At 44.1% G+C, this 72,089-nt stretch overlaps 2 protein-coding genes and 1 long non-coding RNA gene across 4 annotated transcripts; 1 reads left to right on the top strand and 2 right to left on the bottom strand.

The window, feature by feature from the left end:
* Positions 1-9,499: 9,499 nt before the first annotated feature.
* Positions 9,500-11,061, bottom strand: LOC125555967. The gene is made up of 2 exons (XR_007304964.1): positions 10,133-11,061; positions 9,500-10,049 (listed from the first exon to the last, which is right to left on the bottom strand). It is a non-coding gene; the product is annotated as an uncharacterized LOC125555967 (long non-coding RNA).
* Positions 11,062-35,869: 24,808 nt separating this feature from the next.
* Positions 35,870-39,134, bottom strand: LOC125508851 (probable LRR receptor-like serine/threonine-protein kinase At4g37250). Its single transcript, XM_048673645.1, has 2 exons — positions 36,837-39,134; positions 35,870-36,742 (listed from the first exon to the last, which is right to left on the bottom strand). Exons 1-2 carry the CDS (start codon positions 38,575-38,577, stop codon positions 36,036-36,038), a joined length of 2,448 nt encoding a protein of 815 aa, XP_048529602.1. The 5' UTR covers positions 38,578-39,134; the 3' UTR covers positions 35,870-36,035.
* Positions 39,135-39,278: 144 nt separating this feature from the next.
* Positions 39,279-42,022, top strand: LOC125508853. Of its 2 annotated transcripts, none has more exons than XM_048673646.1 (6): positions 39,279-39,484; positions 39,569-39,793; positions 40,208-40,472; positions 40,545-40,648; positions 40,744-41,014; positions 41,112-42,022. In XM_048673646.1, the coding sequence occupies exons 1-4, from the start codon at positions 39,426-39,428 to the stop codon at positions 40,590-40,592; spliced, it is 597 nt and encodes a 198-aa protein (XP_048529603.1). In that variant the 5' UTR covers positions 39,279-39,425; the 3' UTR covers positions 40,593-40,648; positions 40,744-41,014; positions 41,112-42,022. The 2 variants fall into 2 exon arrangements, with proteins under 2 accessions (XP_048529603.1, XP_048529604.1); XM_048673647.1 differs by having other exon boundaries at positions 39,286-39,484; positions 40,557-40,648.
* The last annotated feature ends 30,067 nt before the right edge of the window (positions 42,023-72,089 follow it).

The following is a 72,089-nucleotide window of genomic DNA, read 5'->3' as shown; positions in this document are numbered from 1 at the left end:
TGTCGATGTAATTTGCATTGTACTGCCCTGATGTTATTTCGGATAATAATTTTGAACTGCTGGCAATGGGTGGTGTAGTTATTCGCCCCTAGGCGCTAGCTATCCAAAGAATCAATAGTCAACCAGTCTGTACACGGGAGTTTTTATTTTTGTTTTGATGTTGTTCAGGAAAACCTGTCTAGCGCACATGAACATCTAAATGTGTCCTAAGTATTGCACAACTAAGTTTTATGCTATTGATTTTATGCTGAGATTCGTGTGGCTATTTTCTCTTTATTTTCTTTTTTCTTTTTATGTTTGCCTTTTCTTCTCTTTGAACTGGCATCTTGTGATTGATGCACTAAATCAGCGTGAAACTGTGATTTTTAGCCTAGTTTGTGTTTTCATCCGAGCCAAAAGATGTTTCTTTCCAGTTCATGCAATGTATGGTCTTCGCCAGAGTTCTGTGTTGGCCGGTGGAATTTTCAGTCAAGGGCTATTTAATTTTGACTCTTCCTGGTGAATGTGATTTTGCAGACCATAAAGTTTGTTATGGTGCGGCTATTTCGTGATTGCTCCTATCCTTGCGCTGCTCCTAGTGTGTCTGTGTGTGTATCCAACAGATCACACGTCCTCTTTTATGAACTGTTACTGCGCCGGTGTACGGAAACTAATACACCCTCTGCTCCCAAATATAAGATGTTTTGGCAGCAATTCAATTTAAACTGCCAAAGGGTCTTATATTACAAACAGAAGTAGTACATATCAACTGTCTTTGTTGCATGGTAGCTAGAAATCTCTGGTGGTGGTGACCGACCTGCAGTTGTAGCCTGTATAAAAAGTGGTTGAATACCCAGTTTGGGCCTGGAGCGTCTAACACATTGTCCGAGACTGCGCAATTCCCGGAATCTGAAAACAAACAAACGCTGTGAGTGCATTGAAATGTTTTGGTTGGTCATAAGGGTGAAGCTGAGTATGTGACACCTGAATCAGCCTGGTTTTGGCACCATGGCGAGATTAGCTCGAAATCCCCGCAGCACTTCATAGACTGGAAATGCCACTACGCATGCACAATGAGGATCATATGGGAGTCCTCGTAACTAAGAATATGGAAGTCCTCGTAACTAAGAATCTAGAGTATCGTTTTCATCACTAAATACAGTTTGTCAAATTTCACATAGTTGGGCTCTGGAAAAGTACACTGTGAATAGATTACAGGATCAAACCCACCCGTAGTCGCAGCTGCTGCCAGCCAGGTCTGCCTGCTTTTTTGCTACGAGAATGATTAGATTCGACTACACGAAGGTAGCGCTAGGGTTTCAATGGGTCAGTTGGTCTAATCAACAACCCCTTGACCACACCACACCCAACAAAAGCCTTTGAGGCCAGCAGCTCAATCAAAGTACTAAAACCCTGACAAAAAGAGCCGTCGGAATATACACGACCCCTTTTCCATTTAGCAACAATGTCAACCATGATTGCTTTCCCACTCACTCTCCTTCATCACTAGCTATGCCTGCTACTTTGGAATAAAATCGCATGATTGGAGATGGCCTTTGCTATACATTCTGCCAACTCAGCGTTCTCTGCATTTTACTCTGCGTGCCACTGCCTCCGTTCACAAATATAAGATGTTTTAAATATTTTAATATGTACTGCATACAAACTAAACTTAATAAACAAACACAATAAAACGTGTGTGTGTCTATATATATACAACCTGACCACAACCTGCCCTGCCCCGCTAGTAGTACGTTGAACTTCCCTGTGAACTAGGTTAAACTTCCGTCAACATTGTCCAAATGGGGCTTGCGATATACCGTTGGAAAGATATGGACACCAATATCATGACCCAACTTAAATTTTTGGCAAAATATAAGCGGTTTAAGAGCAGTTTTAAAAACCGTTTTTTCTTCGCACAAAAAACGTGAATCGTATTTTCGATTGCATTTCTAAACCGTTTATCGGAATGAGGCATATAATATGGCGTTAGAAAGCTGCTACAAAACCGCTCCTTCCACATGTTGAAAGTTTTCTCTAATTCCTTATGTTTAAAAAGTAATTTGAAAAAACGTAAAATTCCGTAAACCGAACAGCTGAGTTCGTTTTTTCGATGTCATTTCTAAACGGCTAATCCAATGGAGGCATATGATACGGCGTTGAAAAGCTTATGAAAATGCGCTACTTTTTCATCTTGACAGTTTTTTTTCTAATTTTGAATGGTTTAAGAGTAATTTAGAAAATAGTCCGAGTCCTACCGAGTTCGTATTTTTGAGCTAATTTTTTAACCGTGCGTCCGAATGCAGCAAATGATATGGCGTTGGAAAGCTTGAACAAATGCGAAACTTTTCAGTATGTATTGTTTCTCCCAATTCTTTACGGTTTTAAGTCAGTTTCGAAAATGGCAAAAACCGTATTTTCGCTGTAATTTCTACGAACTTTATCGGAATGGGGCAAATAATATACCGCTGAAAAGCTACGGAAAATGCGAAACTTTTTCATGTTGATGGTTTTCTCTGATTCCTAGCCGTTTTCAAGTAATTTCGAAAATGGCGGGATCATGCGTTCTGCCTTTATCGCGAAACAGGTTCTTCGAAAATGCACCGTGTGAAGAACCTGAACTTCTCGGCGCGTGTACCTGAACTTCACTTTGTTTTTCACGTGCTTTTTTTGCTCGTAGGTCTCCATCCACCGCTCGTAACTCTCCATCCATTCACCGGAATTGAGCAGGTGATATACCGATGGAAAGCTGTTGTAATCACGCAAGTTTCCCGTGTTGATCGTTTTTTCATACTCGCGACGATTTTAAAAGTTTTTCATCTAAAATTCATTCAGCGTAGTAGTTGAACTTCCTGCTGTTTTCACGTTGAACTTTTGTGACGTATTTTTGTTTGTAATTTTCTCATCCATTTGTTAGTGTTACACAAATAATATTTCTTTTGTATAAACCTATCTCACAATTTTTTTAACTTTCTCCAATTGAGGACTTGAACTTATATCAACAAACTTTTAGTCTTTGCTTTTTTATTATTTTTAATACAAAATGCACACCATGTAGTACGTGAACTTCCGGCAGTTATCAATCTGAACTCCTCTCGGTTACGTGAAAATATCTGAGTTTTTTTATGAATTTTTAATCTGATTTTCTTAATCCTTTATGAATTTTGAAGCGCTCTATTTTCAAAAGTTGACCTTCTTGATATTTTATTTTTGAACTTCTTGTTTCCATTCTTTAATAATGAGGAAAATCTGAGTTTTTTATAATCGTCGAACTTCTCCATCTTTTTAATATGGACTTCCTCGTTTATTTATTAATCATTTTTTACGAATTTTGAAGCGCTCTATTTTCAAAAGTTGAACTTCTTGCTATTTTATTTTTGAACTTCTTGTTTCCATTCTTTAATAACGAGGAAAATCTGAGTTTTTTTATAATCAACGAACTTCTCCATCTTTTTAATATGGACTTCCTGGTTTTTTTCTTAATCTTTTTTATGACATTTTGAAGCGCTCTATTTTTTTTTTTAAAAATGAACTTCTTGTTATTTAATTTTTAAACTTCTTGTTTTCCATTCTTTTAATAACGAGGGAAATCTGAGTTTTCTATAATCATCGAACTTCTCCATCTTTCTAATTTGGACTTCCTGGTTTTATTTATTTCAGTAACGGAAAAAATCCTACTTTTTGATAGACATCGAACCGCTTCGTTCAATTTGAACTTCTAGGTTTATTTTTAATATAACTTATTCATTATTTTGAATAGACCTTATTGGTCTTATTCTTTAGTAACCGAAAAAACTGAGTTTTTCAAATAAATATCAAACGCTCTGCTTTTTAAAGTTAAACTTCTTTGGTTTTATTATTTAGTAAAGAGAAAAAACTGAGTTTTTAATATCCATTGAACTACTTCGTTTTTTAAAATTGAACTTCATGGTTTTAATCTTTAGTATCGGGGAAAATCTAAGATTTTTATAAACATCAAACAACTTATTTTTATAAACATCGAACCACTCACTTATTTAAATTAGAACTTCCATATCTTTTTAGACTTTAAATTTTTACTCCTTTTGTCGTATATGAAACACACTCCATGTAGGAGGAACTATTTTCAGATAGAGCATTTTTTGTTTCAAATTTGTAATGGAATGAGAGAATTATTTTAAAAGACCCAACATTTTCTTTGATCTACCCATGTTACTTAAATCTCAACGTCTAGAGTTAACATTTTATCGATGAGGTTTTTTTTTCTTCTTCTTGGTTTATAAAGATCGAACTTCTCCATTATTTTAAATTGAACTTATTACTTTTTCCTATTTTTTTAATGCAATTTAATATCACACCTTTTCATGTTTCTCTCCAAATGTTGCAAATTCATCCGAAAACAAATGAGCTTCAACCAAAATTATATCAACCTTTTTTTGTGCGAGCAAGTATGATGTGTTTTTCCTTAGTTCCATGTTTTTGTTGTGTTTGTTAACTTTTTTCTTCCAATGTTTTGTCCGAACTTCACTTGTCAGCATGTCCGAACTTCTAGAATTATTTTAGAAATAGCGAAATCCCTTTTTATAGAATCTTGTTGGATTGCTCTATTATTTTTAATGTGTTTACTTTTTCTCATTTCGAACTTCGATGATCATAATCTTTGAACTTCGTTAATTTTATGTCTTGTTTTGTGAACTAACCATCTTCTCCTATTTAATTCCATACTTTTTGTTTATTGTATGTTCTTTTGTTTCTAATCTCCCTGCTTCTCATTTCTTTTTTTGCTGAAAAAATAATAATACGTGAACTTAGAATAGTTACTGAACATTTTTTGCAGCATATATATTTAATTGATCTTTTCCAATAAAAATGATATTTTCTTTGTCTTCGGACAGTTTTCAATTTTTGCAATAGTACTGCTAGAGAGAATTTGTTCTCACGAGCATTGCAACGAGGACCTTGAGAATATCAATTTGCAAGAAGAAGAAAAATCATATTTTTTCCTTTTGCACAAACTACTGTATGAAGAATTATCACACTTCACAAAGGTCATTTAGCCACAAGACTGTGGGCACACAGACTTAAAAACAGGAGGTGCGCCATATTTTTTTATGAACACCAAGTTTGATTCATAAACTAAAGAGTATACAGATCAAAATGTTTTAAGTACACACAAGAGTCCATAAGCTTTCCAGATAACAACATGTTGCATCAGAAATTACAATTATGAAGAAGTTAAGAAACAAAAAACAAGAGGAAAAACATGTCTGAATGCAAAAACATCTCTGAACCTTCCATCCACATAACTCTGAAACTTCAGTCTTCATTCAAACTGTGTGATCTACTGCTGCAAAAAAGGATGAGTAATACTGGAGGTTCTACACCACCGTGTAATGTAGTTTTTTCATCCGGTAGGGGAGGAGGGAGCAGCAGAAGGAAGAAGGTCGGCACACGTGTGGAGAGAAGGCCATCTTTGGTCCAAGACGAAGGTCGGGAAGAGGATGGCCGGCGACACACGAGGGGAAAGAAGAAACCTTCTGTACAGATCGGCCAAGATTTTTTTAGGTACACACCACATGATGAACAACACAATATTATTTTTGATACAGAGAAGGTTCATTCACACGTATACCTGAACAAAGTACAAATCCCCAATTTGATAGACAAATGATCCATCCACAACTAACCCATGCAAATTTTTTATACCAAATCTTCCTGAATTGAAATACCTGCCGAATTTTGGAACTAAAAAAGGGTTCAAACTAAAATATCCGTCGAACCTGAACAGAAACCGGTGTCAGATGTTGTCGAGGTGCTCGGCAATGAGAAAGGAGCTCAGGGCGAGGGAAGTTGGGCGCCACTGTCACGCCAGCGAGCTCGAACGACCATCAGAACTTTGACGGCGGCAAGGATCAAGGGAGGAGCTGACGGCAAGGATCCAGGGAGGAGACGGGATGCCTGGCGGCACGGCGGAGGAAGCGGCTGCGTGACGGAGGCGAGCTTGGGGGCAGCCGGGCAAGGATGTGCGGCGGCGCGGCGGAGGAAGCTGGGTTGGGGGCGGGGTTGCGCAACGGCGCGACGGAGGAGCCGGGCTTGGGGCGGGGATGTGCGGCGGTGGACGGCACCGGCGGGCGTGATCTACAAGCGACGGTTGCTTCACCAGGGGGCGCGGCGTGGTGCCGGTGGGGAGGGGCGCTCCGGGGCCGACGGGGAGGCGGGGGCGCGGCACGGTGCCGGCGGGGGGGGGGGCAGGGGCGGCGGCCGGGTCAGGGGCTCGTGTCTGCGGGGGGGAATCGGGGGAGACGAGACTGAGCTGCGGGAGGCGCGAGGTTGGGCTTTTTTTATGTCGGGGATGTGTTTTCTACATCTCGGGAGCAGCTGATCGGGTCCTTATTGGGTGGATCGTGATCCGAATAACTATTCTAATCCTGGGATTAGAATAGTGTTGTCAGAATAGTTATTTTGATAACACTTCCGTACTGCATGCTCAATGCGAGAGCACTGCATTATAGAGACTAGTGAACTTCGTGTCGGAAAAAACTGCGCGTACTATTTTTTCGGTACTATTTTCGCTCTAATTTGTTAACCGTTTATCGGAACGAGGCGTGTAATATACCGTTGGAAAGCTACGGATTAGGCGCAACTTCGCCATGTTGAACACTTTTCGAGATTCCTCACAGTTTAAGAGCAGTTTTGAAAATGGTGCGGCCCACAACGAGTGGCAGCGAGCGTTTTTTCACATTTTTTTTCTAAACCGCTCGTCGGAATGAAGCAAATGATACACCGTTGGATAGATATCGTCGAGGCGCATCTTTTTCATATCTATTTCTTTCTCTAATTCGTTACGGTTTAAGAGCAGTTTTAAATTTACTAAATCGCGGAGTTCTGTTTTTCAAAAAAATTCAAATTTTTGGTACTGTTTTCTCTTTAGTTTTTTAACTGTTTGTCGAAACTAGGCGTGTAATATGTCGTTGGAAAGCTATGGACAAGACGCAACTTTTATATGTAGAAATGGTTTTGAGATTCTTTACGGTTTTTAGTTAATTTCGAAAATCATGCGGCTGATGACGAGAGGCAGTGGCCGTTTTTCGCGAAATTTTTACAAACCGCTGATCGGAATGATTCAAACAATACGCCATTGGAAAGATATCAAAGAGCCGCAACTTTTTCATGTAGAACACTTTCTCTAATTCTTTACGGTTTAAGAGGAATTTCGATTTTACCGAAATGCGGACACTCTGTTTTTCGCGACACCTAAATCGACGTGGGTACTTCATCCGACTGAAAACCGCACTGCTTTGGACGAAAAAGCCGCACTACATCAGACGGGTAAGAGAACTGCATGGTTTCTTTTATTCAAACGTAATTTTTTCAAGGACGAGAAAGTAGAGTGCACTTCACATCGGGTGTAAATGAACCACAACACTATCAAGAAGTGAACCGCATTACTTATTTGTGGTACGTAAATTTTCCTAAACGAGGTGGAGTGCACTTCATGTCGAGTGTTGATGAACCGCACGACTATGAAAAGTGAACCTCCAGACTACCGTAAACGGGTCGTACCGCATCAGACAGAAAACCGCACTTCATTGGACAGACAAGTGCACTGCATGATTTTCTTTTTTGTGGGACGTAAATTGTCCCAAACGAGGTGGAGTGCACTCCTTCATACTAAAAACCGCACTTCATCAAAACAGACAAGTGTACTGCATAATTTCCTTTGTCGGATGTAAATTTTTCCCAAGCGAGAATGTGGAGTGCGATTCATGTCGGGCCTAAGTGAACCGCAACACTATCAAGAAGTGAACCGCAATATTTATTTTTTGTCCCCGTAACAATTTTCTGTACTACACCACTTTTTGTTTCAAAAAATAGTTAGATTTTAGTAGTTTTTCTTTAAAATGAATTGCATTTTTAGAGGGGATGTGAACTTCTCAAGAGTTTTTATTATCCTGTTTTTCTTCACCAAGTAAACCACAATAGGATTTACATCAAACTGCATCTATCTTTTAACATTATTGACAAATAGGTCGCTAGATTTTACTCAACAGGTGTCAAAACTAAAATACAAATACAACCTGTAAGTGCATCTAGTGCCACCCCTAGTTGGTTTTGGAGTATTGACGACAAACCTAGTTGAGGGACTAATGTGTTTGTGAGAATTGCAGGATAACACAGGTAGAAGTCCCTCATTGATTCGGTTTTCCTACCAGAGATGACCCCTAAAAATGTATGAAGACATTGAAGTCAAAGGTGGTATATGAAGATATTCACATTGAAGACTATGACAAGAGAAGACACCACATGAAGCCTATGGAGCTCGAAGACTTAGATCTTTCGTAGTTCTCTTTCTTCTGTGTTGAGTCATAGGAACCACCGTACTGTTAAGTGGGGTCCAAGAGAACCAGTCAGAATGACTGAAGTGATGCTTAAACAAAACCTATGTCTTCGAGTGAAGACTTTGAGAGCGAATCTTGTCCAGAGTCGGGCAAGTCAGCTTTGCTTGAAGCCCAAGTAAAGTTGCCGTGTGATTTTGAAATCTGACCGTTGAAACACGTGTCAGTTCCTTAGTGACCTAGGGTCATTTCGGACAAATCAGGTCGGGTTGCCAAATGGCTATAAATAGCCCACCCCCTACAACCATAAACGGTTGGCTGCTCAGATTCAGAGTATGGCTTTTGTCGTTTGAGAGCAACCCACTTCGAAGCCTTTGAGAGAGAATTCCTTGCGAGGATAAAGCCCTAACCACCCAGAGCCAAAGAGAATTATGCATCACTTAAGTCTTCTTGTCTGTGTGATCTGAAGACTTATTACACTTGAGGATTGTGCATCCTCCAGCCGGTTAGGCGTCGCGTTCTGAGCATCCAAGAGACATTGTGGATTGCCGGTGAACAAAGTCTGTGAAGGTTTGGGAGTCTACCTTGAAGACTTACCAGAGTGATTGGGCGAGGTCTGTGTGACCTTAGCTCAAGGGGAATACGGTGAGGACTGGGTGTCCTGAGCTGCGTGTTCAGGACTGGGTGTCCGGGACTGTGTGTCCTAAGGTTTAAATACCTAGCCACCCTAACCAGACGTACAGTTGTCACAGCAACTGGAACTGGTCCAACAAATCATTGTCTTCAGCGAGTCACTGGTTTCATCTTCCCTTCCCTTTACTTACTATTACTCCTTGTGAAGTCATTGTATGTTCGCACTATCTTTTGTCTTCACTGAGTGACTGCGTGTTCTGTGTGGCTTCACAATATCTTCCTACCTGATCCTTACTACATTGCTGCTATTAGTCATTGTGCTTTCACTCTATTGAATACTTGACTATGGCTTGCCTAGTGTAGTCTACCTTCCGCTGCAAAGTAATAGGTTTATTTCTATCGTTTGTCTTCGTAACTTCCACGTTTTGAAGACTTTCATAAAAATCGCCTATTCACCCCCCCTCTAGTCGGTATAACGCACTTTCACAACCGGTTCCTTTTTTTCTTTTGCACAACTGCTCACAGTAAGTGTACTGCTTTCTGGAGTAAACGATGGTCGTGTGCTACCACTGTTTTGGACTAAAGTGCTGCACCATTTGTCGTTGTTGAGAAGAAACAAAATAATTTTGCTAGTACTACACCACTTTTTGCTAGTGCACTGCATGACTAAGTAGAAAACTAACGACAATTTTGCGAGTACTGCACCACTTTTACGAGTGCACTGCATGACTAAGTATAAAACTAACGACCAGACAACCTCATGCAATTTTTCTGAAAATGAAAAAACAATCAACTTCACAACAGCCACCGGCAACACACGCGTCGCGAACCGCATACACACACGCGTTGTACTGCATGGATGTGCCAGTGGACTTCACGGAGGGAGGCTCGCTGTCCAAACTGTATGATCAGGGAAACAGAAAAAAATGCAATGCGGCATCAAACCGCACTCTACCACTTTCTTCCTGCAAGAACAAGTAAATTGAACCTCATGAGCAAACAATAGTGGGCTACATTTACACTTGATAAGAAAAACACCAAAACAACGATCTGCTCCAGGACCATAGTGCACCCAGTTTCTCCCAGGAGCGAGCCTTCCTCCATGCAGTTTCTCCCAGTAGTCTGCATGCCAAGATGTGGTTTCTCGTCAGAGGACATGAGGGGGAAATGCAGAAGCAATGAGAAGATGCAAGTCACAAACGAACCGCGTGCCGAGCTCATCCCTGGTGCATGAATGGCCGATGGATCCGGCGCCCGGCGTAGCAGCGCGCGAGGCATCCGGTGGAGGAGATTGGCCGGGAGGAGGGAAGGGCGATTTCCGGCGAGGTCGACGGCTTCTTGACCCCCGAAACCTCCCTAGATCCTACACCCCATCACGTCGCGGTGGTTGAAGGCGTGGCCAAATCCGGCGGCGGGCGGACCATATCCATCCAGACGTGGCTTGGGGGAGGATGGCTGGGAGAAACGATGGCGCCGCTGCCTGCGCACGACGCCGTGAGTGGAGGAGGGAGGGGGGTCCGCCCGCCAGCGCGTGGTGATAGAGCTTGTCGGATCCGCCGCGAGGGAGATGAGGATGTGGGTTGGCTCGTCGGATCTGCCGCGGGCAGCAGGGGGCCGCTAGCGCCTGCCTCCTGGCCGGCCTCCTCTCGGTGGCGAGCGGGGGAGTTGCTCGACGGGGCCTCCCTGCCGGAGAGGGAGAGGACAACCCGGGCCTCGGCGGCGCGGTATAGAGGCACCGGTGTGGACCTCGCCGGATCAGGCGCCAGGCTGCGCGAGCGGACGGCTTCCACGTCGAGGGGTCGGTGGCGGCCGGATCCGTGGTTTGTTGCCGCACCAATGGTCGTGGCGGCCGTATCCGGTGGCTGAGGCCGCGCCGGGGGCCGAGGGCGGCCGGATCCCGCGGCCCGCCATGACCGCTTATGGTGCGGGAGAAAGAAGAGGGTGGCAGCCGGCATAGAAGGTGGTGTCGTCGGGCGCGGCCGGAGGAGGTGGTGGGCGGCGCGGCCAGAGGAGGTGGTGGGCGGCGCAGCCGGAGAAGGTGGGGAGGGAAGTGGGGCGGGGCGGGGGGAGGTGGTTGTCTGGGAGGGGGAGCAGAGAGTTTGGAGGTCATGGGGAGAGTGAGCGGCGTAATTCTCTTTTTGCCCCGTGCAGCTCAGTCTTTTCCTTTTGCAGGGTTAGTTGATAGCTACTGGTCAGCTCGGTACTGTTGTCAGAATAAGTGGAAGTGTTATTAGAATAAGGTTTTAAGGGGTGTTATCATAATAGACCCACCCTATATATATATATAGGGTCGCGCTATTCGTCACCCTGGGTGAGGAATAATTATTCTTCACCCCCTCTCTATTTTACCATCAATGCACCGTAATTTTACGTTCCGTAAGTTTTCTCTTATTTCCGACGCAAAAAGAGACCGTAAGAAAATATATAATCGCCATAAAAAATATTTTATGTTATGTAAAATTACAAACGTAAAAACATAGTCTAAAATACACATAAACTGGAAATTTTCTTGTCTTATGACCGATATTTTTATTTTCTTATGTCAAATTTTACGTAGTGAATAAATAGGAATGTAACTATTTGAATTTCAAACGTAATTTAATTATGAAATGATCATAAGATTACCTCGGGTGAAGAATAACTTATTCTGCACCCTGGGTGATGAATAGTAACACTATATATATACATCCGATTCGTAAAAAATGTTAAAACATTTTATGTTTGTGGAGGGGGACTTCAATATAATTAGAAGGAGAGACGAAAAAAATAATGACAACTTCGATGAAAAATGGCCATTTATGTTCAACACGATTATTGAGAGTCTCGATTTGAGGGAGATTGACCTCACCGGGAGACAATTTACATGGGCAAATCTATTAGAGTTGTGTCGAATATTATCGTACAAGGTAGATTACAGTTGGACTTGGTTTTGGACTATGTGTAGACAGAGTAGGAGTTGTATCCTAATAGGACACTTGTATCCTAGGCCTTTCATATATATCGGGGGTAGACAGACGATGTAACCTATGCCAATATAATAGCACATGCACGTAGAGAAGCCGGCGGCGTGTGCCGGCGCCCGGACGGCCTGGGTGCAGTATTGTAGTGGTGTCATGGGAAGGAGCGTCCGTAGTCAGGTTCCGGAAATGTAGCCATATCGGTGAACCTCGTTAACAAATCTCGACGTCGTGTTTATGTGATTGATTGGTTCTTGGAAGATCGACGGTGACCTCAAATTTATTCTAATTAATGGTATCATGAGCAAAGATTTGATGTTCGAAGGTCATGGATTATTGATCTAGAGGAGAGGAGGTGTGCCAATTTCGTATGGTTCGCGTACATGGAAGCGGAGAGGAGCCAAGACGATGGGTTTGACACTGCGCGTGATGTGCCTGCAATGATATCGGCATGGTAAAGCAATTGGGAATGTGACGGTTCTCGGCGGATTGAACAAGACGGTTTGCATGATGAGATCGATGGAAGCAGCGTGGCGTACGTGCGGCTGGACGGCGACCAGTCAATCAGCAGCAGGCGCGTGGCGGCGGCGGCGCGATGGATCGATCCAGCGTATGCCCTAGCCTAGCGTGCGGACGCTGTGGACAAGCGGGCCAGGCCTGAGCCAGCAGGAACGTACAGGGAGGAGCAGGCTGCTGGTCTTGACCGGTGTAAGAGATCGCGTTCGAGATTTGTTAAAAGAAAAATAAGGGCGCCAGGTACCATGTGTAGCTATTCATCGGGAGCAAGACAAAGAGCACTAGCAGGATGGAGAAGGTTTGGAGCTGCACGTGAGCAAGGGTAAATGGAACTTTTGATTTTGTGCACAGGAAGGCTGCTAGAGGAATTCTTCGATGGGCAAATTTGATAATTTTGACCTCGAGACTCGAGACGAAATCAAATCACAGAATGAACTATCCGTAAAACTATTTCATGTGGCTGATCTTTTTGTATGGCGCCCGACACGCAGACGCCACATCTTATGATGCAGCGCCTAGCTCTCGGGCGTTGCACCTCTGTCCACCGTGGCAGCCTCTGGACCCGCACCCAGCAGCGCAACGCCTCAGAGCTAGGCGCCGCACATGTAATATGCAGCGCCTAGCGCTCGGGTGTTGCACTGTGACTTATTCAGCCACGGCGGCCCTCTCCTCCCCACCCCATTGCACCAGTTACAGAAACAGATTTGTACGCGGCGGCGGCCCTCTCCTCTCCCCCTCCCAATCCCCTCTCCCAAATCTTTCAGATCTGACGATTTGGTCCGTGGATTCCTTCACCAATCCATCCTAGAAGGTACTCTTCTCCGATTCCCTTCTTTCTATCCATATAATGGATGCTATTTTGAAGATTTTGATGAACCTTTGTTTGATTTGATTAGATTAGAATGTTGCATGTATTAGATACCTAATTTTGCAACCCTAGTTTAGTTGATTTTATTGAAAAGATATGGTTTGGATATATAGGTTGACATGTTATTTTATATGGAAAAGATATATGTATTTAATCTTGCATGAAGTAGGCCTAGTTTAGTTTATTTGTGTTGAAATTATATTCGTATTGACAAGAATGCTTTGGATACATATGCTTTGAATTTTGCATATAGTAGGCATACTTTAGTTTATTTGTATTCAAAAGATAATCGTGTTGACAAGAAAGCTTTGTTTGAAATTGTTAGGGTGGTTTGGCTTCTCGATGATCACAGGGACCATCAACACCGGTCGTACGTTATGTCGGTGGAGCAGCGGGTAATAATGATAATAGCCGGTGTTATGAATTTCGTGTTTATTTGAAACACGAATGCCCCATATGTGATTTTATGATTTGTTTGTTTGTAGGAGCTTGCACCTCTGAAGCTTCGGTCTCATGGGGTCAACCTAGGGGGGATGCGCTATGATGAGCGATACACACCGTATGTAAGGGAGACATGAATTCTCCCTTTCATTCAGTTGGTCAGCCGTTGACGCCACCCCACAATGCTGCAACAATCACCACGCTTATTGATCGTTGGAGGCCGGAGACACACAGTTTCCATCTTCTGACCGGGGAGATGATCGTGACACTCCAGGATATTGCTATGATCATCGGTCTTCCTATCGATTGGAATCCTCTATGTATGAACACCAATTATGATGGGTGACGTGCGCAAATGCATGCCCTTATCGGTATGGTTCCTCCGGAGCCTCGGGAACCAGAAGCAGAAGACAAGAAGAAGGAAAGAGTCACGGCCGGTGCTCCTTTCGGTTGGATTGCATGGAACTTTGGTACTTGCCCCGAGGAAGCTAATGAGACATATGCTCGTGTCTACATGTGGTACGTTATATCCAGGACTATGTTTGCTGATGGCATAGGCAAGAATGCTCCATGGATGTGGCTGAAGGCGTTGACCGTCTTCGATAGCAAATGGAGTTGGGGTTCGGCGACACTGGTTTACTTGTATAGACAGGTATGAAGTTGTTTCTTTTTCACTTCATTGCTATATTATCAATGCAATCTTCCTGTTAATTCAACCATTTTCTCTTTTATGTGCAGTTGGACGAAGCCTATTGTAGGCCATCTGGAGGTATTCGTGGTTGTATGCTCACACTTTTCATATGGAGCTGGAAGCATTTGCTAGTTGGATGACCGAAGACCGTCAAGTACGAGGATTGGGACGACAAAGACGACCCACCATGGCTCCCTACTTGGGCTTACAATTAGGATGTGTTAAATGAGACGACGGATGATCCCTCAGTCATGTACAAGTTGTACAAGAGCGAGTTGGACATGATCACGGCTGAGCAGGTGAGTCGACATTGCATAAGTGATTCTCATGCTTCTACCGTAACTCGAAATCAATTTTGCATTCTATGCTATTTTGCAGGTGGAATGGGAGCCGTATGGAAGAGGGGATAGTTTTGGTGACCCTATAGAGTTCAGGCTGAATCCAATGTGCACTCGGGATAGGGATTTTTGGCATATGCGGTGCCCATTCATATGCAACTGGGCGGTTGAGCTTCACCTGCCACATCGGGTGTACCACCAGTTTGGTTTGTTCCAGCCACACCTGCCGGAGTGGGAGGACACAGACAAGTTGCTACACATGTAAGATATAATTAACCTTGAGCACTTAGCAGCTTCTCGGCGGTTTCGATGGTGCTAATATTCTGTTTCTAACTTGCAGGTTGGATAGGAAAAGGCAGCGGAAGATCCAGGATTGGGCCAAGCATCACAGGAAGTATGTCGTGCAGTTCGCGCTTAGTGTAGAGCAAGCTAAGGCTGGAAAACGAGCCCAGCTTCGTGAGCATTGCCCGATCGCGTTCAACAACTATCTCACATGGTTTCTTGCAAGTACCCGTGTGGAGGTATGCAAGCCGACGTATGCTGAGGAGATTTTGGAAGATCCCACCGTTTCGATGAGCTAATCCAGCACGAGTACAACGCCTTAGTCAGGAAAGGCAACTCAGTCCCTTCAGCTCCAATGATGAACTTTGTGGTATTTGCTCTTTTTGCTTTTCCATTTGCACTATTCACATCTTCGCTTGCCTAACACGTTAATACTGTTTCTGTTCATAGCGTGCCCAGATCAAGAAAGCAACTGATGAGACTGAGACTATTCTGGAGACAACCCCGGTTGGGAAAAGCGATGGGGAAGGTGCACTTCAAGCATTCATTAAGGTTCACGTCTCCTTCAAACTACCACTTAACATGTGTTGCTACGTTCGATAGCTCATTCACTTATACATGTTGCAGCGCCAGGGCCAAAAGTTAAGGCGGCTATCAAACCCTTTCAGTTGTCGTGACCCCGAATATGTATCACCTGAACGGTCTAGGTCGGCGACACCATCAGATCCCACTTCTGGCCCTGCCGATCCTTTGGATGATGAGGATGTGGGTGTGGTCACCCAAGAGGTATACCATGAGCATATATTGAATTATTGATGCATTGCTAACTTTATCCTCACACATGGTATTTTCCATATCTTTTGTTGTTGTAATAGGTTCCTGATAATATGACCTTGGGGACCTATAAAGTTTGGTCAGCATACGAGTTAAAGCATAGGAAGGGAATCAATAAATACACACCTGAAGACTTCACCCAAAGAGGCAAAAGGACGGCCGGCACCTCGCGGATGGCGGCTTTGGATGACTATGTGGATGACGTGGAGGAACCGAAGCCGGAGCCGGAGTGTATTGCTCTTCCTAGGAAGGCGAAGAAGATAGCCAACAAGAGGGGGGGACATGCCAAAAAGCGCACAAGGAACTAGTCGCCGTCCTCCATTTGTTATGTAACTCGCCTAGTGGGCGTTTTGCTTATGTCGAACTTGTTATGTCTTTGAACTTGGAGTGGTGGTAGTTCTTAGTAATGTTGAACTTGTTATGTCATTGAACTTGGAGTGGTGGTAGCTCTACGTTGAACTTGAAGTGACTATATGTCTTAGTAATGTTGAACTTGTTGTGATGGTCACTCTAGGAAATGTTTTCTTTGTTCAACTTAAAGATCATTACTGTTTATTCTGCGATGCAACTATATGTGCCTGAAAATGACCCGGTTTAAGGGCAAAAAACACTAAGTGTTGGTGTGGCGCCTAGCGGAGAGGCGCCACACAGTATAGTGCAACGCCTAGGCGCCACACCAACACTTAGCGAATTTTTGGCTCGAAACTGGAGGCAAAGTTTCTGTTGCTCTCTGGATGGCTCTTCCCAGGCGTGCAACACCTCCGAGCTAGGCGTCACATGCAGCAGTGCGGCGCCTAGCTTTGAGGCGTTGCACACTTGGGAAGACCTATCCAGAGAGCAACAAAAACTTTGCAAGTTACAGACTTGTGCAACGCCTAGCCTGGAGGTGCCACACTGAGCAGTGCAACGCCTAGCTCGTGGGTGTTGCACTGCTCATTGTGGCGCCTCCAGGCTAGGCATTGCACGAGTCTGTAACTTGCAAAGTTTCTGGTGCTGTCTGGATGGGTCTTCCCAGGCATGTGTTTGCACACGAACACGCCACGTGTAACCTCGACGCCGGGGGTGATGCACTGCAGCTCACGTCGAAGGAGTCTCACCGGAAGCGTGATTCACAAGACGACCGGAGAGAACTTTTGAGGACCCGAAACCCCACACTCCCGGAAGGGACCCCGTCGGGATGCGCGGCGGCTATGGGCTGCCCTAGGTCGACTTGATCACCCCTAGGGCCTCGAGGTTGGCCGCCCTGCAAACGAAGAACGAACGAAGAACGAGGAAGAAGAAGAACAAGGGATAGAGATAAAGGTGAAGGTAAAAAGTGATATATTGATAGATCGATTGTGTGTTGTTCAATCGGCCGTCACCCCTTACATATATATGAGGCGGCTGGACTTCCCATACAAGAAAAGAACTCAAATCACGTCCACATCATCAAAACTTACCCTAACTCGGACTACGAGGGCCGGAACTTCCGGGCTAAAATTATATCAAGTAGTCATCTTGCACTGAATCTGCAGGTCGCATACTACTTCGGATGACGATGATCCCAAAAGAAAAGTTGTAGATCTTGCAATGGAAAAAAACTCTTCAGTTGATCACTTTTTCATCTGAGGTCATCTTGATGTCGAAATCGGCCCTGCAAATCTGCAAGCAATGTTAAAATTCCAGTTTTCGGGGCGCACCGCGTGCAAACTTCCGGTTTAGCCCGGAACCTCCCCAGAAGTTTTGCCCGGAACTTTCGGGGCAAACTTATGCAGGACACTGTTTTGGCTCTAAAGTTTGCATATGAACTCCGATTGGGACGTTTTTTTATATCAAAATCGATCGTCTCGACGAGACGAAGACAATCTGTGTAGAAAAATTTCTCATATGAGGCTATCTTGGGGGCGTAATCAGCCGAATAGTATTCTGAATACAAAATCTGAGTATTTCAAATACAACTTCGGTCTTAGAGATGAGACCGGATGGCTATGGCCCAAATATGAAAGTTTCTCCTTTTGACGATACAGAACTTTCTCACTTTAAGCACTTCTCCATTTGAGGCCATCTTAATTAAGTTTTTTGCCGTGTCAAAATCTGGTGTCAACACATGCCCCCCTGTTTTTCGACAAACTTGTGTGCCGAAAAATAACTTGCACGATGCTTTTTCTAAGGACGATGTCAACACTCCATCGGCCATTTTGCATGTTCTTAGGGCGATAAGTATACATCGGCCATTGCTTGTTTGAACCTCTTGATGCAAACTTGGGTGAAAACTTCTTAGCTTCTATAACAATCCGATGATAAGGTTCCATAGACCAAAACCATCCTCTGAACCATATTGTTCTCCCTTTCGCTAGGATTTTGTAGATAATCAAGAATGAACTTCCTTCAATCCTTACTTCGTCTGCATAAAATTTTCATTAGTGGCCGAGATGGTGAGCTCCAATTCGGCCTTACTTATGTTGGCAAAAATAAGCATCGGCTATTGATAGATGTGCAATACACCATGGACAACATGGTAGCCGAATGCTTGCTATGCCAACTCTCTCCAATTGTCATGTCTAGATATATATGAAGAATATCAAAACAACCCAAGGTAAATTTTATGTCTAGACATACCTCAAGATAAACTAGAAGTGATTCGTCAAAACATTGATAACCATTCGATATTTGTTGCACTACCAATAATGAATCACCGAAAGCCTCAATATGTATAGCACCTATATCAAGGAAAATCTGTAATCCGAATAACAATGCATATTCGGCTTTGAACATTTGTGCATAAATATTTCAAGCGGCATGAGGCTTCACAAAATAGCACCATAAGGAGATATATAAACAACACCAACACCTTGGCCATTGATACAAATTTAACCATCAATATATGATCTCCATGGTACTAGAGAGATCAAGCTAAAAACAATATTACGCATGATGTCAATATGATGCTCAATAATAAAATCAACCATGATTTGGCCTTACGTACATTCTGAAAACTAATAAGCCAAAGCACACACAATCAAAATATAAGTTCACTTTGCAGTTTTGCTGAATTGGTTTATGCATAATATCTTCAGTGGCATCAATTTGACAAATTTCTGTGCAAGCACTTATCTCAATCTCTACTCAAACTAAGGACGATGTTAGAATACCACACCGGCCATTCTTAGATATATTCTTAGGGCAATAGATAAGCATCAGCCATTACCATGAGGTCCATGTAGAATTCACCCACCAAAGTATGTATAGCCGAAATAAACAAATGAAATAGCAATAAAATATTTCGGCCCCTTTGTATTAGCAACAAATTGTAACTAACCAAATGTATAGTGATTTGGTAATACCCTGTTATGATATAAAAAATTATGTCGCATCCATGGATCAAAATAAATCCATGGAGGGTAGTTGATCATACCTATGGATGAATTCCATGGCAAAGTCATCAATGGCATTGTTGAAGAAAATGGATGATGTGCTAACAGAAGATTTTGATGTTGTGATGCACACCTTCGGCTTAATTGTTTGTTGCTTCCATTCTTCTCTTTCTTCACTGTTATTGTATTTATTGCAATAGAAGCATGCACATCCTTTTTGTTATGATTGATCCTCTTGGGAACCCATGCCATGTTCTTCTGTGTCAGCTCTTGTGCACTAAGATTTTGTAATTCTCTCTTTTGCCAATACGATAAACCGAGTGGGCATCTCGGCTGTGATTCTGTTTTGACCAATGGAAATTCCTTTTTGGCCTCGTGCACTTTCAACTTCTTTTCTTCAGATTTGGCACTTTGACTCTCAATAATTGGTTGCTTCGTCTCATTGCCTTTAGTAGCCAATGTCAACACTTTAATTGGCTCTTTATTATTTGAGATAAAATCTGAATTAGCACACTTACGACCATCTCTTTTCACACGGTAAACTTTCTTTACCACCTCTTTCTTATTCCTTGAGCTCTGGACCGATTCCTTATGATTGGAACGGTCTTTAACATGCGATTGTTTAAATGTTGATCTTGTCGGAGCTGCATAATATTGGTGAGATGGTTTAAAATAAGATGGAGAATGTGCCCTTGTATCATACCTGTCCCATGAAGGATATGAATCTACATGAGCATAGGGAGGCGTCCACGGCATTGGCACTGGTGGCCCAAAATAAGGATATGAATATGTTGCATTAAAATTATCACTTTGCCAATACCGATCCTTATATTTGCGCCTTGGGGGTGATCTTGGTTTCTTTGCATGATTTGGCCGATAAGCATTCTTCTCTCCGCTCTTCTTTTGATATTTATCCAAGAGTTCAGCGAAGGTGATTTTAGATCTCTTACACTGGCGCTTATTTTGGCCTTTGTTTTCTTTTGGTTTGCTTCCATTGATCATGGGATTTTCTTGCTGCCCCCCAGTCCTTGGCGTCTTCATTGTAGCTTCAATGGAATTCTCTCCCTCAAGATTATGTTCATTGTGCTCTTCAACAACTTGATTACTTGAAAGCTCGATCCCATCACCTGTAGTTTTTACCTTCTCTTTAAATGGATCGTCTTGAAGCAGCCGATGCAAAAACCTTTTTCCATCAGGACCAATTGGAATAGACTCATCATCTGTTGGTGTCTCAACAAATTTTAATCGTCCTTTATCAATGGCCGATTTAACTATTTGACAAAACATGTTGCAATCCTCAAAACTATGCTTGAACGAATCATGCAACTTACAATACATTCGTCCTTGGATAGATGGCTTGACATGGTGATCAAGAATTCCAATGTAATTATTTTTCAATAACAAATCAAAGATTTGGTCACACATGTTTGAATCGAAGGTATACCTTTTGTTTTCTAGACGATCTTGTTGTGAGAACGGCTTTGGAGTTAAGCAAATGAATGGTTCAGATTTGGCACCTTCCCATTCGGCTATGAATTCTCTTTCACATTATTTTTTCGATGTCTTTAAATAAGAAACTATACTAGCATCGGTTTTCTCAAAATATTTTAACCTTGGCTTTAAATTTCTGAAGTCAAAGTAGTTAGAACATACATGTCTTAATTGAGACCATGCGTAAGCCAAGTATGAAGCAAGCAAAGCTACCCAATTAGATATGAACTTTAAATAAAGCAATGGGAAAAGCTTTGGCTGCAGTAATAAGTCACTATCGGTCTCTTTGAATGGTACAATATATTGACCGATATGCTTAGTAACAATTTTATTGCTAACAAGTAAATCGCCCTTCTTCATTGGTCTTTGAAAATTACTTATGAGAATATTTCTTATAGATGCATCAATAATGAAGTTGTGACCAAATCTGAAAATAGGTAAATTACTCGCTATGCATACCTCTTCAAATACGTTGGGAGAGCATGATGGTGGTGTGACTTGAACAATATCTAGCTTCGTCTTTGGATGACTCTCCAACGCCTTTTCATCATCTTTTTCTTTATTCCGTGCATCATTACCTTGAAGATCCTTATCAGCCGAACTTTGTTCGGCTACTTGCTCTTGTGCTTGAGGCTTGTCAATTTCTACGACATAGAACTCATAGGGCAGGAAGTAGGTTCCCTTAACTTCAGAAAAATCAAGCACGGTCGTTTTGCTATGCTTCCCATGCCCTTTCTCAACAATGTTTGCCTCTTTGGATTTGATGGATTCAGAATCTTTACTACTTGATTCGGCTTTTTCAACTGAAGCACTTTTAGTTTCCGAATCATCATTCTTTTCACCGGTTATATCAATTGGCAACACTTCTTTTCTTTGAGCTAATTCCCTATCAATTCTCTCTTGGCGAAGTACTTGCACCCTATCGTGCAAAGCTTTAACTCCCCTCTCAATCTCAGCCCGCTCTAGATTAGTTTGCCCCCAATGCTTTTAGAATCTTTCGACAATGAAGTGTTAGTGTTGCCGAAATTTTGCAATTGTGTAGGGGGTGTATAATATGCTGCGGTACTAGGTGGAGGTGTATGCACTGTTGTATAACCATGTGCTCTTTCTCCAATTCTATCAATGCATGTAGTTTCATCTTCTTGCAAAACTCTAGCCTTTATTGCAGCATAATCAGGAAACAACCCCTTTTCATATTGTTCAAGGCAAAGAGCACTAATTCTCTTGTTTTGTGCCAAGCTCTTTTTTAACGCAACCACAACCGCTTCTGGAAGGGATTGCTCCGCAATATATACTTTCAGATTCTTTCGGCAATGATTCGTGAGTGTTGCCGAAATTCTCGAATTGCGTAGAGTATGCATTATATGCTACAGTATTTGATGACGGCACATGTGTTCCTGTAAAATTTTCACTTATTCGGCTATGACCATGAAGATGCGGGGCCGAATTATGAACATCTACAATTGCATACGGTGCTGAAAAATTACTAACATGAGGTGTAGCATATGATGGTTCAGAGTAACTGGTCGAATAGCTAGTAGTAGCATGGCCAATTCTGCCATCCATCGGCAAGGTTGGATTCACATACTGCAAATTAGTTGCCGATGAATAAAAATGTGAAACACTTTCTTCTATGCTATTGGAAATTTTAACATGAGGTGTTTCAAATTGATTAACCGAACCCATCATGTTGTTCATCGGCATATGGATTTGCGGGGTTGCCGATTCATGAGAGTTAGGATACATAGGTTGTATGTTACTAGTATCATAAGAAGTTGAAACATGTAAATTACTTTGAATCGGCCTATGCACGTAATTAGATGCATTATTGAAAAAACTAGGGCTGGCCGATAGAGTATAATCATTGAACGATCTAGTAACATCATATGAATTATTTGCATGTACAGTAGGGAATTGGGTATTCATATTACCTTCGTAGATTGCAAACCCTAGATGACGATCTCTTCATAGCAAGAACGGGCCAGAGACCGTTCAAAGCTTCATCCCCAGCGGAGTCGTCAAAAAGTGTCCTCGCACATGAACACGTCACATGTACCCTTGACGTCGGGGGTGATGCACCGCAGCTCACGTCGAAGGAGTCTCACTGGAAGCGCGATTTGCAAGATGACCGGAGAGAACTTTTGAGGACCCGAAACCCCACACTACCGGGAGGGACCCCGTCGAGGCGCGCGGCGGCTATGGGCTGCCCTAGGTCGACCTGATCGCCCCTAGGGCCTCGAGGTTTGCCGCCCTGCAAACGAAGAACGAACGAAGAACGAGGAAGAAGAAGAAGACAAGGGAGAGAGATAAAGGTAAAGGTAAAGGTAAAAAGTGATATATTGATAGATCGATTGTGTGTTGTTCAATCGGCCGTCACCCCTTACATATATATGAGGCGGCTAGACTTCCCGTACAAGGACTCAAATCACGTCCAAATCATCAAAAGTTACCCTAACTCGGACTACGAGGGCCGGAACTTCCGGTCTGGTCCGGAACTCTCGGGCTGAAATTATATCAAGTAGCCCTCTTGCACTGAATCTGCAGGTCGCATACTACTTCGGATGACGGTGGTCCCAAAAGCAAAGTTGTAGATCTTGCAATGAAGAAAAACTCTTCAGTTGATCACTTTTTCAGACGAGGTCATCTTGATGTCGAAATCGGCCCCGCAAATCTGCAAACAATATTAGAATTCCAGTTTTCGGGGCGCACCGCGTGCAAACTTTCGGTTTAGCCCGGAACCTCCCCAGAAGTTTTGCCCGGTACTTCCGGGGCAAACTTATGCAACACACTGTTTTGGCTCTAACTTTTGCATACGAACTCCGATTTAGATGTTTTTATATTGAAATCGATCATCTCGGCGAGACAAAGACAATCCGTGTAGAAACATTTCTCACATGAGGCTATCTTGGGGGCGTAATCAGCCGAATAGTGTCCTGAATACAAAATCTGAGTACTTCAAACACAACTTCGGCCTTAGAGATGAGACCGGATTGTTGGGGAACGTAGCATAAATTCAAAATTTTCCTACGTGTCACCAAGATCTATCTATGGAGTCATCTAGCAACGAGGGAGGAGTGGATCTACATACCCTTGTAGATCGCGCGCGGAAGCGTTCAAGAGAACGGGGTTGATGGAGTCGTACTCGTCGTGATCCAAATCACCGATGATCCTAGCGCCGAACGGACGGCACCTCCGCGTTCAACACACGTACAGAGCAGCGACGTCTCCTCCTTCTTGATCCAGCAAGGGGGGAGGAGAGGTTGATGGAGATCCAACAGCACGACGGCGTGGTGGTGGAAGTAGCGGGATTCCAACAGGGCTTCGCCAAGCGCTGCGGGAGGAGGGAGATGTGTCATGGGAGGGAGAGGGAGGCGCCATGGCTTAGGTATGGTTGCCCTCCCTTCCCCCCACTATATATAGGGCCAAGGGAGAGGGGGGGGGGCGCAGCCTTGGCCCTTCCTCCAAGGAAGGGTGCGGCCAGGGAGGAGTCCGTCCTCCCCAAGGCACCTCGGAGGTGCCTTCCCCCTTTAGGACTCTTCCTTTCCTTATCTCTTGGCGCATGGGCCTCTTGGGGCTGGTGCCCTTGGCCCATACAGGCCAAGGTGCACACCCCTACAGCCCATGTGGCCCCCGGGGTAGGTGGCCCCACCCGGTGGACCCCCGGGACCCTTCCGGTGGTCCCGGTACAATACCGGTGACCCCGAAACTTGTCCCGATGGCCGAAATAGCACTTCCTATATATAATTCTTTACCTCCGGACCATTCCGGAACTCCTCGTGACGTCCGGGATCTCATCCGGGACTCCGAACAACTTTCGGGTTACCGCATACTAATATCTCTATAACCCTAGCGTCACCGAACCTTAAGTGTGTAGACCCTACGGGTTCGGGAGACATGCAGACATGACCGAGATGACTCTCCGATCAATAACCAACAGCGGGATCTGGATACCCATGTTGGCTCCCACATGTTCCATGATGATCTCATCGGATGAACCACGATGTCAAGGATTCAATCAATCCCGCATACAATTCCCTTTGTCCATCGGTATGTTACTTGCCCGAGATTCGATCGTCAGTATCCCGATACCTTGTTCAATCTCGTTACCGGCAAGTCTCTTTACTCGTTCCGTAACACATCATCCCGTGATCAATTCCTTGATCACATTGTGCACATTATGATGATGTCCTACCGAGTGGGCCCAGAGATACCTCTCCGTTTACACGGAGTGACAAATCCCAGTCTCGATTCGTGCCAACCCAACAGACACTTTCGGAGATACCTGTAATGTACCTTTATAGCCACCCAGTTACGTTGTGACGTTTGGCACACCCAAAGCACTCCTACGGTATCCGGGAGTTGCACAATCTCATGGTCTAAGGAAATGATACTTGACATTAGAAAAGCTTTAGCATATGAACTACATGATCTTGTGCTAGGCTTAGGATTGGGTCTTGTCCATCACATCATTCTCCTAATGATGTGATCCCGTTATCAACGACATCCAATGTCCATGGTCAGGAAACCGTAACCATCAATTGATCAACGAGCTAGTCAACTAGAGGCTTACTAGGGACATGGTGTTGTCTATGTATCCACACATGTATCTGAGTTTCCTATCAATACAATTCTAGCATGGATAATAAACGATTATCATGAACAAGGAAATATAATAATAACTAATTTATTATTGCCTCTAGGGCATATTTCCAACACGGATGACTATGGCCCAAATATGAAAGTTTCTCCTTTTGACGATACGGAACTTTCTCACTTTAAGCACTTCTCCATTTGAGGCCATCTTAATTAAGTTCTTGGCCGTGTCAAAATCTGGTGTCAACAGCGTGCAACGCCTCAGAGCTAGGCGTCACATGCAGCGGTGCAACGCCTAGCTCTGAGGTGTGCACGCCTGGGAAGAGCTATCCAGAGAGCACCTGAAACTTTGCAAGTTACAGACTTGTGCAAAGGATGTGCATTCCAAAACCAACATTATGCCTTCCCTTCAACTCAACGATATCACTAGGGTCTGTCCAATTCAAATCTTTCCTCACTTGTTGCAAGAGCTCCGCATAGCTAGGACTACTATCAAACACCATGTCAAGCTCATCCGGGTCCAGTTCAATATTGCCTTTTAAGAAGGCGTCTTTGTCCCCATGATGAACAAACACACATGTTCTTCCCATCCCTATAATAAGCATTCAAACAACACAACGTAACATTGCTTCCATGAGTACTAATCCAAGGATTAACACGGAATACAAACCCTAAAGTATATATGAAACAATAACCATAACCCTAGCCATAAACCTAACTCTAGCACCAACATAAGAACACCCATAGGAATAACCCTAACATACTAACAAGCCTAATCATAGGAAATTGGCAAACAGACATCTCACATCTCCATGCAAATCTCTAGATCCAAACAAAACTAGGGGTTCCCCAAACTAGCAACAAATGAGCAATTTGATAACATTACTTGGATCAAAACAAGGGGATCAGAGAAGATTACCTTGAGGGAGGGTTTGACTTCGAAATCCACGGACAAATTCTTCAAATTTGCAAGATTTGGGAGAGGATTTGAGAGGGGGAGAGGGGGGGAGGGGGGCAAAGCTCGGGTGGGGGTGTGGGGGGGGGGAGGGGGGGGGAGGGGGCCAGCCAAGCGGCTGGATAAGTCACAGTGCAGCACCCGAGCGCTAGGCGTTGCACTGCTGGGTGCGGGCCCAGGGGCTTCCACGGTGGACAGAGGTGCAACGCCCCAGAGGTAGGCGCCGCACTGTAGGGTGTGGCGCCTGCGTGTCGGACGCCACACAAAAAGGTCAGCCGCGTGAAATAATTTCGTCGGCAGTTCATTCTGTTATTTGATTTCGTCTCGAGGTCAAAATTGTCAAATTTGCCTCTCCGATGGGCTATCTTTGCTTGGTACGTGCACATGTATGTACAGGATGGCAGCGGTGTACGCTACGAAAAACAAAGGCGCGGTCGCAAGTCCATGAAAGATATGACAGGATGCAAGTCCATGAACATGGACGTGTGCGGCGATGGCGACGTGCGTATATGGCTCGGAGGAGTCCGGAGCGCGTCGTGATACAGATCATGCATACACAAGGTGTCAAGGCAATGCACAGACGTGCGAGGCGGACACGATGCAGGGTGGAGAATGGTTGCAGTAGGATAATTTCGGCTGGGTCGGACTGGACAGTATGATGGACTGACATGGATGTTGGTTAAAGCAGAAGATGGCGATGATTTCAGCAACGACGACATAAGAGCTGATGCTGATGGTGACCAACTTCTTGGCGTGGAAACACGTGGTGCATGCCTGAGGGCTTGTGCGGCTTCGACGAGACTATGGCGCAGGGTTGATTCAAGGCAGTGTACACATGAGAGCTTGAAGTCGATAGGGCGCGGGGGTGGCACTTACAACCACCATGGAGTCATGTTGAAGGTGGAGCTTGGGTCCGACGAAGGATTTCACTCTGTGCTGATGGAGGGGCTACTGATACGTCTCCAACGTATCTATAATTTTTGATTGCTCCATGCTATTATATTATCTATTTTGGATGTCAATGGGCTTTATTTTACACTTCTATATCATTTTTGGGACTAACCTACTAACCGGAGGCCCATCCCAAATTGTTGTTGTTGTTTTGCCTATTTTAGGGTTTCGAAGAAAAGGAATATCAAACGGAGTCCAAACGGAATGAAACCTTCGGGAACATGATTTTCTCAACAAATGTGATCCAGGAGACTTGGAGTGGGCGTCAAGAAACAACGGACGAAGCCACGAGGCAGGGGGGCGCGCCTACCCCCCCGGGCGAGCCCTCCACCCTCATGGGCCCTCCGTTGCTCCACCGACGTACTTCTTCCTCCTATATATATATATCCACGTACCCCCAAACATCTAGGAGCACCATGAAAACCTAATTCCACCGCCGCAACCTTCTGTACCCGAGAGATCGCATCTCGGGGCCTTTTCCGGAGCTCCGCCGGAGGGGGCATTGATCACGGATGGCCTCTACATCAACTCCATGGCCTCTCCGGTGATGTGTGAGTAGTTTACTTCAGACCTACGGGTGCATAGTTATTAGCTAGATGGCTTCTTCTCTCTCCTTGGATCTCAATACAAAGTTCTCCTCGATCTTCTTGGAGATCTATTCGATGTAATCTTCTTTTGCGGTGTGTTTGTCGAGATCCGATGAATTGTGGGTGTCGGTGTACAAAAATAGGGGTGCATCTTTGTACCCCTTTTCCTGTGCATGGGCAGTCAGAGTCGCGCCCACGGCCACACCAAGCAGAACGAGGGAGGTGAGCCAAGGTAAGATCGAAGCCCAAGACAATCAAAGCAACGCCAAGGCCAAGACCACAAAGAGCAGAGGGACGAAGCAAGTTCCCCCGGCAAGACCCTTGCCGGGTGGCCTCAGCGGCCCCGGCAAGACTCTTGCCAGGACAGCTCGCCCCGCACCAACAGAGCGAGCCACCCTTGAGCCCACGGCCCCCAGTGCCATCATCAGCATGGGGCCAGGGCTCGGGACGGCACCCCTGTGGTGGCATGCAGATCTTTGTGAAGACATATTCAAGATCAGATTAGAAGACGACGATTCTCGGCAAGATCCTTGCCAAGGAAGGCCACCAGACCCCTAGCAAGATCCTTGCCGGGGACGACAATACGCCACGGCGAGCCCCTTGCCATGCCACCCGGCAAGGCCACCGCCAAGCCCACGTCAACCAAGCTTCCACCGCCATTCGCATGCAGCTGCCAACCCAACCAGCTGGGCGGGCACCTGCGTGGCAACATGCAGCTCCCAGGCCAACTCATCAAGCGCCTGCGTGGCGGCATGCAGATCTTCGTGAAGGATCCACCACCGCGCCAACTCAGCTGCCTGCCTGTCTACATGGCACCGCACACATCCCTGGCCGAGGCGCGTGTCGAAGCAAGGAGGAGCGGTGACGGACGGGACGGGCCTCGCCCCCGTCCCCGATAAAGTAAGAGGACACCTAAGCGATGCATTAAATGCACCTTGTCCTGTAATACGAGGGATAACCTCGTGCCACTGTAGACCTTTCCACCTCCTGTATGCCACTGTGGCAACCCCTTTTTCCTATAAAAGGAGGCCCGAGGCGACAAGGAGGGGGATTCGTCTCTTTCGAACCACACGCCAACCAAAGCTAGTTCGAGAGCTCAAGAACTCTCAGAAATACACCCACCAAAGCAGGACTAGGGTTTTACGCATCCTCGCGGCCCGAACCTGGGTAAACGATCCTTGTGCTGTCTACTAGCCCTGCTCTCCTCGCAACCCTGCGCCCCGGCAACCGTAGTAGGGATTCTTGTGATCCCATAGGTGTCGTTCCACACCGACAGTGGGGTTATGATCTAGTTTATCTACGAACAATATTTGATTCTCCTCTGAATTCTTTTATGTATGATTGGTTTATCTTTGCATGTCTCTTCAAATTATCAGTTTGGTTTGGCCTACTAGATTGATCTTTCTTGCAATGGGAGAAGTGCTTAGCTTTGGGTTCAATCTTGCGGTGCTCGATCCCAGTGACAGAAAGGAAACCAACATGTATTGTATTGTTGCCATCGAGGATAAAAAGATGGGGTTTATATCATATTGCATGAGTTTATCCCTCTACGTCATGTCATCTTACTTAAAGCATTACTTTGTTCTTATGAACTTAATACTCTAGATGCATGCTGGATAGCGGTCGATGTGTGGAGTAATAGTAGTAGATGCAGAATCGTTTCGGTCTACTTGTCACGGACGTGATGCCTATATACATGATCATACCTAGATATTCTCATAACTATGCTCAATTCTATCAATTGCTCGACAGTAATTCGTTTACCCACTGTAATACTTATGCTCTTGAGAGAAGCCACTCTAGTGAAAACTATGGCCCCCGGGTCTATCTTCCATCATATTAATCTTCCAACACTTAGTTATTTCCTTTGCCATTTATTTTACTTTGCATCTTTATTTCTCTTTATCATAAAAATACCAAAAATATTATCTTATCATATCTCACTCTCGTAAGTGACCATGAAGGGCTTGACAACCCCTTTATCGCGTTGGTTGCGAGGTTCTTATTTGTTTGTGTAGGTGCGTGGGACTTGAGCGTGATCTCCTACTGGATTGATACCTTGGTTCTCAAAAACTGAGGGAAATACTTACGCTACTTTGATGCATCATCCTTTCCTCTTCAAGGGAAAACCAACGCAGTGCTCAAGAGGTAGCAGCTACGGCGTAAGTGCATGGAGAATCGTGGCCTATTTCAGCGGGATAGCGAGAGACACGTGGATCGGACTGGGTACCAGTGGTCTAATGGAGACGCGATACTCGGCATCGGTCGGTTATGATTGGTGGTTCTCTACAGTAGGGGTTTGAGTGGTGTGGGTTCGCAACCTTGGAGACTCGACCGAGACAGCAGAGGCTTGACGTGGTGATAGCGGCGAGGTGTGCGGTAAGCACGGGACACAGCGATAGACCAAGGCACTGGTGGTCAGACATGTGGTTAGACAAAGTGTGCAGGGGGTGCTAAATCAGTGTTGATGAGTACCAGATTCAAGTTGGTGACTAGGTCTATCGGTGCCGGTTGATGGACATGAGTTGACCATGAGGAATCTGAGAAAGTGACGGAAAGTCTGAAATTGTCAAAAACTGAGAGAGTACACAACCATATATTCTGTGTTGTTCAGTGCACATGACAAAGTGCGGATGACAAGTACAGAAGGAGGTGGAGTGCTATAGCTGTGGGACATGTTAGAGACAATCCGGGAAAAGGATGAGACACCTGTGAATTTGACTCAGGGTGACACAGGGCGACGGTGAAATTCCTTCAAGTTTTAGACAAGCAGTCAAGAAAGAGTGGTGACATTGAGTTCAGGTAACTCTTATATGTAGCGTCCAATACGTGAGTTGTTCATTTTTCACGCGGATAGTGGTCGGTGTGTGATGGCGTTGAAAGGATTCTCCGGAAGTTGGGAGCACAAAGTAGAGCAATGAGGAACTTAATTTTACTCGAGTGTTGACTGTGAAGAAGACGAGAAGGGACTACAGTTGCAGGTGGAGTCAAATGAAGTCTAGGAGTAGTAGCAGTGCTCATGGCCTATCTCAAGTCCAATGTACATGGAGGTTCGATGCATGGATGAATTCAAGGTGGTGAAGAATATTCGCCAAGGTGGAGTTTGTTAGAGTTGTGTCGAATATTATTGTACAAGGTAGGTTACATTTGGACTTGGTTTTGGACTGTGTGTAGACAGGGTAGGAGTTGTGTCCTAATAAGACACTTGTATCCTAGGCCTCTCATATATATCGGGGGTATACAGACGATGTAACCTATGCCAACATAATAGCACGGGCACGCGGGGGAGCCGGCGGCGTGTGCGGCGCCCGGGCAGCCTGGGTGCGGTATTGTAGCGGTGTCATGGGGAGGAGCACCCGTAATCAGCCCCCGGGGATGTAGCCATATCGATGAACCTCGTTAACAAATCTCGGTGTCGTGCTTGTGTGTTTGCTTAGTCTTCGGTAGATCGACGGTGACCTCGAATTTATTCTAACAAATTCCGTTGCCGGTTCTGACTTAAGAGAAGCTGGACAGAGTACTCACCAGCGTCGAGTGGGAGCAGAAGTTCCCTCTAGTAATGGTGCAGGCTTTAAATAGAGCAAATTTTGATCATACACCATTATTGATCGACTCTAGGGAAGCAACTCATGTTGGCAACATTAATCACTTCTCTTTTGAACTAGGATGGTTCGAAAGGGAAGGATTCATTGACCTCATCGATACACAATGGGCCAAAGATTGTGGTGGCACTTCTAATGTCAATAGATGGCAAAATAAGTTTAGACACTTGCGCCAGTTCTTGAGGGGCTGGGCCAAGAATCAGAGTGGAATTTACAAGGCAGAAAAAGAGAGACTTATTAACCTCACAAACGATTTAGATTTAAAAGTTGAGTCTTCTATTCTTAATACGTTGGATCGAACTGTTAAGAATGATTCCGAGCAGAAGTTAAGAGTTCTTCTTCGAGAAGAAGAGCTGAAATGGGCTCTTCGAGCCAAGGTGACTAAGATCGTCCAGGGGGATGATAACACACAATTCTTTCACATGATAGCGAACGGGAAACATAGAAAGAAGAAAATAATTCAATTGGAGCAGGACGAGGGTACGATTGTAGGACAAGAGAACCTAAAATTATACATCTCCAATTTCTATAAGAAACTCTTTGGGGCTCCCGAATAAAATTTTGTGTCACTTGATGAGCACACAATCGATGACATACCTCAGCTCAATTCAGACATGAACGAGGTTTTGTCTTCCTGAGAAAGAGGTGTTTGAGGTGGTATCACATATGAAGCACCACAAAGCTTCGGGACCGGATGGGTTTCCGGCAGAATTTTATAAGAGGTGTTGGCATATCATTAAGGGAGACCTTATGCCTATGTTCCATGATTTATTTAATGGTTATCTACAATTATTCCATCTAAACTTTGGAACAATCAATTTGTTTCCAAAGAAAGAGGAGGTTGTGCGCATTGAACAGTTCAAACCGATATGTCTGCTTAATGTGAGCTTCAATTTTTTTACTAAGGTTGCCACGAACAGGCTCATGTAGATTTCCCATTCTGTTGTGCAACCAACACAGACAGCTTTCCTGCTTGGGCGAAACGTTCTAGAAGGGGTTGTGGTCCTACATGAAACTCTTCATGAAATTCATTCGAAGAAACTAGATGGGGTTATTTTGAAAGTGGATTTTGAGAAGGCGTATGACAAGGTCAAATGGTCGTTTCTCCAGCAAGCCCTACGGATGAAGGGGTTCAATGAAGCTTGGAGGAAACAGGTGGATTCTTTTACTCAGAAAGGTAGTGTTGGATTAAGGTAAATGATGACACATGTCATTATTTCTAGATGCTTAAAGGATTACGACAGGGTGACTCGATGTATCTTGTTCTATTTAACATAGTAGCGGATATGTTGGCAGTCCTTATTAGTCGTGCTAAAGAGAATGGCCAAGTCAATGGACTAGTTCCACATTTGGTGGATGGGGGAGTGTCCATATTACAATACGTCGATGACACGATTCTTTTCATGGAACATGATATTGCTAAAGCTAGAAATATGAAGTTAGTGCTTTGTCTTTTTGAACAGTTATCGGGCCTTAAGATTAACTTTAACAAAAGCGGATTGTTCTGCTTTGGGAGAGCAAAAGAGGAACAAGACGCATATAAACAACTGTTCGGCTGTGAAATGGGTTCGCTACCGTTTAGCTACCTACGGATTCCCATTCATCATCGCCGCCTGACTAATAAGGAGTGGAAGTGCATTGAAGATTGCTTCGAAAAAAGGCTAAGCTACTGGAAGGATAAGCTTATGTCCTATGGAGGTCGCCTCGTCCTAATAAACTCGGTGTTGATGAGTTTGCCGATGTTCCTCCTATCTTTCTTTGAGATACCAGTAGGGGTATGCAAAAGACTAGACTTCTATCGATCCCGTTTTTTCTGGCAATCTGATGAGGATAAGAAGAAGTACAGGTTGGCTAGATGGGATATCATTTGCAGGCCCAAAGATCACGGTGGGCTAGGGATAAAAAATTTAGAAGTTAAAAATAAATGCCTTCTCTCCAAATGGCTTTTTCGTCTATCCACTGAGACCGAAGGCACGTGGATTCAAATTTTATGTAATAAATATCTTCAATCTAAGACTCTGGCCCAGGTCAATGCTAGACCTAATGACTCACCTTTCTGAAAAGGATTGATGAAGGTGAAAGTCTCCTTTTTTTAGAGGGTTAAATTCATCGTTGGTATTGGTCTTTCGACCAGATTCTGGGAGGATACATGGTTAGGGGAGACGCCCTTAGGCCTCCAATATCCCGCTCTTTATCATATTGTACAACGTAAGGAAGATTATATTGCTACAATATTGAATTCGGCCCCCCCTTAATATCCAATTCAGGAGGTCTTTGGTGGGGGACGGTGGACTTCATGGTTACACTTGGTCCGTATGTTGATAGCAGTTCAACTCTCTAACCAAGCGGATACCATTTTTTTTGGAAACTATCAGTGAATGGTAGTTTTCCTGTGAAGTCTTTGTACATGGATGTTATTGATACTGGGTCAATTCCGAGATCACTTCACATATAGAGGGCTAAAGTTTCGCAAGAATTAAAATCTTCATATAGTTTGTGCACAAGGGAGTGATCTTGAAGAAAGATAATTTGATTAAGCAAAACTGGGTTGGGAGCCCTCGTTGTAGTTATTGCGATCAGGATGAATTTATTGAACACCTCTTTCTTGACTGTCTCTTGGCAAAATTATTGTGGCGTACGATACATATAGCCTTCAACGTTAACCCTCAATTTTGCATGAACACGTTATTTGGAACGTGGCTAAATGGAGTGGATTTAAACATAACGAGACATATTTGGATAGGAGTATGCACATTATTATGGGTTATAGGAACACTAGGAATGACATAATCTTCAACCGGAAAAACTTTATCAACTTTTTGCAGGCTATCTACAGAGCTACTGCTTGGATCCGTGCGTGGTCGTTACTCACCCATACGGATTCCAGGGAGCGTTTGGATACTGGGTGCAACAGATGGAAGACGGTCACACGCGGTATCTTCAACCGATTTGGATGACGAGCTACTAATAGGCTAGATGTGTAGGCATCCTGGCCTGTTGCTATTTTCGCTGGATGTGGCACATTTTTATTTCATTTTGTTTTGCTCCGTTTGAGAGCCAAACTTGCACTACAGACTTATGTTCGTACTTGTTTTAATATAATGGCCGCATGCATCAATCTGATGCAGAGGCCAGGGGTTATCCTCCTTTTCCAAAATAAAATTATGTTTGTGGACGGAGGAAGTAGTAATTACGAGCTCCCTCTGTATAAAACATGGTTTTTTACTTGTCCTTTCAAAATAAATAGGAAAAACACAAGAAATAGGAAAATCAAATGAATTCTGCCAAGATACTTTAGTGGATGGAAATTGTCTTTTGAAAATAGAGTGCAAATGAATGCTAAGGAAAAAAAATCATAAGAATTTTAATACTGCAAATCAAATGGCCAACATTAGGCAAATTCATAATGATCTAAAACCCTAAATATTCTATGAAATTCTTTTGACTCAAATGAGCCATCACACGCTAGTTTGAACCAATGGTTTCTGAGACTATCTTTCACAAAATCTGAAAGCATTGCCTTTCACGTGGCCAGTTCAGAGTACATCTATATCATCTCTTGAAAACCAGGGAGTTTGACTGCTAGCTTCACCACACGGACAGCCATGGTAACCAACCTAGACCAGATCCGGGAGGAGAGGTTTTAACCCAACGGCTCCGGAACAAAACGCATAGCCAGCAAGTATACTGCACTAAGATAATGTTGCAGCAGTGCAGCCTGCAGCAAGGAGTGGGTGTATGTGTATTGTTTTGTTGCGTGTCCGAGAGCGAGAGTGGTTGGTGCCCATCTCGCATGTCCATCCCCCGAGTCCCAACACTTTTTGGAGTTTTCTGATGCACAAATAGAATATATCTGGGATCCATGTTTGTGTCGTCGCCCAAAGGATCACGGGTGTTGTACAGTACATGCTCGGCGGTATCCTGAATGGTACACCGCCACGACAAAGCAAATGTAGCCTGAAAACGAAATGAATGTAGGTTGCTACGAGTATGGCATAATGGCAACATGGGAAAAGGCATAATAAAGAAGCAAATGGCGATAAGAAGGCATGTACTGTACTACTACTAGTAGTTCAGTAGGTGTTCCCAGTGGTACACACCCGCCAAAACAAATCCATCCTGAAAATGATTCTACTCCCAACAGTTCCATGGAGTCCTACAAGTATAGCAACATGGGATAAGGAAGCAAATGGCAAGACGTGTACTGGTTGTTCGGTACCATCGTATTGAATGCCATTTGGGCAGAGTTTTGGCCATGCAGAGTGTATGTATCCAAGGGACTCCTGTAGATGGATCTTGGAAGATCCAAGCTGCAATTGACCAAGACGCATGCAGACCGCTTTGATGACCAGGGTGACAAACGAGTGCTTTCTAGGCTGGTGCGAGATTAGTACAGCGGCGATAACATGTTGGTCTTATTTTGTGTCCAGACGTTTGATCGGGAGAGATGCAAGTAAGTAGAACGGACCATCAACATCCGGGATGCACGAGCGAGCACGCACCAATTCCTTTCAGAAACTGGACGGGACAAAAATCATGGTGTACAGCACAAGAAAACCACGAGCACCGGAGAAGAAATCAACAAGCAGAACTCGCCATGGCCAATGGAGGAGGGGAAGGGGAAGGGATGATCGGAACGGTCGAGGTCGTCACTGTCGCTGCGCGGAGGCGGAGGAGTTGGAGGAAGGAGACGGGATCCTGTCGATGGCCTGGAGCACGTCCTTCATGGCGGGCCGCTTGCCGGGCGCCGCGGCGCAGCACGCGAACCCCAGCCTCAGGCAGCTCGCCAGCGTCTCCTCCCTGCCCTCCATCTCCCCCCGCAGCGCCGCGTCCGCCAGCAGGAACGCCTGCTGCCCGCTGTCCTCCCCCGCCGCCCACTGGCAGAGCTCCACGCTCGTCAGCGCGCGCCCGGCCACCAGTTCGAGCAGCACCATGCCGAACGAGTACACGTCCCACTTGGCGCTCGGCTTCGTCGGGTTCTTGGCCGCCTCCGGCGCCTGGTAGTGCGCGGCCGCCTCCGCGGAGGAGGAAGGCCCGGCGCCGGCCAGCGGGCTCGCCCCTCCTCCTGCTGTCCCGGGTGGCGGCGGCGACAGGTCCGGCAGGCTCTTGGCCGACCGCTTGCTCCCGAACCGCCCCGCCGGCTTCAGCCTGCTGTCCCCGGCGCCGCGGACCAGCCGGTGGATGCCCAGGTCGGCCAGCAGCGGCTCCATGTCCGCGTCCAGGAGGATGTTGCTGGGCCTCACGTTGCCGTGCACGCACTTCTTGTCGTGGAGGTAGGCCAGGCCGCTCGCCACGCCTCGCGCGATGCGCAGCCGCGCGCTCCACCCGAGGCTCATCGGCGGCGTCCCCGGCTTCCCTGCTCAGCGATCCATCGAGCCGCGTCAGCAATGCGCAGCCAACGCTAAATGAAATTAATGGCGCGTCTACGTCGAGTTGGGTTGCGTGCTTACTTTTCACGGAGGCGTTTGCGAGGCTGCCATTGGCGGCCAGGTCGTGGATGAGGAGCATCTCGTCGGGGCCCCAGTAGAAGCCGCGGAGGCGCAGGATGTTGCCGTGACGGAGCTTGGCGATGGCGCGCATCTGCGCGTCGAACTCGCTGAACCGCCTCACGCCGGCGTCCTCGCTGCCGATCCTGCGCACGGCCAGCGCCGCGCCGTCGGCCAGCACCGCCTTGTACACGATGCTGTCGCCCGCCGCGCCCAGGATGTAGGCCGACGCCTTGAGCAGCGTCTCCAGCTCCAGCTCCACCTCGCCGTCCACCGTCACCAGCACCGACCTCTCTTTCGCCTTCTTGGCTGCCACCGCTCCCTCGCCTGCCTTGTGGTTCTCCTCCTTGGCAACGAAGGAGGAAGACGTGTCCGTCACATCCTCCTCCGTGTCGTCGCTGTCGTCGCCTGCCTTCTTCCCGGGACAGCACGACAGGCTCCGGCCGGCGACGTCGGGCGACTCGTCCGACGGTTCCGGCTTCTTGAACACCGCTGCTCCCATCCTCTGCTTCGCCACCTCCTGCCGCTGCTTTCGTTTCCTCACCTGGTACACGTAGAAGAACACCGCGAACAGGACGGCGATGCCGGCCACGTCGCCGGCGGCAATGGCTATGATGGTGGCCAGCTTCAGTCTGCCTTGTCCTCCTCCTGATGACGGCGCTCCACTGCCGGGCATCGTCTCGGTCGGGTTGTTGGGTATGGCCGCAAGGGCCGGGGGCGACTTTGCCGTCCCCTTCGGGGGATCCACGGCGGAGGTGGAAGCATCGGAGCAGAGGCTGTCGAGCGGCCTCCCGCACAGCTCGTCGTTGCCCGCGAACGCCGTCGCCCTCTGCGCCACGAACGGCGCCACCGTCGGGATCGCGCCGGTGAGTTTGTTGAAGGACAGGTCGATGGTGACGTTGGCCGGCAGGTGCGACGCCATTTCCAGCGGTATGGCCCCGGCGAGCCGGTTGGAGGAGAGGTTAACATACCGCAGCGCGGCGCCTCCGAAGTCCGCCGGGAGCGTGCCGTTGAGCATGTTGGAGCTGACGTCGAGCACCTGCAGCGCCGGGAACCCGCCGCCGGGGAGCGCGCCGGAGAAGTAGTTGCTGGAGAGGGAGACGGCGGTGAGGTTCTGGAGCAGGGTGAGGTTCCCCGGTATGGCGCCGGAGAGCGCGTTGCCGGCGAGGTTGAGGGCGCGGAGGCTGCGCAGCTGGCCGACCTGCTCCGGCAGCCCCCCCGTGATGCCGTTGCTGGCGAGCGAGAGGATGCGGAGCTCCGGCGCGCGGAACAGGTCGACGGGGAGGGTGCCGTTGAGCGCGTTCCCGGAGAGATCGAGGTGGCGGAGGTGCTCGATCCGGCCCAGCTCCGGCGAGATGGGGCCGACGAGCTGCTCATTGGGCAGGATGACGCTGACGACCCTCATCTGGTCCGACGAAGACGTGGCGGGGAAGGCCATGCAGACGACGCCGTTCCAGGCGCAGGGTGTGGGGTCGGCGTAGCCCCAGCCGGAGAGGGAACCGAGGGGGTCGGCGAGGAGGGAGGACTTGAAGGAGAGGAGCAGCACGCCGTCCTGGTCAAGCGCCACGGCGAGCTGCGACGTCGCGTGGACGGCCAGCAGCAGCACTAGAACCCACGAGATAGGGAGAAGCAGAGGGCGGCGAGCTGCGGCGGCCATGGATGCAGCAGGGCGGCCGTGGCTGTGCGATGGTAATGGCAATGGCATGTGGTAGCATGGAGGTCGGAGAGGGCATAAGAAGCAGGGTTTTGGGTGGCGACGCTGGCTCTGCTCCTCACTCCCTTGGATTGGTTGAGGTGGTGGTTCACCAAAACTGCGCCAAAGGTTGAAGGAGGAGGGAGAAGATGCGGGAGTGAGTGAGTGGAGTCAGAGCGTAGTCAAGAGTGAATTAGATCCCCTCTTGGTATCCTAAAGTATCGAAACATTGGAGTTGGGAGCCAAAGGGTGTGCTCTGCGTGAGAGTGTAGTGGGGTTTGGTTGATGGTGCTCTGTTTTCTGCGTTTGCGTGTGAACTTTTGGGCCCGGCGTCCCAAGCCCTCAGCTCATGCATATGCATAGAAGGAAGGAAGGAAGGGGGTGAAGCGGAATTGGTGAAAAGGTGGCTGCTTTGGGCCAGGGCAAGGGCCCCTTTTCACAAAGATGAAAATAGGAGTGCCGAATCATGCAAAGGGGTGGTATGGTGGTATACATACACGCACAAAAGTAGCTAATTCGTGTGTGAAAAGTACTAGCATATTTGCAAGATCCAGCTGTGATGATTTTTTCCTAGACAATCGAGCTGTGATGATACAAAACGGCGATAGAGAGGACGGGGGACCAATAGGTGCGATACGTACGGGGCAACGTCCACGGCGCATGTGGAGTGTACCGTTGGTACATAATATGAACCGCGGTACGTGACGGAGATGGACACAAGTTCCCTCAAGACAACGGCCTACACATAGCGGAGGAAAATAAATGCCAGCTCGGGGCCACCACAAAGGCCGAGCCCCCAACCCCTACCCCGGCCCTTCATTTCGACTGATCTACATCGCCATCAGCAAAGACGAGAGGTCATGGCGACGCCGGAGGAGGTCGGCAATGGACTGGAGTTCTTATCAGATCTGGTGGATAGGTATGGTTGCTAGTTAATCCTGTGGACGTACTTACTCTGAATCTTTTGCGGCAACTACTCAAGGATGCGTGGGGCGATTTGCAGGTTCCCCTTGCTGGATCTTGCATCAAGCGATTTCAATCCAGCGGGTGAGCCAGATACTTGTTTTACACAGTCAGCTGTTGAATCGAGCATGGGAGATATTGGCGATGCGCCGCTTACAATCCAGGTCGCCGAGAACAACGGCTGCGAGGAACTGAGCTTGTCGGCGGCCGATTCACAACAATCAACAGGAAAAGATGACCGTCAGGCCCCCGGGTGGACAAAAAGGTACCCCTCTGTTCGTCTTGTTCAGTCCGAACTCAGAAAACAAGTAGGCCGAAACATATCTGAAAATATATTGATGGTCATAATTTTGTAGCTGTTCATGGTCAACTATGAAGCTAGTACGCTAAAGATTTGTCTGGACATTTTAGATCTCTGACATAGCTGTTCATGGTCAACTATAATACTGTAAAAATGTATTTGCAAGGGTCTCCACATACCTGACGAAAAAGAAGGCAAACATCAGTTTGTCTCTGTACGTACTCGACTTTGAAGCTAGTATTGTATCACATACCTGAATAATTTAAAATCTCCAAATGTATTGATGTATTACATGTTGCTCACGTGTTAAATTTGTATTCTTTAGTAAAAGGAAGGGAACCCTTTACCCTCAAGATTGATTCAGTATTAATGATGCAGGGTTCATATTGGGCGAGCCCCTCTCGAGCGTCCACCTTGTGCTGGAAGAGTATGTGCCCTTGAGAAAACATTAAGAGGATATGCGGAAAAGAGAACAGATACCGTTCTAGTACCAGCTGTTGGATACAACTTCGGTTCATTGGGAGAGGCGTACGACTCCTATAACCTATATTCGTGGGAAATTGGATTGGGAATAAGATACGGAAAAAGTAGGCTCAACGTCGAGAGAACCAAATGTATGCAAGAGATAGTATGTGGATGCTCGGTGAGTTCGAAATAGATTTATTATCCAGTTTGCTGCAATGGTTTCGTGAAAATGCACTGAACAATTTAAAAGGATATGTGCCAGCAAGCTGCCCCATGCACATATGAAGGCAATATATGAGGTTTCTTTTCGATCGAGAGGCGGATGATAACTATGAAGAGCGACGAACAAAGATAGTGAGTTGCTTCATTACTGCATTTAATATTAGTACTTGTAATTTAAGCTTTACGAATCTTGCTAGAAACTAACAAAGAATTTTTTTATGTACAAGGTGAACACACCACCGGAGTTCCACGCTAGCAAGATCTACACTCGAGCTATGTTTGAGAATTTTGGTGAGATCCTGTATGAAGCAGGACAATACAGTAGAAGTTAAAAATGGTTCGAAATATTACTTACACCGGTACCACCCAGAGAGATACGAGAAGTGGTGCAGAGTACTGTACATACTACATAGTGCATGTCGTCGCTGAGGATGAAGAACTCTCATGTGAATGTGGTAACTTCAAGCGCACAGGACTGTATGCTGCCATTCAGTTAAGGTACAGAATCACCATATTGAGACAAAAATTGTAGGATCAGTGTTCAGGCTTGCTTCAAAAAACCGTATATACTCAACAATTTAAAATTGCATTGCAGGTTCTTGATTTCTTGGGTATAGACAAAATTCCATCAAAGCATATCCTCAAAAGGTGGACAAAAGATGCAAGAGATATACTTCCAACCCACTTGTCACACCTACAAAGAGACAAGATTTCAGCCAATTCCATAACATTCAGACATTCAAATTTTTATACACATGCTTTAGAGGTTGTAAAACTTGGTGATGCAAATCCAATTGCATATGATTGTGCGATGGAACTTCTTAGGGCAGCAATGGATAAACTGACCTATTTAGCTGCTGAGCATGATGGTTTGGGTTTGCAACACAGAATTGAAATGAAGAAGACAAAAGGTACAGAATTGACTCTCTTCCAAGGAGCACAACATGGATACATGAGCGATGATGAAGGTAGCGCCGTCAAAAATTTCATTGGATTATCAGCTCCAGAACAGAAACGCAAGGCCGGTCGACCAACAAACAGCAGAGACAAGCCTCCATATGATGACCAGTCTGCAAAGAGCAAAAAAATTAAGGTCACATCACAAGTTGATACAGGTATTGGATGCAGTACAAGCAAACGAACACGGTTCTGCACTATATGTCGTGGCCCTAGTCACAAGAGCACAACGTGTCCCCTAAGAGGGGACACTGCTCAAAAGAAAAGGAAAGAATCAAAATGCTCAATCTGCGGAGTGGGAGGGCATCGGAAGAACACCTGCACATGGAAAGCAACCTACTCATGATCCTGTTATCGAACCATGAGTAATCTATACAAGCAGCTAGCATATTTACCCTCTATCCTGACTGCTCTCTACCATGCACCTGAAATACTTATGTACTGTCATCTTAGTAATACTAGAAGAACGCCCGTGCCGTTGCAACGGGGCCACATTAACTTTAAGGGTTCAATATTAATCATGTTAATAATACATTTAATATTCTCATACATATCAAGTGACACTGGCGACCTTTTTTGTCAATTTAGCAACGGGCTCAGTTGCAACGGGCTTTATCAGACAACTCGCTACTACTTAAACTACAACTATGGCTACCAATATTTTTTTGTCAATTTAGCTCAGCAATAGTACCTGGCTTAATAGACTGCTTTGCATTCACCCCCTCAGAAGACAGAGAGAACCAACTCAACATGTCAGAAGATTAACAGAAATTTCATTTGTATGGCATGAACATATAGCAGGAGCACCAACACATAGATCAGCAGAGAGCAGAGCACAGCATGCACACACTCGGGCCATCTATATCATACACACACAGCAACGCACACACGCATCACGTTGGCATACACATACAGAAAAGCGGGCACACACGCATCATGCGCATTGGCCGGTGCGACGCACGCAGAGCAAGTACGTACGCACGGAGGGCAAGCTAGCAAGCACGCACGCGTCCAACCCCGCCGCTGCATGCGCTGGCAGAAGGTGAGGCAGCAAGGGAGACTGCACATTGAAACTGTCCATGCAAGGCTGGAGGTGCTGGGCCGGCGACGGCGGTGTCGGGACGGCGCTTGATTCGTTCCCGGTGGCGTGGAGCTTGGGGCAGCAACGCGGCGATAGCTAGTGCTCGGGGAGGGGGGTTTGGGGCGGGGGCAGTTGACCCGATGGCTGGCGAAGTTAACGGGCTCGGGCGGCTGGAAATTCGGCGGGTGGCGGCGGCATAGCGCGAGGATGGGACAGGCGGAAAACCTAGTCGACATTCAACTACCAATACCCACGCCTTTTTTTAGGGGAATTGCTTGTGAAAATAACGTGCGACGACGACTTAGCGAGCGGATCCCCTTAAAAAAGACATAGCGAGCAGATTCCTTTAAAACTGGTAGGAATGGATACGATTGATGACGTTGATAAATAGTGGTGAATGTTGGCCTAATTTACTATCATCATGCATGGAAACGAATCATCAAGAAAAAGAATACTTCCTATTACTACACTCATAGAAAGCTTTCTAATCTCTGCTACCAAACAGTTTTTGCCCAAACAAGGAAGGAAAGTTATGGATGTGATTCGGAAGGAAACAAACGTTATCAAGATTAATTAATTTATATTTGATCTTTAGAGATTGATTGTGATTGATTCTTTTACATAAAGACATTACTAAATAATTTGCGTTAGTATGGAAAGTTCTGGTCCGTTCAGTTTTTTTCGTTGTGTGAGAGGGTGAAGTGAAAATAAACCGATGAAGTGGGGGAGGCGACGAATTTTTTTTACGACGGTTAACCTACGAAAAAACCGGACGAAAGTGGTGGGACGAAAAAAACCCTGAAAGCGAGACTATCAACTACTCCATTAGGAGTAGAGATGTATTTGCGTGAGTCCCTGAGCTGTCTAGATGTGTTGTTTAAAACTATTTCATGCTTCATGGTCCTGTAACAAATATCTCAGATTAATCTCCATGTGCTACTGATGACATATTCATCTACTATCCATTACATACACATATGCCTCCATTTTTAATTCTTGTTTTAATGGTAAAATCCTCTGAAATGTCGCCCTGTCATTCATCTATGCAAGTACCAATCATTTCAAATATTGTTGGATTTTCGCTATTTTCCCCTCGTATCCTGAAAGCTCACTTGCAGTGCCTGATAGCTAAATTATGTTCTGTATTTGTCGGATGCCCTGAATTATGCGGATGTACTGTTGAAATGTAATTTTGAAGGCGATGTAACAAAAAAATTCAGATTAATCCTTGTATGGCAATCATGACATAATCAGCTGCTACTCCCTGGACTCACTAACTTATCTTATTTTTCCCTGGTGTTTTTTCCTGGAAGAAATAAGCAGTTAACGACGGAGAGGTTGATTCGGTCCGATAATAAATGGGCTAGCTGGCCCGCACAAGCACCGCTCCCCACCATAAACGGGATCAACTGCGCGCTGTTACCCCTGTTGCTGTTCCACTGGTACACCTTGGCACATAACCAATCCCCGCATCAGGGCCAAACGCCCGTTTAACCCCACCTCCGTTACGTACGTATGCCAATTGTAATTCCGTGTATGCCCTGCATGCCCCATCAGGAAACATATAATATAGAGTACAACCCGCATCCCCACGTCAGGTTCCATGGTGGGAGATAACAGGAGCGTGCGCGCTCGTCCTCTCCTACCAATTTTCGTGTGATGATACCACTATATTACCCATACATCTTTCCATGTTGGCGCTGGATCTTGCAACTTGTATTAATGTGAAGGTTTTTTCAGCCATCTAGATTTCTAACCGGAAAGTCTGAGGCACATGTTCTCCAATTCTATCGACTGACTAGTGAGCGTGGTAGGCGTCGAACGGGTCTCCCAAGCACCTTCAAGGCATTTCTGTCGTCAAGCGGATATAACATGTGGCGTTGGAGCAGGAACGAGGGCGCCATCGATCGAGCGGACATAGGAGGCATCAATCATCTAGTGGCGTGAAGAGTAGTCAAATCACCAACGAGAGGTGGGGATGTTGCAATGGGATTGGGGATCAAAATCAAGAGTCTTTCCCAAGGCCGGTGACCCACGGGACCCTAGCTGCTGCCGGGCACCCCACCCTAACTCTTCAGCTGACACTACTATTACCGACCAACCTCACAGCGACGACGAGCCCCTCGCCATCGAAGGTGTTGAGGGGGGAGCTCGTTGGGTGGCTCGATAGCACTACAGAGTCGCAACCACGGGGTGATGCTGCAAAAAGACAACATGAGCCACGAGCGCGGTGTGGAGGTGCCATGGCATGGGGTGATGTTGTTGTATGGTGACATAGAGGATCGGTGGAATTTATGCGGCGCATGCGCACCCAGATGCCGCCACTAAACCTTTTCCTCGAGGGGGGGGGGAAGGAAGCGAGAGTCACCCTGCATCTGGATCGATTTGATTAAGAAAAAAAGGAGGAAGAGCTGATTAGCTACCCGTGCCCACCTTCTAATGAGAGTAACACTTCGACTCATACATTGTTTAGCGTCCATTCATTCTTACCGAAGGATGAATGCTATGATAATTGCTATGATCCCGTTGATTCATTTGAAATATCCCTTTTTGATGAACTTGATGCTTGCTATGCTTGTGGCCAAGATGCCAATTTGAATTATATTTATGGAGATGAACTTGCTATAGTTCCATATGTTAAGAATGAAATTGTTGCTATTGCACCCAAACATGATAGTCCTATTATCGTTTTGAATTCTCCCAACTACACTATATCGGAAAAGTTTGCACTTATTAAGGATTACATTGATGGGTTGCCTTTTACCGTTGCACATGATGATTTTGATGAATATAATATGCATGTGCTTGCTACTCCTAATTGCAATTATTATGAGAAAGAAACTACATCTCCGCCTCTCTATGTTTCCAACATGATAGAATGGCACGAAACTTCTTATGCTATGTATTGGCCTTTACTTGATGTGCATGAATTGTTCTTTTATGACATGCCGATGCATAGGAAGGGAGTTAGACTTCGTCATTGCATGATTTTGTGTTGCTTTGTGCTCACTACTAAATGATAAATCATTGTTAATTAAAATTGGCTTTAATATACCTTGGGATCCGGATGTATCCATTACTTGAGCACTTTATGCCTAGCTTAATGGCTTTAAAGAAAGAGCTACCAGGGAGACAACCCGAAAGTTTTAGGAAGTCATTTTATTCTGTTGAGTTTTTTTATAAAGTTTAAAAACAAAAAATATAGAGGGGAACTTAAAACTTCACAAAAAGAAAAGTGAAAGTGAGAAAGACGAACACCGTTGAAGTGGGGGACGTCCTTGAACTTTGTTCATGCCCATGAAAACTTTGTGAATCTCGATTACAGAAACTTTTCAACAAAAATAATTATCCCCTTGTACAAATCCATTATATTATAAAAATAATGTGCCAAGATTTGCCTTTATGATGATTAGATTGCTTGTTGGTAAGTGCGGTGCAAAAACAGAAACTTTGGCTGTAGTGCGTAAATCTACATTTTTTACTAGAATGTCAAAAGTTTCTGAAATTTTTACACAATACTGCTATGCAATTTTTTATATTGTCCTAAGTTTTTAGAATTTTTGGAGTTACAGATGTATGGTCAAAGTTCAGATTACTACAGACTGTCCTTTTTAAGACAGATTATGTTTTCGATGCATTGTTTTGCTTGTTTTGATGAAACTATCAATTTTATCTGTGGTATAAGCCATGGGGAAGTTATAATACAACAAGGATAATGATATGAATGGGTTTGCAACAATACTTAAAGTAGTGATTTGCTTTATTATACTAACGGATCTCACGAGGTTTCTATTGAGTTTTGTGTGGATGAAGTGATCAACGATCGAGGAGGTCTCGATATGAAGAGAAGGAGGAGAGGCAAGAGTTCAATCTTGGGGATGCACAAGGCACCCCAAGTAAATATTCAAGGAGACTCAAGCGTCTAAGCTTGGGAATGCCCCGGAAGGCATCCCATCTTTCTTCAACACATATCAGTATGTTTTCGTCTTCGTTTCGTTCACGTGATATGCATAAATCTTGGAGCATCTTTTGTGTTTAGTTTTCATTTTTCTTTTATGCACCATGTTGGTATGAGATAGTCCATGGTTGATTTATAGAATGCTCATTGCACTTCACTTATATCTTTTGAGTATGACTTTATAGAATGCTTCCTATGCTTCACTTATATCATTTGAAGTTTGGATTGCCTGTTTCTCTTCACATGGAAAACCGTTATATTTAGAATGCTCTTTTGCTTCACTTATATTTATTAGAGCATGGTCTTTTGTAGAAAGAATTAAACTCTTTTGCTTTGCTTATATTTATTTAGAGAGTCAACAGGAATTGGTCATTCACATGGTTAGTCATAAAATCCTACATAAAACTTGTGGATCACTGAATATGATATGTTTGTTTCCTTGCAATAGTTTTGCGATATAGAGATGGAATATGTGGGAGGTACTAGTAAACGGTTGTGGTTAGTAAGAATATTGGTGTTAAGGTTTGTCATTCCCGAAGCATGTACGTATAGTCTCTCGTTATGCTATAAAGTTGGAGCATGATTTATTATTGATTGTCTTCCTTATGAGTGGCAGTCGGGGACGAGCGATGGTATTTTCCTACCAATCTATCCCCCTAGGGGCATGCGTAGTAGTACTTTGCTTCGGGGGCTAACAAACTTTTGCAATAAGTATATGAGTTCTTTATGACTAATGTGAGTTCATGGATTATACGCACTCCTACCTTTTCGCAATTTTCTAGCCTCTTCGGTACTGTGCATTGCCCTTTCTCATTTCGAGACGTGGTGCAAACTTCGCCGGTGCATCCAAACCCCATGATATGGTACACTCTATCACACATAAGCCTTATTATATATTTCTCAAAATAACCACCATACCTACCTATTATGACCTTTTCATAGCCATTCTGAGATATATTGCCATGCAACTTCCACCGCTTCCGGTTTGATGACTTGAACATTCATTATCATATTGCTTTGCATGATCACATAGCTGACATAGTATTTGTGGCTCAGCCACCATTCATCATTTTTTATATATGTTATGTTAGATCACTTCACATCCTGGTACACTTCCAGAGGCATTCATATAGAGTCATATTTTGTTCTAGGTGTCGAGTTGTAATATTGAGTTGTAAGTAAATAGAAGTGTGATGATCATCATTATTCATTATTAGAGCATGTCCCAATGAGGAAATAATGATGGAAACTATGATTCCCCCACAAGTCGGGATGAGACTCCGGACAAAAAAAAGGAGAAAAAAAGAAGGGACAAAGAGAAAGGGGCATGCTAATTCCACACTTGTGCTTCAAAGTAGCACCATGTTTTTCATATAGAGAGTATCATATGTTGTCACTTTCATATACTAGTGGGAATTTTTCATTATAGAGTTAGATGCACACCCACTTAGTTTTCATGTTGAGCTTTCATACACCTATAGCTCTTAGTGCACTCGTTGCATGGCAATCCCTACTCCTTGCATTGATATCAATTGATGGGCATCTCCATAGCCCGTTCGTTAGCCGCGTCAATGTGAGACTTTCTTACCTTTTTGTCCTCTCTATATTTACCCTATCATCATACTCTATTCTACTCATAGTGCCATATCCATGGCTTGCGCTCATGTATTGTGTGAGGGTTGAAAAACCTAAACCATTTAAAAAAGTATGAACCAATTGCTCGGCTTGTCCGGGGTTGTGCACGATGAATACTTTGTGTTAAGAAGACAGAGCATGACAAGACCATATGATTTTGTAGGGATAGCTTTCTTTAGCGTTCATATTTTGAAAGACACGATTATTTGTTGAGATGCATGAGTATTGATGTCTTTATGTCAAATTATAGACTATTGCTTCGAATCACTCGTGTCTTAATATTCATGCCATGATTAGATATATGATCAAGATTATACTAGGTAGCATTCCACATCAAAAATTATTTTCTTTGTCATTTAGCTACTCGAGGACGAGCAGGAATTAAGCTTGGGGATGCTGATACATCTCCGTTGTATCTATAATTTTTGATTGTTTCATGCCAATATGATACAACTTTCACATACTTTTGGCAACAATTTATATGATTTATTGGACTAACCTATTGATCCAGTGCCAGTTCCTGTTTGTTGCATGTTTTCTGTTTCACTGGATATCCATATCAAACAAAGTCCAAACACGATAAAAATTTACTAAAAATTATTTTGGAATATTTGTGATTTTTGGGAGGTGGAATCATCACAAACGGGGGCCCACAATCACCACAAGACACCTGGGCACGCCAGACAGCCCAGGCGCGTGGTGGTGGTTGTGCCCTCCCCGTAAGTTAGTTGGAGCTCTACTTCGGGCACAAGGAAGCTTATATCCGGAAAAATGTGTTAAAATCTCAGCGCAATCGGAGTTACGGATCTCCGGGAATATAAGAAACGGTTTTCGGCCAGAAAACAAGAACGCGAAACATAAGAGAACATAGAGGGAGATCCAATCTCGGAGGGGCTCCTGCCCCTCCGCCGCCATGGGTGCCATGGACCAGAGGCGGAACTCTCCTCCCATCTAGGGGAGGCCAAGGAAGAATAAGGAGGAGGGGGCTCTCTCCCCCTCTCTCCCAGTGGCGCCGGAACGCCGCCGGGGCAATATCGTGTGACGGCGATCTACTCCAACAACTCTGTCATCCTCACCAACAACTCCATCACCTTCCCCCATCTATATTCAGCGATCCACTCTCATGCAACCCGCTGTACCCTCTACTTGAACATGGTGCTTTATGCTTCATATTATTATCCAATACTATGTTGCCATCCCATGATGTTTGAGTAGATCTATTTTGTGCTATGGGTTAATCATGATCTTGGTTGTTATGAGTGTATATTAATTATGGTGCTGTCCTACGGTGCCCCCTGTCTCGCGCAAACATGAGAGGTCCCGCTGTAGGGTGTTGCAATATGTTCATGGTTCTCTTATAGTGGGTGGCGTGAGTGACAGAAGCACAAACCCGAGTAGGGGGTTATGGCGTATGGGAGTAAAGATGACTTGATACTTAATGCTATGGTTGGGTTTAACCTTAATGATCTTTGGTAGTTGCAAATGCTTGCTAGAGTTCCAATCTTAAGTGCATATGATCCAAGTAATGAAAGTTTGTTAGCTCATGCCTCTCCCTCATATAAAATTGCAAGAATGATTATCGGTCTAGTTATCGATTGCCTAGGGACAATTCTACAAATCCGATCACCACTTTCCACACTCGCTTTATTAAATTGTACTTTTATTAAAACAGCACCTAACTTCTTTTTCACGTTCTTTATTATCTTGCAAACCTATCCTACAAAGTACTTCTAGTTTTATTCTTGTTCTAGGTAAAGCAAACATTAAGTGTGTGTAGAGTTGTATCAGTGGTCGATAGAACTTGAGGGGATATTTGTTCTACCTTTAGCTCCTCGTTGGGCTCGACACTCTTATTTATCAAATAAGGCTACAAGCGATCCCATATACTTGTGGGTTATCATTCACCTAGGAAGAAGAAGAAGAAAAAGAATAAGGATAGAACTTTGCATGCTTCTAGTGAACCTGTTGTAGACAAACATTCTGAGAATCATAATGATGTTTCTATTTCTGATGCTGAGACACCGTCTGGTAGTGAACATTTGCCTAGTGATAATGATAATGATGATGCTAATGATGATCATATTGATGCTCAACTAGACAATAATAAGGAATCTAATAATGATATAGAAATAGAACCTGCAGTTGAGCTTGATAAGCCACCTCCTATGTAACACCCCGGATGTAACTTTCCCAATTTGTAATCCAACTCTTGCCATTTCCGGCGTTAAGTTATATTTATTTCCTCGGGTTCGGGTCTTTGTCTCCGTGTGTTGTTATCGTTGTCATGCATCTCATATCATTTCATCATGTGCATTGCATTTGCATACATGTTCGTCTCATGCGTTCGAACATTTTTCCCGTTGTCCGTTTTGCGTTCCGGCGCTTCGTTCTCCTCCGGTGGTCATGTCTAGCTTTCTTTCGTGTGTGGGGATTAAAAATTTCCGGATTGGACCAAGACTTGCCAAGCGGCCTTGGTTTACTACCGGTAGACCGCCTGTCAAGTTTCGTACCATTTGGACTTCGTTTGATACTCCAACGGTTAACCGAGGGACCGAAAAGGCCTCGTGTGTGTTGCAGCCCAACACCCCTCCAATTTGGCCCAAAACCCACCAAACTTTGCTCCATGTCCTACAGCGTTCGATCACGATCACGTGGCCGAAAACCGCACCTCATTTGGACTCTCCTAGCTCCCCCTATGCCTATAAATACCCCCCCCGAAATTCGGATCTCTCCCTCTCCCCGAAACCCTAATTTCGTCTCCGCGAGGCCGGACATTGTCCGCCCCGCGCCGGACATCGCCGCCACCGCCAACCGGGCGCTGCCACGTGTCGCCGCCGCCTCCTCCACCGCCGCGGCCCGCCAGGCCCAGGGACGGCCCCCGTGAGCCCGCACCGGGCCGCCGCCTCCTCACCCGAGCGCCGCCGCCTTCGTCCTCCTTCGCCGCCCGACGCACCCGCCGGCCGCCGCGCCGCCCGGCTCCGGCGACCTCGCCGGCTACCTCCACCGCGCCACCGCGGGCGACCCCGCCGCCTCGCCGACTCATCGGGCCGGCGCCGCCCCGCCGCCTCCACGCCGCTCCTCTCCGGCGACCGGTGCCGGATCCGGCCGCCCCCTCACCATCTCCGGCCACCACCCCCGTCTCCGGCTGGCCAACCTCGAAATCCGCGCTCGGTGAATAGTGCATCGGGCCGGATCTCAGATCTGAAAAACCCTAGGGTTGACTTTCCCCCTCTCCCATCATTTTTTATGCAATCTTTGACCGGTGATATCTCCGCATCCGTAGCTCCGATTTGGACATATAGTATATCAAAATGTTCGTCTCAATGAGTACATCATTTCATTCCATTGCATCATTTTCATTTGAGTGCATCTTGATTCCCGAAATGCTGTTAGAAGGAGGCTTCGTGAGTTAATTGTCAGATCTGCTAGTTCATCTTAGACTTTTGTCATTTTTGCCATGATTATTGTGTGCATGATATGCCTGTGAGTCCTTCATATGTTTTGTTAAGCATCTTGTTATGTTTCCAGAGGTGCAACCCATGCATTTTTAGGATGTGTGTGGTGACTTGTGCAAGCTTGCAAAGTGAGGCACCCGGTAAATCTGTTTTCTGGGACTTAGTAGTTTTCACTAAGTCTGGGATTATTTAGTTCACGATACCATATGTTCTTGTTGTTTCCTAGTGATCCGTGCCTCTTTTGAGGATGATCAGTAAGGGAGTTTTGTTAATATTGTAGTGCTCTATCCATCCATGGCTTTGTTTGCAATTATGGAGCACCCTAGCTTGAGTCAATCGAGCTCTACTTTTGCTTCGTTGCGAATCTGGGCAGATCGTCAACTCGTTTGCGATTTTGCCGATGTTGTTGTAGTTGATCCATGCATGCTATGCCATTGTTCTTGCCATGTATAGCTTGTATTTTGTGCATTATTTATGGGTTTATGCTTGTCTTGCCATGACTTGCACCGTGGTGAGTGCATCGAGCTCGTAAACATGCCTTCGTGAGTTATGTTTCAGCATGTCCCAGTTTTCACTAAGTCTGAAAACTGATTATGTTTTTGGTATGTTCGTGTGCTGGCTACTATATTTTGTGATCCCTTTTGGCTCAAGGTCACTAAGGGACTTTTGTTAAGCTTGTTGAGTAGCTCCATGCCATGTCTTTCTTTGTCATGTTCAGGTCCTGTAGCATGTTGTTTTGTTGCTTCGAAGAGGGCTATATGATCTGAAATTCCAGACAAGTGTTAATTTCACTAAGTCTGAGATCTGTTTTACCATTTGCGTTTTTGCCATGCTTGTTTGAACCTGTTAATGGATGATTTGGCCGTAGCTCAGTGCTAGACTTTTGTTAAGCATCTTGTGTGAATCCCTGCCATGTATTTTTTTGTCATGTTTGGGTGCTGTAGCATGTTCATTTCATTGCAGTTAGATGCCTACTTGCTGTAAATCGCAGACCGGTGTCATATTTGAATCGCTTGCCATTTCCAAACCGCAACTCCGATTCAGGCATTCTTTATATCGTTTTCAAGCGATTTCATCTCATCTTTCTAGTGGCACCCTTGGAATTCCAAGTTGAGGCCAGGTCCATGCATTTCCTGTCATATCTTGCATTTTGCATCCCGCATCGCATCCCGCATAGCATATCATCTTTGCATTGTGTTGTTTGAGTTTGCACGTGGTTGATTGTATCCTTGTTGCTTGTTTGTCTTGTTTGGGTAGAGCCGGGAGACGAGTTCGCTAATGAGGAGCCCGTTGAGTTTGCTTTTGAGGATCCAGTCAACTCTGACAACTGTGCAGGCAAGATGATCATACCCTCGAAATCACTACTATCTTTGCTATGCTAGTTTGCTCGCTCTTTCGCTATGCCATTGCTACGATGCCTACCTTTTGCTTGTCAGCCTCCCAATTGCCATGTCAAACCTCTAACCCACCATTGTCCTAGCAAACCGTTGATTGGCTATGTTACCGCTTTGCTCAACCCCTCTTATAGCGTTGCTAGTTGAAGGTGAAGATTGGAGGCCGTTCCTTGTTGGAACCTTTATTTACTTGTTGGGATATCATTATATTGCTATGTTATCTTAATGCATCTATATACTTGGTAAAGGGTGGAAGGCTCGGCCTCTCGCCTAGTGTTTTGTTCCACTCTTGCCGCCCTAGTTTCCGTCATATCGGTGTTATGTTCCCGGATTTTGCGTTCCTTACGCGGTTGGGTTATAATGGGAACCCCTTGATAGTTCGCCTTGATTAAAGCTTTTCCAGCAATGCCCAACCTTGGTTTTATCATTCGCCACCTAGCCTTTTTTCCCTTGGGTTACGGAGCCCAAGGGTCATCTTATTTTAACCCCCCCGGGCCAGTGCTCCCTCTGAGTGTTGGTCCGAACTGAGCTGCCTGCGGGGCCACCTCGGGGAAACTTGAGGGTTGGTTTTACTCGTAGCTAGTCTCATCTGAGTGTGCCCTGAGAACGAGATATGTGCAGCTCCTATCGGGATTTGTCGGCACATTCGGGCGGTGTTGCTGGTCTTGTTTTAACCTGTCGAAGTGTGTTGAGTTACCGAGATACCGAGTCTGACCGGAACATCTTGGGAGGAGGTCTATTCTTTCGTTGACCGTGAGATCTTGTCATGGGCTAAGTTGGGACTCCCCTGCAGGGATTGAACTTTCGAAAGCCGTGCCCGCGGTCATGGGCAGATGGGAATTTGTTAATGTCCGATTGTAGACAACTTGAACCTTAACTTAATTAAAATGAATCAACTGAGTGTGTTACCGTGATGGCCTCTTCTCGGCGGAGTCCGGGAAGTGGACACGGTGTTGGAGTAATGTTTGCGCAGGTTGTTCTCTAGCTTCTCGCTCGTGCTTTGCCTCCTCTTCTCGCTCTCTTTTGTGAATAAGTTAGCCACCATACTTGCTAGTCGCTTGCTGCAGCTCCACTCATATTTTACCTTGCCTTACCTATAAGCTTGAATAGTCTTGATCGCGAGGGTGCGAGATTGCTGAGTCCCTGTGGCTCACAGATTACTATTACACCAGATGCAGGGCCCGATGATTCCGCTCCAGCAGACGCGTATGAGCTCAAGTGGGAGTTCGACGAAGACTCTCAACGATACTACGTTTCCTTTCCCGATGATCAGTAGTGGTGCCCAGTTGGGGGTGATTGGGACCGTTGTCGCATGTTGGGTTCTCTTTATTTTGGCGCCGTAGTCGGGCCATGAGTGTTTTGGATGATGTAATGTTATTTATGTACTTGATTGACGTGGCGAGTGTAAGCCAACTATGTTATCTCCCCTTTTATTATCATATTACATGGGATGTTGTGAAGATTGCCTAACTTGCGACATATGCCTTCAATGCGATTATGTCTCTAAGTCGTGCCTCGACACGTAGGAGCTATAGTCGCACTGACGGTGTTACATCCTAAAAATAAAATATATGACAAAAGGTACTTCGTTGCTAGGAAACATGGTAAAGAAAGAGAACCATGGGTTCAAAAACCTATGCCATTCCCTAGTAAGGCCGTAAAATGTAGAGATGAAGAGATTTTAATCGCTTTGTTGAAATGCTTAGGCCTTTGTATTTGCGAACACCTTTGACTGAAATTATGAAAATGCCTCCATATGCCAAATGTATGAAAGATATTGTCACCAATAACAGAAAGATACCAGAGGCTGAAATCTCCACCATGCTTGCAAATTATTCTTTTGAAGGAAAAGTGACCCAAAAATTAGGAGACCCGGGAATACCTACTATACCATGCTCCATTGAAAATAATTATGTCAGAACTGCTTTGTGTGATTTAGGAGCCGGTGCCAGTGTTATGCCTTTCTCTTCATATAGAAGACTTGATTTGAGTAAGCTGACACCTACCAAAATATCTTTGCAAATGGTTGATAAATCCACTGCTATAGCTATTGGAATTTATGAGGATGTTCCTGTTGTAGTTGCTAATTTTACTATCTTAACACACTTTGTTATTCTTGATGTGCCTGACGATGACAATATGTCAGTTATCCTTGGTAGACCCTTTTTGAATACTCCAGGGGCTGTTATTGATCGCAACAAAAGCAAGATCACTTTCCGTGTCAATGGTAATGATCATATGATATATTTTCTGAAGAAACATAACCAAATGAATAGTATCAACTTTATTGAAAGAATTATGCCAATCACTATTGGAGGTTTCGAATTTCCTCTTTTGACTCCCAAAAAGAATTATTAAACTCTTATTGTTGGGGAAATACATATCCTGTTGAGGTAACCTAGTGTTATACTTAAGTTCTTCGATTTCATGTTGATACGTCTCCAACGTATCTATAATTTTTTATTGCTCCATGCTATTATATTATCTGTTTTGGATGTCAATGGGCTTTATTTTACACTTTTATATCATTTTTGGGACTAACCTATTAACCGGAGGCCCAACCCAAATTGCTGTTTTTTGCCTATTTTAGTGTTTCGTAGAAAAGGAATATCAAACGGAGTCCAAACGGAATGAAACCTTCGGGAACATGATTTTCTCAACAAACGTGATCCAGGAGACTTGGAGTGGGCGTCAAGAAACAATCGAGGAGGCCACGAGGCAGGGGGCGCGCCTACCCCCTGGGCACGCCCTACACCCTCGTGGGCCCCTCATTGCTCCACCGACGTACTTCTTCCTCCTATATATATCCACGTACCCCCCAAACATCGAGGAGCACCATGAAAACCTAATTCCACCGCCGCAACCTTCTGTACCTGAGAGATCCCATCTTGGGGCCTTTTCCGGAGCTCCACCGGAGGGGGCATTGATCACCGAGGGCCTCTACATCAACTCCAAGGCCTCTCCGGTGATGTGTGAGTAGTTTACTTCAGACCTTCGGGTCCATAGCTAGTAGCTAGATGGCTTCTTCTCTCTCTTTGGATCTCAATACAAAGTTCTCCTCAATTCTCTTGGAGATCTATTCGATGTAATCTTCTTTTGCGGTGTGTTTGTCGAGATCCGATGAATTGTGGGTTTATGATCCAGATTATCTATGAACAATTTGATTCTTCTCTGAATTCTTTTATGTATGATTGGTTTATCTTTGCAAGTCTCTTCGAAATATCAGTTTGGTTTGACCTACTAGATTGATCTTTCTTGCAATGGGAGAAGTGCTTAGCTTTGGGTTCAATCTTGCGGTGCTCGATCCCAGTGACAGTAGGGGAAATGACACGTATTGTATTGTTGCCATCGAGGATAAAAAGATGGGGTTTATATCATATTGCATGAGTTTATCCCTCTACATCATGTCATCTTGCTTAAGGCGTTACTCTGTTCTTATGAACTTAATACTCTAGATGCATGCTGGATAGTGGTCGATGTGTGGAGTAATAGTAGTAGATGCAGAATCGTTTCGGTCTACTTGTCAGGGACGTGATGCCTATATACATGATCATGCCTAGATATTCTCATAATTATTCGCTTTCCTATCAATTGCTCGACAGTAATTTGTTCACCCACCGTAATACTTATGTTATCTTGAGAGAAGCCACTAGTGAAACCTATGGCCCCCGGGTCTATTTTCCATCATACAAGTTTCCAATTTACTTTATTTTGCAATCTTTACTTTCAATCTATATCATAAAAATACCAAAAATATTTATCTTATTATTGTTATCTCTATCAGATCTCACTCTTGCAAGTGGCCGTGAAGGGATTGACAACCCCTTTATCGCGTTGGTTGCGAGGTTCTTATTTGTTTGTGTAGGTACGAGGTGACTCGCGCGTGGTCTCCTACTGGATTGATACCTTGGTTCTCAAAAACTAAGGGAAATAAAACCAACGCAGTGCTCAACAGGTAGTAAGAAGGATTTCTGGCGCCGTTGCCGGGGAGATCTACGCCAAGTCAAGACATACCAAGTACCCATCACAACTCTTATCCTTCGCATTACATTATTTTCCATTTGCCTCTCATTTTCCTCTCCCCCACTTCACCCCTGCTGTTTTATTCGCCCTCTTTTTCATTCACACTTTCTTTTGTTTGCTTCGTCGTTATGGCTAGTCCTTTATCTCCCGAGAATGAAGTTCTTAATTTTAAACAAAGGGAGGGAAACAATTCTAAAAGATGCTTGGTACAGAATTTGCAATGCGCAAAATAGATCTACTAGGAAGCAATCTACTTCCGTTCTTCTTCGCAATTTTTATGTAGGTATCACTCCTTGGAATAGATATATTCTTGATACCATTACCGGAGGAAATTTCTTGGGTAGCCATACTTTTGATTCTTATAATGCTATGATAGATTTGTTTGGGCCACCACCTCTTTTGGTTAATGGAACTATTTTAACTTTGGAACACGTGATGCAACGGCTTGAAATTATTGAAAATAAAGTTGCCACCGTAGAGTTGATTGAAAATTTGGATAGAAAGATCCATAACCAAATTACCCAAGACGGATCTAAGGTAGGAGTTGCTCTTAAATTTTTTAAGGAAAAGGAACCTATGGTTAATGAAAAGATAGATCAAGATTCCACTAGAATTGATAAAATTGAGGATATTATTACCAACCTTGGGTCTGCCTTTTCTTCCGTGAAAAACACTCCTCCTAATGCTAAGATTGCCAAATTGATGTATGTTCCTAAAAATAAGGGTGAAACTTCTAGTAAGGAAAATGCGGACCTCAAATCCATAAGTGTTCACCCCAACTTTCTCACTATCCTTAAGGAACCTTTTGCTACAAATGATTTTCTTGATTTCATGCCTAGGAGTTTGAGAATTAATAAAAATAAAGAAACTCCTAAGATTTATAGGTGTCTCATTGAAGAATTACCTACCAAAGATGGCAATAACTAGATCTATCTTCGCTTTTATGCCTAGCTAGGGGCGTTAAACGATAGCGCTTGTTGGGAGGCAACCCAATTTTATTTTTATTCCTTGCTTTTTGCTCCTGTTTAGTAATAAATAATTTATCTATCCTCTGTTTTGGTTGTGTTTTTTGTGTTTAATTAGTGTTTGTGCCAAGTAGAACCGTTGGGAAGACTTGGGGAAAGTCTTTTTGATCTTGCTGTAAAAAAACAGAAACTTTAGCGCTCACGAGAATTGCTGCCATTTTTATTTGGAAAGTGCTATTTAGTTAATTATTTTTAAGATGATTAATAGATACATTACTCACGTCCAGCAATTTATTTTAGAATTTTTGGGGCTCCAGAAGTTTGCGTTAGCTACAAATTACTACAGACTGTTCTGTTTTTGGCAGATTCCGTTTTTCTTGTGTTCTTTGCTTATTTTGATGAATCTATGGCTAGTAAAAGAGTTTATAAACCATAGAGAAGTTGGATTAAATTACGTTTAACATCCATGTAAATAAATAATGAGTTCACTACAGTACCTTGAAGTGGTGTTTTGTTTTCTTTCGCTAACAGAACTCACGAGATATTCTATTTTGAGTTTTGTGTTGTGAAGTTTTCAAGTTTTGGGTAAAGATTTGATGGATTATGGAACAAGGAGTGGCAAGAGCCTAAGCTTGGTGATGCCCATGGCACCCCAAGTTAAAATTCAAGGACACCAAAAATCCTAAGCTTGGGGATGCCCCGGAAGGCATCCCCTCTTTCGTCTTCGTCTATCGGTAACTTTACTTGGAGCTATATTTTTATTCACCACATGATATGTGTTTTGCTTGGAGCGTCTTGTATGATTTGAGTCTTTGATTTTTAGTTTACCACAATCATCCTAGCTGTACACACCTTTTGAGAGAGACTCACATGATTTGAAATTTCTTAGAATACTCTATGTGCTTCACTTATATCTTTTGAGCTATATAGTTTTTGCTCTAGTGCTTCACTTATATCTTTTAGAGCACGGCGGTGATTTTATTTTATAGAAATAATTGATCTCTAATGCTTCACTTATATTATTTTGAGAGTACTTTAGAACAACATGGAAATTTGCTTTAATATAAAAACTTTCATAGAAGTGCATTGAATACTATGAGAAGTTTGATACTTGATAATTGTTTTGAGATATGGAGATGGTGATATTAGAGTCATGCTAGTTGAGTAGTTGTGAATTTGAGAAATACTTGTGTTGAAGTTTGTGATTCCCGTAGCATGCACGTATGGTGAACCGTTATGTGATGAAGTCGGAGCATGATTTATTTATCGATTGTCTTCCTTATGAGTGGCGGTCGGGGACGAGCGATGGTCTTTTCCTACTAATCTATCCCCCTAGGAGCATGCGCGTAATACTTTGTTTCGATAACTAATAGATTTTCGCAATAAGTATGTGAGTTCTTTATGACTAATGTTGAGTCCGTGGATTATACACACTCTCACCCTTCCACCATTGCTAGCCTCTCTAGTATCGCGCAACTTTCGCCGGTACCATAAACCCACCATATACCTTCCTCAAAACAGCCACCATACCTACCTATTATGGCATTTCCATATCCATTCCGAGATATATTGCCATGCAACTTTCCACCGTTCTGTTATTATGACACGCTTCATCATTGTCATATTGCTTGCATGATCATGTAGTTGACATCGTATTTGCGGCAAAGCCACCGTTCATAATTCTTCATACATGTCACTCATGCATCATTGCACATCCCGGTACACCACCGGAGGCATTCACATAGAGTCATATTTTGTTCTAAGTATTGAGTTGTAATTCTTGAGTTGTAAGTAAATTAAAGTGTGATGATCATCATTATTAGAGCATTGTTCCAGTGAGGAAAGGATGATGGAGACTATGATTCCCCCACAAGTCGGGATGAGACTCCGGACGAAAAAAAAGAAAAAAGAAGAAGAAAAGAGGCCAAAAAAAGAAGAAAGAAGGCCCAAATAAAAAATGAGAGAAAAAGAGAGAAGGGAAAATGTTACTATCCTTTCGACACTTGTGCTTCAATGTAGCACCATGATCTTCATGATAGAGAGTCTCCTATGTTATCACTTTTATATACCAGTGAGAATTTTACATTATAGAACTTGGCTTGTATATTCCAATGACGGGCTTCCTCAAAATTGCCGTAGGTCTTCATGAGCAAGCAAGTTGGATGCACACCCACTTAGTTCTTTTGTTGAGCTTTCATACACTTATAGCTTTAGTGCATCCTTTGCATGGCAATCCCTACTCACTCACATTGATATCTATTAATGGGCATCTCCATAGCCTGTTGATACACCTAGTTGATGTGAGACTATCTTCCCCTTTTTGTCTTCTCCAGAACAACCATTCTATTCCACATATAGTGTAATGTCCATGGCCCACGCTCATGTATTGCGTGAAGATTGAAAAAGTTTGAGAACATCAAAAGTATGAAACAATTGCTTGGCTTGTCATCGGGGTTGTGCATGATTTAAATATTTTGTGTGGTAAAGATAGAGCATAGCCACACTATATGCTTTTGTAGGGATAACTTTCTTTGGCCATGTTATTTTGAGAAGACATGATTGCTTAGTTAGTATACTTGAAGTATTATTATTTTTATGTCAATATTAAACTTTTATCTTGAATCTTTCGGATCTGAACATTCATGCCACAATAAAAAAATTGCATTGAGAAATATGTTAGAAAGAATTCCACATCAAAAATTCTTTTTTTATCATTTACCTACCCGAGGACAAGCAGGAATTAAGCTTGGGGATGCTTGATACGTCTCCAACGTATCTATATTTTTTGATTGCTGCATGCTATTATATTATCTATTTTGGATGTTAATGGGCTTTATTTTACACTTTTATATCATTTTTGGGACTATCCTATTAACCGGAGGCCCAGCCCAAATTGTTGTTTTTTTGCCTATTTCAGTGTTTCATAGAAAAGGAATATCAAACAGGGTACAAACGGAATGAAACCTTCGGGAACGTGATTTTCTCAACAAATGTGATCTAGGAGACTTGGAGTGGGTGTCAAGAAACAATCGAGGAGGCCACGAGGTAGGGGGCGTGCCCTCCACCCTCGTGGGCCCCTCGTTGCTCCACCGACGTACTTCTTCCTCCTATATATATCCACGTACCCCGCAAACATCGAGGAGCACCACGAAAACCTAATTCCATCGCCGCAACCTTTTGTACCCGAGAGATCCCATCTTGGGGCCTTTTCCGGAGCTCCGCCGGAGGGGGCATTGATCACGGAGGGCCTCTACATCAACTCCATGGCATCTCCGGTGATGTGTGAGTAGTTTACTTCAGACCTTCGGGTCCATAGCTAGTAGCTATATGGCTTCTTCTCTCTCTTTGGATATCAATACGAAGTCCTCCTCGATTCTCTTGGAGATTTATTTGATGTAATCTTCTTTTGTGGTGTGTTTGTCGAGATCCGATGAATTGTGGGTTTAGGATCCAGATTATCTATGAACAATATTTGATTCTTCTCTGAATTCTTTTATGTATGATTGGTTTATCTTTGCAATTCTCTTTGAATTATCAGTTTGGTTTGGCCTACAAGATTGATCTTTCTTGCAATGGGAGAAGTGCTTAGCTTTGGGTTCAATCTTGCGGTGCTCGATCCCAATGACAGTAGGGGAAACAACACGTATTGTATTGTTGCCATCAAGGATAAAAAGATGGGGTTTATATCATATTGCATGAGTTTATCCCTCTACATCATGTCATCTTGCTTAAGGCGTTACTCTGTTCTTATGAACTTAATACTCTAGATGCATGCTGGATAGCGGTCGATGTGTGGAGTAATAGTAGTAGATGCAGAATCGTTTCGGTCTACTTGTCACGGACGTGATGCCTATATACATGATCGTGCCTAGATATTCTCATAATTATTCGCTTTTCTATCAATTGCTCGACAGTAATTTGTTCACCCACCGTAATACTTATGCTATCTTGAGAGAAGCCACTAGTGAAACCTATGGCCCTCGGGTCTATTTTCCATCATACAAGTTTCCAATTTACTTTATTTTGCAATCTTTACTTTCAATCTATATCATAAAAATACCAAAAATATTTATCTTATTATTATTATTATCTCTATCAGATCTCACTCTTGCAAGTGGCCGTGAAGGGATTGAAAACCCCTTTATCGCGTTGGTTGCGAGGTTCTTATTTGTTTGTCTAGGTACGAGGTGACTCGTGCGTGGTCTCCTACTGGATTGATACCTTGGGTCTCAAAAACAGAGGGAAATACTTACGCTGCTTTACTGCATGACCCTTTGCTCTTCAAGGGAAAACCAATACAGTGCTCAAGAGGTAGAACATGTTACTCAGAAATAGTTTGTTAATTAGACTTGATCAACCTTATTAATGGATTCTTCTTTAGGGGCATGTGGTCGATGAACTTAGTAAGCAGAACCTACTATACTTATAATTTTCTCTGTGTTATTTATAGTTTAATAAAGTAGAATGCGGTATTATCCTATCTTCTAAATTATCCATGCAATAAAAAATGTCCTAGAAATAAAAGTTTTCAGAATGTCCTGAAAATTTAGTATGATTTTTTCTGGAATATATTAGAACTTTTGGCACTGAACGCATCCCAGGGGGTCCACCAGAGCTCACATGACGCGCCTACTCCCTGGGCATGCCATGTGAGCTTGTGGGTTCCACATGCACTTAGTGCACTTGCCCACTGCTCCTTCTCCCTCCAGACAAAATTGTGCTTGCCTCCATTCCCGTGTTCTTGCTTGTTTTTGTGAGATTTTTTATCTTCTTGATCAGAAATCCGTTTCCGTTCGGAGGAATTGCTCCTTGCTATGTGACTCCTTAGATGGTCCAATTAGTTTTTGTTATAGTGGATTATCTTTTGCATATTTTGCTACTATTGGTGACCATGTATATGAGCTTGCATGTTGAGCTTGCTTGGTTCTAAGTAGTTTTGATGCATGATATAGCCTCTAGATACTAGTGCGAATAGTCGCTATCTATTTTGTTGAGTTTTATTCATTTTTAATTTGGGGACTAATTTTTTTTAGAATTTTTCGTAGAAACAAAATGTTGAGGAGAGTGTTCTCCGGGGATTCTTCTAGCAAGGGTTCCCCAAGGCATGCATATTATGAGCCCGATTTCGATCCACCTTGGGATACCGTTGTAAGAGCTTGTGAATGGTCATGCAATACCTCCATGATCAATGCCGAAATTAAGGAAGAATTTGATATGTATGTCCAAAATGCCGAGTTGACGGACTTCCTATGAGATAAGTGTCTGCAATACCGTGATCTTACTTATTCCTTTGTGTGGAAATTCAAGTATGTATCTCACCACTCTTCTCATGATGTTATTTTCAATCTTTATGAAAAATCTTACCGAATGAGTGTTCGAGAATTTTTCACTACTTGTAGCCCTTTTGGGGTACCTGCCTTGAACCTTATAAATATGACTATAATTAATTTCTTATGAGTATAACTCGAGAGGAAACTAGAGTCATAACACAAGCTAGAGTTGGAAGCATTCATTTTTTTTCATTCACTATTTTGCTTTGTTCATAGGAATATGCTTCTACATCAACCTTGTTGCACCTCCGATGATGTGTGAGTAGTTTCCCACAGGACCTATGGGTTTATGATCAAATTGTTCATTGTAAGTAACTGAGTTATTTCTAAACTTTATTATGTGTTATTATTTATAGGTTTGTATTTCTCTCCGATCTATCCGTTTAGTTTGGCCAACTAGATTGATTTATCTTCAATGGGATAGGTGCTTTGTGGTAGGTTTCAATCTTGTGGTTTCCTCACTCTGTGACAGGAGGAGTTGCGAGGCATATATTTGTATTGTTGCTACTAAGGATAAAACGATGGGGTTTGATCATATTGATTGGCTTTATTCTGTCTACATCATGTCATCATGCCTCATGCATTACTCTGTTTGTTATGAACTTAATACCTCAAGATGCATGCTGGATAGCGGTCCAGGGGTGGAGTAATAGTAGTAGATGCAGAATCATTTTGGTCTACTTCATTGACGTAATGCCTATGTACTGATCATGCCATCAATAACATCATAACTAGACTTGGCCCAGTTGGGAATAATCAGTGGGATGGCTCCCCTCGTCTCCCCACTCTCTTTCCCCTCGCTCGCCCACAGCCAGGGCGGCCGCCGCCGCACATCTCTACTCCCCTCCCTCCTCCCCTCTCTGACCCCTATTCGATGTGCCCTCTTCCGCCTTCCCCTCCCCCTTTGACTCTGGTTCCCCCGCCCCTGCTCAGGTCTCCTATTCGGCTGCCTCTGCAGCCAATAGGTTTTGGGCCTTAGGCGAGCTGATTCTAGATCTGTGGATGAGTGTGCCCCGGTCTTGCCGCTGCCGTCCGTCGTCGCTGATACGTCTCCAACGTATCTATAATTTTTGATCGCTCCATGCTATTATATTATGTATTTTGGATGTTAACGAGCTTTATTTTACACTTTTATATCTTTTTTGGGACTAACCTATTAACCGGAGGCCCAACCCAAATTGTTGTTGTTTTTTTGCCTATTTTAGGGTTTTGCAGAAAAGGAATATCAAACGGAGTCCAAACGGAATGAAACCTCCGGGAACATGATTTTCTCAATAAACGTGATCCAGGAGACTTGGAGTGGGCGTCAAGAAACGATCGAGGAGGGCACGAGGCAGGGGGGCGCCCTCCACCCTCGTGGGCCCCTTGTTGCTCCACCTACGTACTTCTTCCTCCTATATATATCCACATACCCCCCAAACATCCAGGAGCACCACGAAAACCTAATTCCACCGCCGCAACCTTCTGTACCCAAGAGATCCTATCTCGGGGCCTTTTCCGAAGCTCCGCCGGAGGGGGCATTGATCACGGAGGGCCTCTACATCAACTCCATGGCCTCTCCGATGATGTGTGAGTAGTTTACTTCAGACCTTCGGGTCCATAGTTATTAGCTAGATGGCTTCTTCTCTCTCTTTGGATCTCAATACAAAGTTCTCCTTGATCTTCTTGGAGATCTATTCGATGTAATCTTCTTTTGCGGCGTGTTTGTCGAGATCCAATGAATTGTGGGTTTATGATCAAGTTTATCTATGAACAACATTTGAATCTCCTATGAATTCTTTTATGTATGATTGTTTTATCTTTGCAAGTCTCTTCGAATTATCAGTTTGGTTTGGCCTACTAGATTGATCTTTCTTGCAATGGGAGAAGTGCTTAGCTTTGGGTTCAATCTTGCGATGCTCGATCCCAGTGACAGAAAGGGAAACAACACGTATTGTATTGTTGCCATCGAGGATAAAAATATGGGGTTTAAATCATATTGCATGAGTTTATCCCTCTACATCATGTCATCTTACTTAAAGCATTACTCTGTTCTTATGAACTTAATACTCTAGATGCATGCTGGATAGCGGTCGATGTGTGGAGTAATAGTAGTAGATGCAGAATCGTTCTGGTCTACTTGTCGCGGATGTGATTCCTATATACATGATCATACCTAGATATTCTCATAACTATGCTCAATTCTATCAATTGCTCGACAGTAATTCGTTTACCCACCATAATAATTATGCTCTTGAGAGAAGCCACTAGTGAAACCTATGGCCCTCGAGTCTATCTTCCATCATATAAATCTTCCAACACTTAGCTATTTCCTTTGCCGTTTATTTTACTTTGCATCTTTATTTCTCTTTATCATAAAAATACCAAAAATATTATCTTATCAGATCTCACTCTCCTAAGTGACCGTGAAGGGATTGACAACCCCTTTATCTTATTTGTTTGTGTAGGTGTGTGGGACTCGAGCGTGATCTCCTACTGGATTGATACCTTGGTTCTTGATACGTCTCCAACGTATCTATAATTTTTGATTGTTCCATGCTATTATATTTTCTGTTTTGGATGTTTACGGGCTTTATTATACACTTTTATATTACTTTTGGGACTAGCCTATTAACCCAGAGCCCAGTGTCAGTTTCTGTTTTTTCCTTGTTTTAGAGTATCGCAGAAAAGGAAAATCAAACGGAGTACAATTGACCTAAAATTTCACGGAACTTATTTTTGGACCAGAAGAAGCCCACGGAGTATCGGAGATGGACCAGGAGAGTCTCGGGCTGCCCACGAGGGTGGGGGGCGCGCCCCCTGCCTCGTGGATAGCCCGGAGACCCACCGACGTACTTCTTCCTCCTATATATATACCCATACACCGTAAAAACTTCGGGGAGAAGAATAGATCGGGAGTTCCGCCGCCAGAAGCCTCCGTAGCCACCGAAAACCAATCTAGACCCGTTCCGGCACCCTGCCGGAGGGGGAATCCCTTTCCAGGGGCCATCTTCATCATCCCGGCGCTCTCCATGGCGAGGAGGGAGTAGTTCTCCCTCGGGACTGAGGGTATGTACCAGTAGCTATGTGTTTGATCTCTCTCTCTCTCTCTCGTGTTCTTGAGGTGATACGATCTTGATGTATCGCTAGCTTTGCTATTATAGTTGGATCTTATGATGTTTCTCCCCCTCTACTCTTTTGTAATGGATTGAGTTTTCCCTTTGAAGTTATCTTATCGGATTGAGTCTTTTAAGGATTTGAGAATACTTGATGTATGTCTTGCGTGGGATACCCGTGGTGACAATGGGGTATTCTATTGATCCACTTGATGTATGTTTTGGTGATCAACTTGTGGGTTCCGCCCATGAACCTATGCATAGGGGTTGGCACACGTTTTCGTCTTGATTCTTTGGTAGAAACTTTGGGGCACTCTTTGAAGTACTTTGTGTTGGTTTGAATAGATGAATCTGAGATTGTGTGATGCATATCGTATAATCATACCCACGGATACTTGAGGTGACATTGGAGTATCTAGGCGACATTAGGGTTTTGGTTGATTCGTGTCTTAAGGTGTTATTCTAGTACGAACTCTATGATAGATTGAACGGAAAGAATAGCTTCGTGTTATTTTACTACAGACTCTTGAATAGATCGATCAGAAAGGATAACTTTGAGGTGGTTTCGTACCCTACCATAATCTCTTCATTTGTTCTCCGCTATTAGTGACTTTGGAGTAACTCTTTGTTGCATATTGAGGTATAGTTATATGATCCAATTATGTTATTATTGTTGAGAGGACTTGCACTAGTGAAAGTACGAACCCTAGGCCTTGTTTCAACGCATTGCAATACCGTTTGTGCTCACTTTTACCATTAGTTACCTTGCTGTTTTTATATTTTCAGATTACAAAAACTTTTATCTACCATCCATATACCACTTGTATCACCATCTCTTTGCCAAACTAGTGCACCTATACAATTTACCATTGTATTGGGTACATTGGGGACACAAGATACTCTTTGTTATTTGGTTTCAGGGTTGCTTGAGAGAGACAATCTTCATCCTACGCCTCCCACGGATTGATAAACCTTAGGTCATCCACTTGAGGGAAATTTTCTACTGTCCTACAAATCTCTGCACTTGGAGGCCCAACAACGTCTACAAGAAGAAGGTTGTGTAGTAGACATCAAGCTCTTTTCTGGCGCTGTTGCCGGGGAGGTTAGCGCTTGAAGGTATATCTTTAGATCTTGCAATCGAATCTTTTTGTTTCTTGTTTTAGCACTAGTTTAGTTTATAAAAGAAAACTACAAAAAAATGGAATTAAGGGTACCTCATATGCTTCATCTTTTTAATATCTATCATGAAAATAAGGATCCTGATAATTGTGATCAAGTACTATAAGAAGAATGAATTGGAATGTTTGGCACTAAATATTTGAATGATGAGCATGATTGCAATGTTGTTAGTATGAATTCCTTGAATATCCATGATGCTAATGATATGCAAAGCCACAATCTTGGGGAAGCTATGTTTGATGAAGATGAAATTTTTTGTCCCCCAAGTTTTTATGAGCAAATTTATTATGATGAAATCATTCCTCCTATTTATGATGATTATATTGATGAAAGTGGATTTGGAGAGGTCATGACTTTATTTAGTAATGATTCCACTATTTCAGAAGAGTTTCCAATTGATTATGAGAACAAAGTTGCTATCTATGATGATTATTGTGATGACTTGTATGATATAAAGAATAATGATATCCATGAAACTTGTCATCATGATTTTAGGTTGCAATTGGATTATGCCTCACATGGTAATTATTATGTTGAGTTTGCTCCCACTATTACTCATGAGAAGAAATTCGCTTATGTGGAGAGTAATAAAATTTATATGCTCGTAGATCATGAAAAGAATGCTTTATGTGATGGTTATATTGTTGAATTCATTCATGATGCTACTGAAAATTATTATGAGGGAGGAACATACGCTTGTAGGAATTGCAATAATATCAAGTTTCCTCTCTATGTGTTGAAAATCTTGAAGTTATGCTTGTTTTGCCTTCCTATGCAAGTTGATTCTTGTTCCCACAAGTTGTTTGCTCACAAAATCCCTATGCATAGGAAGTGGGTTAGACTTAAATTTGCTAGTCATATTCTTCATGATGCTCTCTTTATGTTTCAATTCTTATCTTTTATGTGAGCATCATTGAAATCATCATGCCTAGCTAGGGGCGTTAAACGATAGCGCTTGTTGGGAGGCAACCCAACTTTATTTTTATCCCTTGATTTTTTTTCTCCTGTTTAGTAATAAATAATTTATCTAGCCTCTGTTTTGGTTGTGTTTTTGTGTTTAATTAGTGTTTGTGCCAAGTAGAGCCATTGGGAAGACTTGGGGAAAGTCTTTTTGATCTTGCTGTAAAAAACAGAAACTTTAGCGCTCACGAGATTTGCTGCCATTTTTTATTGGTGAGTGCTATTTAGTTAATTATTTTTTCAGATGATTAATAGATAAATTACTCACATCCATCAATTTATTTTAGAATTTTGGGGGTTCCAGAAGTTTGCGTTAGCTACAGATTACTACAGACTGTTCTGTTTTTGACAGATTCTGTTTTTCGTGTGTTGTTTGCTTATTTTGATGAATCTATGGTTAGTAAAATAGTTTATAAACCATAGATAAGTTGTAATACATTAGGTTTAACACCAATATAAATAAAGAATGCTTTCATTACAGTACCTTGAAGTGGTGTTTTGTTTTCTTTCGCTAACGGAGCTCACGAGTTTTCTGTTAAGTTTTGTGTTGTGAAGTTTTCAAGTTTTGGGTAAAGATTCGATGGACTATGGAATAAGGAGTGGCAAGATCCTAAGCTTGGGGATTCCCAAGGCACCCCAAGGTAATATTCAAGGACAACCAAGAGCCTAAGATTGGGGATTCGCTGGAAGGCATCCCCTGTTTCGTCTTCGTTCATCGGTAACTTTACTTGGAGCTATATTTTTATTCACCACATGATATGTGTTTTGCTTGGACCGTCATTTTATTTTATTTAGTTTTGCTTGCTGTTTGAATAAAATACCAAGATATGAAATTATTAAATGTTAGAGAGTCTTCACATAGTTGTATAATTATTCGACTACTCATTTATCTTCACTTATATCTTTTGGAGTAATTTGTCATTTGCTCTAGTGCTTCACTTATATCTGTTTAGAGCACGGCGGTGGTTTTATTTTGAAGAAATAGATGAACTCTCATGCTTCACTTATATCATTTTGAGAGTCTCTAAACAACATGGTAGTTTGCTTTGGTTATGAATTTAGTCCTAATATGATGGGCATCCAAGAGGGATATAATAAAAACTTTCATATAAAGTGCATTGAATACTATGAGAAGTTTGATACTTGATGATTGTTTTGAGATATGCAGATGGTGATATTAGAGTCGTGCTAGTTGAGTAGTTGTGAATTTGAGAGATGCTTGTGTTGAAGTTTGTGATTCCCGTAGCATGCACGTATGGTGAACCATTATGTTAAGAAGTCGGAGCATGATGTATTTATTGATTGTCCTCCTTATGAGTGGCGGTCGGGGACGATAGATGGTCTTTTACTACCAATCTACCCCCTAGGACCATGCGCGTAGTACTTTGCTTCGATAACTAATAGATTTTTGCAATAAGTATGTGAGTTCTTTATGAATAATATTGAGTCCATGGATTATACGCACTCTCACCCTTTCACCATTGCTAGCCTCTCTAGTACCGCGCAAATTTCACCGGTACCTTAAACCCACCATATACCTTCCTTAAAACAGCCACCATACCTACCTATCATGGCATTTCCATAGCCATTCTGAGGTATATTGCCATGAAACTTTCCACCGTTCCATTATTATGACACGCTTCATCATTGTCATATTGCTTTGCATGATCATGTAGTTGACATCGTATTTGTGGCAAAGCCACCGTTCATAATTCTTTCATACATGTCAATCATGAGTCATTGCACATCCCTGTACACCGCCCGAGGCATTCATATAGAGTCATATTTTTTTTCTAAGTATCGAGTTGTAATTCTTGAGTTGTAAATAAATAGAAGTGTGATGATCATCAATAATAGAGCATTGTCCCAAAAAAGGGCCAAATAAAGGCCAAATAAAAAAAGGGACAATGCTACTATCCTTTTACCACACTTGTGCTTCAAAGTAGCACCATGATCTTCATGATAGAGAATCTCTTGTTTTGTCACTTTCATATACTAGTGGTAAATTTTCATTATAGAACTTGGCTTGTATATTCCAACAATGGGCCTCCTCAAGTGCCCTAGGTCTTCGTGAGCAAGCAAGTTGGATGCACACCCACTTAGTTTCTTTTGTTGAGCTTTCATACATGTATAGATCTAGTGCATCTGTTGCATGGCAATCTGAGGGAGTCCTGGATAAGGGGGTGTACGGATAGCCGGACTATAACCTTTGGCCGGACTCTTGGACTATGAAGATACAAGATTGAAGACTTCGTCCCGTGTCCGGATGGGACTTTCCTTGGCATGGAAGGCAAGCTTGGCAATACAGATATGTAGATCTCCTCCCATTGTAACCGACTCTGTGTAGCCCTAGCCCTCTCCGGTGTCTATATAAACCGGAGGGTTTTAGTCCATAGGACGAACAACAATCATATCATAGGCTAGCTTCTAGGGTTTAGCCTCTTTGATCTCGTGGTAGATCTACTCTTGTACTACCCATATCATCAATATTAATCAAGCAGGAGTAGGGTTTTACCTCCATCGAGAGGGCCCGAACCTGGGTAAAAACATTGTGTCCCTTGTCTCCTGTTACCATCCGCCTAGACGCACAGTTCGGGACCCCCTACCCGAGATCCGCCAGTTTTGACACCGACATTGGTGCTTTCATTGAGAGTGACTCTGTGTCGTCACCTTTAGGCCCGATGGCTCCTCCGATCATCAACAATGATGCGGTCCAGGGTGAGACCTTTCTCCCCGGACAGATCTTCGTGTTCGGCGGCTTTGCACTAAGGGCTAATTCGCTTGGCCATCTGGAGCAGATTGAAAGCTACGCCCCTGGCCGTCAGGTCAGATTTGGAAGTTTGAACTACCCGGCTGACATCCGCGGAGACTTGATCTTCGACGGACCCGAGCCACAACCAAGCACGCCGCACTGTCACGATGGGCATGACTTAGTTCTACCGCTGAACAGTGCCCTGGAGGCCGCGCCCGCAACAGCTCCGACCCTTAGCTCGGAGCCAACTGCGCCGATCGAGGGCGGGTGGCTAGACACCGCCTCGGGGGCTGCAGTCTCAACGACGATTGAGCCGAACACCAGCTTTATCCTCTACGAAGCCTGTGACTCCAAGGTGCCGGACCCTGCTCCGGACTCCGAACCCTCCGCGCCCCTGCCAATAGAATCCGATTGGGCGCCGATTATGGAATTCACCGCCGCAGATATCTTTCAGCACTCGCCCTTCGGCGACATTTTGAATTCACTAAGGTCTCTCTCTTTGTCAGGAGAGCCCTGGCCGGATTATGGCCAACAGGATTGGGATGCGGACAACGAAGAAATTCGACGCCCACCTACCACCCACTTCGTAGCCACTGTCGACGATTTAACCGACATGCTTGACTTCGACTCCGAAGACATCGACAACATGGACGACAATGTAGGAGGCAAACAGGAACCAGCGCCCACAGGGCACTGGACAGCCACAACATCCTACGATGTATACATGGTGGACACACCCAAAAGAAACGACGAGGACGAACGGGAGGACGCAACGAAGGGTTGTTCCTC

The sequence above is a fragment of the Triticum urartu genome, chromosome 5 (genome assembly GCF_003073215.2).
Source record: "Triticum urartu cultivar G1812 chromosome 5, Tu2.1, whole genome shotgun sequence".
In the NCBI taxonomy this organism is placed as follows: domain Eukaryota; kingdom Viridiplantae; phylum Streptophyta; class Magnoliopsida; order Poales; family Poaceae; genus Triticum; species Triticum urartu.
The sequence above is the reverse complement of the archived record's forward strand: the minus strand, read 5'-3'. Positions and strand labels throughout refer to the sequence as shown.

Excerpts from the sequence above, each read along its gene's own strand:
- LOC125508853 (XM_048673646.1), top strand. The coding sequence starts at position 39,426 with ATGGCGACGCCGGAGGAGGTCGGCAATGGACTGGAGTTCTTATCAGAT. Across the intron at positions 39,485-39,568 it reads TTATCAGATCTGGTGGATAG|GTTCCCCTTGCTGGATCTTG; the intron begins GTATGGTTGCTA and ends GGCGATTTGCAG. Across the intron at positions 40,473-40,544 it reads AGATAGTATGTGGATGCTCG|GATATGTGCCAGCAAGCTGC; the intron begins GTGAGTTCGAAA and ends ACAATTTAAAAG.
- LOC125508851 (XM_048673645.1), bottom strand. The coding sequence starts at position 38,577 with ATGCCATTGCCATTACCATCGCACAGCCACGGCCGCCCTGCTGCATCC. Across the intron at positions 36,743-36,836 it reads CGCAAACGCCTCCGTGAAAA|GGAAGCCGGGGACGCCGCCG; the intron begins GTAAGCACGCAA and ends ATCGCTGAGCAG.